The following is a 72,089-nucleotide window of genomic DNA, read 5'->3' as shown; positions in this document are numbered from 1 at the left end:
CCCTTAGGAACAGACTTCTAACTGGTTACTCAGTTGTGGAGTAACTAAATGAGATGGAGGGAGGCCATGCTAGGAAACTTAGGCTCAGTGAACTCTAATATTCAAGCATGCTTTAGAATATAATTTAGAAGTAGCTGGTTTATTTAGCTGCTTTTCCTTACCAGGCCCCAGTTCAGGGGTTATGGTCTAAAAGGAAAATCTCTAGTCCAGTGCTTCATTCATGGGTAAGAAACTAAATAATGGTACTTATATGGTCACATCAGGGCCTGCTGAAGACAGTAAGAGAATGTACTGTAACTAAAACCCAGGGTCTTTAGCTTTTGTTTACATCTGTATAGATCCCAGTTTCTGCACTCATCTAAGAGAATCATGTTACTACAATGAGATGGTCTTTAAAACATTGAGGAATCCACTGCTTATGTCTTCTTATTTCTCAAGATTATTTCATTCAGTATGATCACATTAAGTTCTTGCCTCATGTAAATTTTGCAGTTCTAGACATTTCTGTTACATTGGTTAAGAAATGCTCACAAGTAGAGCAGGACATTTGTTTCCTGTCCTCCAAAATTACATTATGAAATTTATTATGCTGATCCATGTGATAAATTCAGTAACCAAGTTTATAGTAATAAATAATGTTGAGTAAATGCATTTCCTTTTTCATCATTTAGAACCACTGTTTTTAGTTAAAAAAATAAATCACTTCCAAATTTTCTGGCTCTCTCTCTAGAGATCCAGGCATTCTTTTAATTAACATCATGAAATGTTTATGTAAGTGAATGTCATTTGTATAACTTGAACATATTCATTAACTTCAATATATCCTATAGCAAAGAAAAACTGGGGTGGGGGGAATCCTCACAATTTTTATTTTAAGAGAATGGAAACAAAGAGGAAAAGAAGAATAAAGAAGAATAGAGAAATAAAAAACAAATGGAGCAGAGGAAAAAAGCAAAATGTAAACTTTTTAAATTGATTTTATTTATTTATTTTTTACAGAGAGGGGAGGGAGGGAGAAGGAGAAGGAGAGAAACATCAATGTGTGGTTGCCTCTCACTTGCGCCCCCAACTGGAGACCTGCACCACAAGCCAGGCATGTGCCACTGAGCCACACCAGCCAGGTTACAAAATATAAACTTTAAATGAAGAATAATTTGCATATATTCAAAGAAGTATCAATTCTGACCCATCTGACAATTAATCAATGATAGAACATTAAATTTGATTACAGGTGGAACTTTCATAAAATTCCAAAAACCTCTCAATATCACAACCCCCCCCCCAAAAAAAGATGTTCTGCTAGATGTTTTCATACAAAGACTGTGCAGATAATGTCACTCTAGTGCTAAATTTAGCAGATAAAATTGACTGTGATTGATAAGACTCATAGAACCTTTTTTAAAAGTCTGCAATTCAAAGTACTGCAGCATAAATGGTTTTTTTAAGTCGCTAACTTAAAAGTCAGGAAACTCTTACTTAGATTTAACCATATTTCTGTTGACACTGGATTAGATAGTAACTTTTTATAGATTTATAGCAGTTTGAGATGTCACCAAGATCCAGTGCCTCAGGCCCTCTTGTTTCTGCAGAGAGGCCTGAATTTGAAGCTTTAAACATTGAAAATCAAGTAACAAAATATACAAATTATTTTCTGTATAATGCGACAGAGCAAGACAGTCAAAACACTCAGTCCTCTGAGACCCAGACAAAAGGAGTTGGAGGAAAGCTTGGCCTTACTTAAGCATGAAGGGAACCCAGTGGCCATTTCCCAAAGTCAGACCCCAGTGATAAGAACTTTATTGAATCCAAGTCTTGGATAGTGAGCAATGCTAAACCTTATTAACTGAAGGACTAAAATTTTTAAAATGTCTATAACTTCATTCAGGACTGAGGTAAAACAGAGCCTGCAGGTGAGGTAAGACATTTGGAAACACAGGTGAAAGAAACTGATTAAGATAGAGATAGAGACATAAATAAGGGCTTATTGGATGGCCAAGGTCACTTTCTGAAGAGATCAGAACTCGTAAATTCTGATACATTTATTTATCTATTCCTTTAATTCTATGGAAAAGCTAATACGGAAAATGCCATACTTCTCCCTCTGGGTTTATTGTCCTTAGCAAAGTGTTGTTGTATTCCATAGATTGATAGGATTTTCCATTCACTGCTTTTTAAAATTAACTATCCAAGTTTAGTTGGGTTGAAACCAGACCATGGTTTTCAAAGAGCAGACAAACTGAGACCAGACTATATTCTGAACTCCCCCACATTCTGGTTTCATTACGTTTTTGAAACCCAGATCAACTTTATAAAAAGAGTTGGTAGAACTGGGCTTGCTTTTTAGCAAACCTGACCCAGTTAAAACTTAAGGTTGGAGCAAATTCAGCTTTAATTTGGGGGTTCAGTGCTAAGAGTAGAAGTGAAACTAAATATGTGTAAATGTGTAAGAACTTAAGAGGAGGAAAAAATTATTAAGTGATAAACTTATTAACCCAAACCTCTGAGCAATGAGTGGACAAGAACTGGTAAAAGAATGTTTCCAGATCTAAAAACCCAGCAATTATTCTAGGATTATAATTCTAAAATTATTTTTCTGACTAAGTTCAAACTTTCCAAGAACATTCATCCTTAATCTGAAAATAAACCATGAGACATTTCGGACTAAAATCATTGTAAACTGCTTGCATAAGAATTATGTTTTCATGATGGAACTATCTAGTAATCATTTTCATTTACTAACCATGATATTGAAGCAAGAGACAAAAAAGTCACTGGGGGCAGAAAAGAAAGAGAAGGAAAATAGAGGTATAATGGGGTAGGGGGAGTGGAGGGAGAAGAAGGAAGAGAAAGGAGTGAAGGAATATAAGAAGAGGGGTAGAAGGGAGAAAGGGATGAAGAAAGAAAAGAAGAAAGGAAGGAAGGAAGGGAGAGAAAGAAAGAAAGAAAGAAAGAAAGAAAGAAAGAAAGAAAGAAAGAAAGAAAGAAAGAAAGAAAGGAAGGAAGGAAGGAAGGAAGGAAGGAAGGAAGGAAGGAAGGAAGGAAGGAAGGAAGGAAGGAAGAAAGGAAGGAAGAAAGAAAGGAAGGAAGAAAGAAAGGAAGAAAGAAAGAAAACAAGCAAGGATTATTAAGTTCATACATTCTAAGAGCAAGTCAATTCTGACCAAGCCCCTCCCCTCAGGAACAGGATAGTGCTAGCCTATTTTAAATACTTCTCAAAACATCACTTTCCTTGGTACAGCATCTACCATCTAGACCAGTGGTTCTCAACCTGTGGGTCACGACCCCTTAGAGGGTAGAATGACCCTTTCACAGGGGTCGCCTAAGACCATCGGAAAACACATATATAATTACATATTGTTTTTGTGATTAATCACTATGCTTTAATTATGTTCAATTTGTAACAATGAAAATACATCCTGCATATCAGATATTTACATTACGATTCATAACAGTAGCAAAATTACAGTTATGAAGTAGCGACAAAAATAATTTTATGGTTGGGGGTCACCACAACATGAGGAACTGTATTAAAGGGTCATGGCATTAGGAAGGTTGAGAACCTTCTAGACCAATCCCCAAGAGTTCTATCTCCAGGGAATCACAAAGTAATTCACCCAGTATCAATATCCAACTCCCACAGCTTCTCAAATTCAGAACTATTGACATTTTGAACCCAAATAAGATTAAACATGCAAGAATTTTTTTAGAGAAAATACCTGTGAAAGAAATTTTGGGAAAGCTGGCAGGACCATCAGAACAAGATGCATATCTGTCCTGCAAGAGAAGAGAGTATGGAAAGGTTGGGTGTAAACATTCCAGATTCTTGTGCAGACTAGAAAGATTTGGCAAGAAAGTCAGCGGTCTCTGAGACAAGGTGGACCGTCCAGAACAGACTTGCTTTAGAATTCCTGCCACACACAGATATTGTCTAGGAGCAGCCCACAGGAAACAAGATCTCAGCATAAATAAGGCAATGGATGTCAGAGTGCATCAGCTTGGACCCTTGGTCCATTATCTTCCTTTCAGTAGGGGGTCTGTGAGGCTCATTCTGACAGATGCCATAGTTTACCCCTTGTGCCACATGGATCCACTTCTCCACATAAGTTGACACAGCTCTTCTTCAACAGTTCCTGTAGGCCTTTCTTCCTGAAAGAAAACTCAAAAGAGGGAGGTTAATGGATGGATACAACTCTCATTATTGCAATTGATCTCAAGGCCACAACTAGTCTTCCTCTCCCCCTCCTCCATTCTCCACTTTAAATTGCTTCCCCACATATCAGCTATCACCATGGCAGGTCCTGGTGGCTTACCTAGTGGTATGACCCAAACTTTCATTTCTAAGGGGTATGAGCCCTTGATAACCATACACTTCAAAGTTCTGGGTTGCTACATGTTTGTTCATGGTTACAATGGAGCAAGAGTACCAGAAAGTACACAAGTAGATCATCTGTGTTTCACCCTATTGCTCCCTGTTCCATTATATAGAAGCAGTCCTACCTCCTCCTCCTGTGATCAGTGTCACTTACCTCCACCAATATGATGACTATTCTTTCTACCTGCTGGTCCTGGAACATAGGACTGCAAGGTGTTCTGGTAGCCATAATGTGTAGTTCAATGGGACTCTTGCTTTGTCTTCTAACAGGAATGTGGTCCCTTTGAGTAGCAGACACAGGAAGCAGAAAATCCCACATGGGTTATTGGGGAAGTTGGTAAATGGGCCTACTTCTGCTTCTACTCCTTCATTACTGAACTCATTTTCCCTTCTTACTGGAGACACAGCACCACACAGGACTCTGATTTAATAAACACTTTGCATCCTAGAGGATGGCACCCCATTCTTTCAAAAAGTCTATTTCAAGCTGCTCCTTTGAAGGACACTGCAGCACTATTTGAGGCTGTCTGCCTCTGGGTACAGTATGTGATACAACCAGTGTACATGAGCCCATTTCACCTTCTTCAACATAAAGTGGGTTTCTTGGTCAAATGACAGTTAGAATGGAATTCTCTGTATGTGGATCAAGTATTCTAGAAATTCCTGAATAGTAGTGTTGATATGAGGCTCTGCAGATAGCAAAAGCAAGTCCATCCCCAGAATAAGTGTCTCTCCCTGAGAAGATGAGCAACCAGCCCTTCCAGGATGGAAAAGTCTCAATGTAGTCAAGTTTTAGTGATGTCATCAATGAAATTCAGATGGTCCCTGACTCAATATTGTTTGACTTTATAATCGTGTGAAAGTAATATGCACTTAGTAAAATCATACTTCAAATTATGAATTTTGACTTTTTCCTGAGTTAGAAATATGCTCATGATGTGGGGTAGCAGTAGCAAGATGATTTGATTTTGCCCAACTATAGACTAATATATGTGTTCTGAGCATCCTTAAGGTATACTAAGCTAAGCTATGATGTTTAGTAGGTTAGGTGTATTAAATGAATTTTTATATATGGTATTTTCAATACAATGGGCTTATCTGAATGTAACCCCATCACAGGTTGAGGAGCATCTATAGACTACTGTGATGTTGTGTGGAATGCCCAGGTTCTCCAAGTTTCTTCAGACTATTTTATAAGAGAGGATGGGAGAAACATAGACCTGAGGCAAAATTGTAAATGGATATTGTCTAAAACATGTGAATGCAAACTATTTCTGATCCTCTTTTCTACTGAGAATTGAAAAGACTATAGTCACCAAGGCAATCACTGCATGCCATGAGCCTGAGCCCCTATAAATCTGTTCTAGGGATGATTCCACACCTGGCACAGCATTTGCACTTGGGGATGTTACTACTATGGTAGTCCACAGAATTATCAGGATCCATCCAGTTTCTGAAGGGGCTAGACTAGTGAACTAAATGGAGATATGGTGGGAGCCACCACCTCTGCATTTCATGTCTTTAATGATGGCACTAATCTCCATGACCCTGGCTGGTTTGGCTCAGTGGATTGAGCGTCGGCCTGCGAGCTAAGTGTCGCTGGTTCGATCTTCCAGTCAGGGCACATCAGAGAAGGAAAACTCTGATTCCAAAAAACCTCTGCTGCCTTGCAGCATACCTCTTCAGGGGAAAGGCTAAGGGAGTAAACCCCGACAGAAAATCCGGAGCCGGAGTCCCTAAGGCGGTTTGACGTTGTAGTCAACACCGGCAACTCCTGCGGCGCACCTGAAGCCAAGCTGTATTGACTCCGTCTTTCCCTTGGACCCTTCAGCTGCGAAGAGAGGGGGGGTCTGCTGCATGGGCAACAGCAGACCCTCCCTATCACCCTGCCCAGGCTCTGTAGCTTCAGCTTCACTGGAGAGGACACTCCAGCGTCATCGCAAGATGTCGATTCAACACGGGAGGAGACAGATAGCGTGTCACTCCCGAGTCGGACTGCACAGCCATTCTCGGCGGTGCAGATAGACTCTTAAGAAGCTACACCATCGTCTCTCGAGACGGACGGCTGCCGACGACGAATCTCCATGATTCCCTCACCCCAAGATATGATCATTTGGGGGCTAATATCTTGAGCTAAGTGGAATGGGGACTGGGAAATTCAAAGCTTTCCATTTGGCCTTCACTACTATGATACCTCCATCCACAGACCACGAAACCTGTGGTGATGAGGGGTGCATACTCCAATTTCCAAAAACTGTATCAATTTCAATTGTGCAGTGCTCTAGGATTCCATCTATTACCCGGTCCTTATAAGCTCTCACTCTAACAAAGGATACCATGATGACACTTTGGAGCTCCAAGTATTGTTGCCATCTCATATTTGTCCTTTAATCCTCAATAGGTCTGGTTATTTCCCTTTCCTCCATCAGAGTAAGTGGTCACAAGTCCCTTGGGGAGAAGGACTGAGGAAATGTCACAATATATTCTTGCCACAGTCACCTTTTATGTCAGTGGGTTTCAGATATGAAAACTGCCTCAGGTCAAGGAAGTGAGCTAAGAATTTTTTTTTTTAGCTGGGGTAATTGTCATTAGCCTCCTGACCCTCCATGCCTGCCTTTATTTTTCTCACAGTCTGCTGGGTTTTCAGAGCTCCATTATCCCCATGGATGTTAAAAACCCAGCTCTGTAACTGTCTCTCCCACCATAATCCCTGGTATACAGACAAGGTAACCAGAGATCCTAATGCCACTCTCCCCAGCATATTTCTAATGGTCTTGGTGAATAATTTGTCCTCTGGAATATTTCATGGAACATTATTCTCTGGTGGATCTTCTGGTCTCACAAAATATATCCATTCCTGCATGCCCACTTCTTCACTCTCTTTATTCCTTTCTTTCCCATCAGCCAGGACCACTTGTACATTTCCACTTCATGAGTGTTAGCCATTGCTTTATCCAGCCTTCTAAGAGCCACCCCAGCAGTGATTGTGCCCCATCCCTTAACAGTTTCATTAAGTTATTAAATCCCATGTCTTGAGAAAGATCTCTTAAAGCAATAAATTCTTCTTTGTCTAGTCTTATATTCCAACCCCCTTGATCAAGCACCCTCAGAATCCAATTCCAGAAGTATTCTCCTGGCTCCTGCCAATGCATGTTGACTAATTATTGCAATTCTTGGGAATAGTGTCTCTTTCTTTACTTACCAGGCCCAGCATAAACTCAGCCATGGTATTGGTTTGGCAGGCAGGAAAAGGAAGTATGGGAAGTCCTGAAGGTGGCCCTTGTTATGAATATGGGATATCTGAAGTATACTCCAGCACCACGGAACTGCTAGCCTTTATTATGGAAGGGTGTGCCACCTGTGCAAGCCCAAAGAATTAGAGGCTGGGGAGGTTGCAGAATCAATATATTCTGGCACCATCCAGATGTCTTCATCCCACATTTCAGTACTCATGTTTCCCACCAGATCCCTCACCTTTGCATAATATATCTCCCTTGGCCGAGCATTCATATGTCTCTGGAGCTCTGTAACTCTAACAATTAGATCTTCAGATTGCTCCTCAGTAGTCTGACCTCCTATTGAAAGGGATACAGGCCTCTGTGAGAGCTACCACAAAAGTTTTCCAGCTCTCACATTTAGCAGTAAACTGCTTCCTAAGAGCCCCCAATCTGTCAATATCCTTCTGCAGAGCATTAATACCTTAGTAAAACTTGGGAGTAGCCAGTCAACTCCACTGTCTTTGTATGTATTATTCCCTTCATAGTTCCCAAAAGACTGGATCATCACACCTTACTCAGTACTCCTTTCTATCTGAACATTTTCTCAGGTTACCACTGGTGAAATTTTTAGCAATTGAGCCTCCACATTGTCCCAAGGACTATCTCTACTCCACTGACTAGCCAGGACTGTGTCCTTTCCACCAGCTGGTTGGTGGAAAAGTCAACCTCAAATTCCAAGATTAAGGCTTATTTCCTCTGGGAAACGAATGCTAAAATGAGATTAAACATTCAAGTGTTTTATTTGAGGAAATGCCTAGGATAAAATGAGGAAGAAGCTAGAGAAGGCTGGGAGAGTCATCAGACATTATACAAGTTTAACCTTGCGTGAAGGAGAGAGGGCAGGAGGGTTAAACAGAAGCATCCCCAATGGCTCGACAGAGCAAAGCCTCTGCAGAATCCTCACATTCAAAACAGCTGTCAAAGGAGTCCTGTATCTCCCCAAAAGATCCTGCTTCAACATTGCTGCCACATTTCATCATTGGCTGTGTTAGAAACAAGGACATGGTGACTCTCAAACCAGTGAAAAGTCATTAGTAACAAAGGGCAAATGTAATTAGAGGGTCTCTGAGAAGGGAGCTGACAGCACTGGCGTATCTACAAACCACAGAAGGGGCATTTAGATAACCGTGTTAGATTGTAACTCCGGAGTAACCAGTAATGGAGAAACGGGGAAGAAGGAGAGGGGAGGGGGAGCTAATTGCGTTAGGGCGGGGAAGATAATCCTCTCACTTTAGGGCAAGGAAGATAATCACTTTAGGGTGGCAATTTCAGGGTGGAAAAGATAATCACTTTAGGGTGGCAATTTCAGGGTGGAAAAGATGATCACTTTAGGGTGGCAATTTCAGGGTGGGGAAGCTAAGACTATAAAACCAGCTTCCTTTGTCTACTTGGTGCGCACATTCTCCTGGCTATGAGGGTGCGCCCGGCTCTGCAGACTCGTGAATAAAGGCCTCGTTTTACTGCTCAAGTCCTGTGTCCCAGTTTTTATTGTGAGCGTTTCTCACAGCTGGAAGCGGCCATGAAGTGTGGCTTCAGCACAAACACATGATTGACTTGAGAATGCAGCATCTGGGGGCTATGGTCAGTTATGCTCCTTGTAGTTGAAAGTCTGGACACCTGTAAGTTTGTGATTATTTTGGTGTGAGCTCATCTTCACTGAGTTGGTTACTGTTGGCATCCCAGGGCATTCAGATGTAAAGGTAACCCTATAGAGCTATTTCTAGTTTACTTATGCTGGAAACTAAGTATCAGATAAAAAAATACTTTTAATGATATTTTCTTGGTTTGGTTCACGTACTCCATATAGCTCAGTTTCTTTTAATTTTTTTAATTTTTATTTTTTAAGTATATTTTATTGATTATGTTGTTACAGTAGTCCCAATTTTTTTCCCTTTGCTCTCCTCTGCCCAATACACCACTTCCCTCTATCAATCCCACCCCCCTTAGCTCATGTCCATGGGTCATGCTTATAAGTTCTTTGGCTTCACCCTCTCCTATATTATTTTTAACTTTCCCCTGTCTATATTGTACCAACCGATTATGCTTCTTAATCCCTGCACCATTTCCCCATTTCTTCCCCTTCCTCCTTCCAGCTAGCTGACAACCCTCCAAATTACCCCCATATCTATGAATCTGTTCCTATTCTGGTTTACTTAGTTGGATTTTGTTTTTATTTTTTAGATTCAGTTGTTGATAGTTGTAAGTTTGTTGTCATTTTAGTGTTCATAGTTTTGATGTTCTTTTTCTTAAGTAAGTACCTTTGACATTTCATATAATAATAGCTTGGTGATGATGAGCTCCTTTAGCTTTACCTTGGGCAGGGGGCACTTCATCTGCCCTTCCATTCTAAATGAAAGCTTTGCTGGGTAGAGTAATCTTGGTTTTAAGTACTTGCTCTTCATCACTTTGAATACTTCTTGCCAGTTCCTTCTTGCTCTTTTGAGAAATCAGCTGAGAGTCTTATAGGCACACCTTTGTAGGTAACGCCCTGCTTTTCTCTTGCTGCTTTTAAGATTCTCTCTTTATCTTGAACTTTTGGCATTTTAATTAGGATGTGTCTTGGTGTGGTCATTTTTGGGTCCAGCTTTTTTTGAACTCTGTGCTTACTGGACTCATATGTATATTTCCTTCACCAAATTTGGGGAGTTTTCTTTCATTATTTTCTCACATAAGCTTTCAATTTCTTGCTTTTCCTCTTCTCCTTCTGGCACCCCTATGGTTCTGACATTGGCACGTTTAAAGTTGTCCCAGAGGTTCCTAAGCCTCTCCTCATTTTTTTCAATTCTTGTTTCCTCATTTTGTACTGGTTGACTGTTCTTTTCTTCCTCATATTCCAAATCATTGATATGTACCCTGGTTTCCTTCCCCTCACTGTTGGTTTTGTGTGGATTTTCCTTTGTTTCATTTAGCATAGCCTTCACTTCTTATGCATTTGCTGTACTTTAGCATATCTGTCAAGCCTATGAGCATCTTTATCACCAGTGTTTTGAACTTTATGTCTGTTAGATTGGCTATCTCCTTATCTGTTAGGTTGGCTATCTCCTCGTCGCTTAGTTCTCCCACTGGAACCTTGATCTGTGACCTCTTTTGGGCCATAATTCTCTGTCTCCTCATCTTGACAGGCTCCTGTGTTTGTTTGCCTCTGTGTCTTAGGTAGAGCTGCCGCACCTGTTACATTGTAAGGGGCTGAGCCTTAAGTATTCATCAGTACAGCGTGACTCGTTTCAGCATGTTTTGGCGCTGTATGTGGGGGAGGGGTCTGAGAGGGGACAATGTCACTTGCTCATCACTCGCCCCTGTTCCAGGCACTTCTTCCACTTCCGTATGGGACCGGCACCTCTCTAGCTGTTGCCATGCCATTGTTCCTAGAATGGGTGGATCTGCAGATGTTCTAGGACCATGGGGCCCTTTAAACAAGCGGACTCTGCTGAGAGACCTACAGTTTCTTCCTCCACCCTAACCTCCACTGGTTTGCATGGTCAGAATCAATGAGGCTTTATTATCCCCAGTGCTGGGACTGTGAGCTGTGCGGTCTAGTCTGATGCTGGGAGCAATCCCCAGGTGTCCCTCCCAACTTTTTAAAACTTGTGACTGCACTTTCCACTGGCCTGCCACTGCCACTGCTGCTGCCACCACCACACCATGTCCTCTCCGCCACAGCTCCACCCCTCCTACCTGTTTGAATGAGTATTTCTTCTTTATATCTTTGTTTGTTGGACTTTCATGCAGCTCAATTTTCTGGAACTTCTGGTTGTTTCTAGTTTTGAGGTAGTTATAGTCCTTCTTAGTAGCGGAGAGAGACGGAGCATGTCTCCCTAGTCCTCCATCTTGGCCAGAAGTCCTCTCCATGTAGTTAGTTCTAATTCAAACTCTATGCATTTATATGTAGGCTTTCTTGCAGCTGCCCCAAATAACAAGGAATAATTTTCCTAATCTCTGCTTCATGAGTGAGTGTGACACTTATTTATGTTCCTAAATTTAGGCAAGAAACTAAATCCCAGATTTTATCTTAAAATTAAAAATTAATTCTATTCTTTTAGGTTAAGTTTTAGCAGTGGGACTATGAGTAAGAAATTTTATGGCTTTTGACATACATATATAAAATGCTAAAAAAATATATCAGTTTATATTCTTATCATTAGTACATAGATTTTGTAGCTTTTCTGACATGTCTATTTTTTTTAAAACTGTTAATTTCATAAATGTGAAAGTTTTTTCATTATTTTAGTATATTGTTATTAATTCATTTTGGTCATAAAACTGAGCATTAAGTGATTAAAGAGCAACAACAACCTGAGGTGTTGCTGCTTGGGAATATTCCACAGAAAGGTCAGGAGGATGGAGGTTGCCTTCTCTGAAGGTTTTGCCTGTCTCTTGAATCTTCCAACTTCTTGCACTCTGCTCTTTCATCAGACCAATCTACAGAAACTACCAGCTCTTTGAAATTTGTAACTCTTTCTGCCTGGGCTGCCCTGCCTTTTCTTTAGCCAGGAGAATACTTACTTTTCCTATAAAGTCTTTTCTCTTTTCCTCCTCCCTTATCTCCACCCCAGAAGATGAACCACTCCTCCTTCTGCCACTGCTGAACCTTATAGGCCCTTTCATTGGCATCCACAACACTTCATTGCCTTCGTTAATTTGTAGGTCTTCTCCCCATGTTCTAGTCCTTAAAGAGAAGGACTATATTACTTTTATCTCCATGCTATCAGCACTTTGAACAGTAAGTGTGTACATAGTAAATAAATAAAATGCTTCAAGATTATCTCCAAGAGAAAAAAAAATGTAGTGTAGCTTTACATTCATGTTTTTTCTTTATATTTTCTCACTGCATTTCTCTTCTTTGGTCCACTAGCATACTCAGATGTTCATAGCCCTACAGACTGCCTGTCATTATGGTGGCTTCTCAAAGACAACAACAGAATCTTTCTAAATGTATAAACAGTCTGAGGTCACATGTCTTAGAGGCTCCAGGCAGGTATTAAAAAATCACAATGAATATTCCAACAATCAGGCACCTAGACTTCTTAAAAATCTAGTTGTGGAGTGTTAAATTGAAAAACATATGGATGCCAAATCAGAACTTTCCATTTTAATCTGGACGCAGCCTTACTTTTAGTAGGAAGCTGAAAGGAATGTTGTTGAAGATCACAGCTGCTCTTATGAATTTGCAGCTTCCAAATTGTTTTAGAGTTGACAGCACTTGTTGAGCCTCCAGTATGCATAAGGCGGAAGTCCTAAATAGTTTTCAGATGTCCATGGAAAGAAACTCTCAGTGGCTTTGGGCTGAAAGATGGATTAAACAATGATAGAATACTATTCTTAAGATTCGTACATCACAACCTCTTTCCAGGTGAAAGCAACTCTGAAGTGAAGTTATAACTCTCATGAATATATGCACACCCTGGTCACACACAGCAAACATCTCACCAATGTTTTCTCTATCATTCCCTGAATAGTAATAGCTTTCCAATGAGCATGGAGTGTGGGAGAGGCCTCAAGGAGAAGCCCCTTGGAGCTACATTCTCCCTCAGTTCTAAGCTTTCACACTGATCCAGGAGAAACCTGAGGCTTACCATATGCTTGACTGCAGGCCACATTTAACATAAGAAATGCATGAGGAACTGCGTCTGCTGGAAGAAAATCAAGCAAAGACATTTGTGAGTTGAAAATATGTTGAAAACATTTTACAATGTGATAACCCAGAGATTCAGTGGCTATGCTAAGCCAGAAAAGAAGGAAAAAATGTGTTTCTCATTTTTAGATTTTCATCAATGGAATAATAGAATACTTGTCAGGCCCCAATAAAGTTGAATTTAAAAGATGTGGCACCTGCTTGGTCTTCCTATAACTTATAAAATTGAGAGTTATTGAAACTCTGTCTATAAAACAAAAGAGAGTCAGAAGAAAAGCAGAAGGCAGAAGGGCTGCCTGACTCAATTCCTGCTTCTCTCTTTTCATTCTATGGCCCCTTTCTTAGCCAATACATCCAAGTTCAAAATGTTTCCCTGTTAAAGTCACTTGACTACCTTTAGTTTCTGTCCAGCCTTCTTTGGCCCTGGAAGGGAGTCTAGTCAGCATTGGACATAAAATCATAGAGAGTGCTCACTGCTAGAGACCTACCTGAAATACACGGAGACTTGTAGCTACTGACTCCTGCCTTCCTTACCAGGAATTATTACTCATTTGTATATCATGTAGTCTGAACTAGAAAAATACATCATAATGGAGAGAAAACAACAGGAAAAATGGTCATGAATAATAGTTATGCAAGCATGTATTTATAGTCTCATATATGGTATATGAGTAATAAATTAAATGAACTTAATTTCTCTTCACACACAGTTGGTGGAATATAACTGATGACTTAGATATAGAAAAGAAAGGGTAGACCATGGTCAAAAGAACCCAGTGTAAAAGAAGATAAAGGAAGAAAGCACTCTAAAAATTTAGGCACTGGCAAGGAACATGATTCATAATATCAAAGGTATATATAAGTATGAGAGATCAATTATACTCAATTTTTATTATATTTACTATAAAAAATATAATGCATGGTAACTGCATATAAATTAGAAATTTCATATAGGCAATAGAAATTCCTATATCCATAAATAGTGTGCAAATACAATAAATGATATACGTGTATATACTAGACTGTGGACAAAGAACCCTATCAGTCTTGTTCACCTATGTTAATTCAATCAATATTCTTTGGATGAATAAATTTGAGATTTTTCTATGCATATATACATATAAAATGGAATCATTCCATGCACACTATTTTGCATTTGACAGTATATCATAGATACATTTCATGTCAATATATATTTATCTACAGTACTTGATTGCTGTGTTTTATGATGGTGATTTGTACCATAATTTACATAATGGGTTCCTTTTCTGCCTGAGCTTACTGATATGACACCTTTTTCTTTCTTATTCTCCTTAATCAGGACCATTCCTCATTTCTTTGTCCTTCATTTTCCTTGAGCTCTAATAGAACTGTGTTCAAACTTTTATGAGCTTTATTATGGTTTCCTGAAAAACTTGTTAATTCAGACTCCTGAGCCCCACCCTTAAAAATATCAATTCACTTGACTGAAGTACATCATGGGAACTTGTTTGTTTAAAAAGGATACCAGGTTATTCATCTGCAGGGCAGTGGGGAGACTACACAGTGAGAATCACCATTTTGTCAAACTACAGAATATTGAGAGCATATTTTCACTCTTTCTCATTATTTGCAACACCCCATCTTTCAGAAGCCTTGGTCCAGTTCTCAGAAGATATAATAATACAAAGGTCTGCCCCCATGTCCCAGAGATCTAAAGTAAAGGATTTGATAATTACAGATTCTTAGCCATAGGGATGGGTTAATATACTCATATAGTCAGCAAAAACACTTCGGCCTTGTCACCTGTGTGCCTTCTGAAGGCAACCAAGCATTAGGGACAAACAAGTGATATAAGGATCTCTCCCAGGGAGCTCTGATAAAATTTAACCTAACTCCAATTTTACAGATATCTCTGAATATGTGTGTGTGTGTGTGTGTGTGTGTGTGTGTGTTCAGTTACACTATACCTCTAATTAGCCCACAAAAAGCCCCAAAAGGTCAGAAAATATACCAGGAAGCTCCTTTCTTGCTTGTCTCATTGATTTGTCTCCTCCACTGCCTCTCACCTCAGTCTTTGGTATGGTGCTGGGAAGGGACTGGCAAAGAAAGGGAGATGAACAAGGGCCACTTATAAAATCTTTGAGTAAGCTTCTATTCCACAGTCTGGCTTGGAAACCCGTGCCTTATTGGAAGTCAAATAACAATAAACCGTCCTAGCATTCCATGACCAAGCAATCCCTGGTCACACCCTGAAGAGGTCTTAATATATCTCATTCAAGGATGAGTGGAAAACAGAACAATAGCAGCAAGGACCACAGTGGGTTTGGAATGTGATAGGAGGAGCAGGAATGACCACAGCAGCCTTGGGCACCTTGGCGAATGCTAGTTCCCCTCGCTACTTCTGCAGAGACCAGTACAAATCTGATCATGTGAGATGCCATCTTTAAACCCCTCCAAGACCTCCATTATATTTGGCATAAAATCCAAACACTTGGTCCTTCATGATCTAACCAGTCTTTTTATCTCTTCAAACTTACTTATTGTCTGTCTTCTCTCCAGTTTTTCCTCCACACATGCACACACATCTACTATGTGATCTACTCCTAACCACTCCTTCTAGGTTCTAGGATTCACTGTCTTTGCCTGGAACATTCTGGGCCCCTGTTGCCACCTCTCCTGAAGAACTTCTACTTATCTTTATGTCTCAGTGTAGACATTGCTTCTTCTAGGAAGCCTTCTTTCATCTTTACTCCTCCTTTGTAGGTTAAATAATAGCCACTCAAACATATCATGTCCTAATACGTGAAATTTCTTTATTCAGAAAAATAATCTTTACAGAATTAAGTTAGGAATTTTATAAAATCAAGAAGATGAGAAGATTGCCCCAGCTCATCCAGTGGGCCCCCAATGTCATTACACATGCCCTTAGAAGAGAGAGGCCAAGGGAGATAACATGAAGACACACAAAGGAGAAGAGCATGTGTGCAGTGAGACAGAGATTAGAGTGAGAAAGTCACAAACACAGGAATGCTGGGAAGCCACCAGAAGCTGGAAGAGGCAAAAAATTGATTGTCCCTTAGCACTCCCATAGGGAGTGCCACCCTGCCAGGCTTCTAGCCTCCTAAACTGTAAAAGAATAAATTCATGTTATTTTAAGCCATCAAGTTTATGGTAACTTGTTAAAACAGTCTCCAGAAGCAAACACAGTATGCAACCCAAGAGTTATACCTCCCTTCATCTTCCATGGTATACCCAGCGTAGCACTCATCTATTATCACTCAACTATTATGGCCTGTCTACTTATCTTTAGATTCCATGAGATTAGGATTGAGAGCACTTTTTGTTCAGTCCCCCACTGTACCTTCACTGCCTAGCACAAGTATTTCAAATAGTAGATAGTCAATATATTTTTAGAATCAATAGGTGAATGAATGGATAAATGAATGAATGAACAAGGAAAGATATTCTTAGAAAGAGAAAACAGGGATACCTATTAATAATTATTTGAAAGGCTATTAATTAAAGAGGAGAGGAAATGAAAATGTATTGGATGTCCACAGCATCAGTCATTATGCCATATGGTTAGTGCATATTATCAAATTAATTCTCACAAAATCCTTGAATGCCCTGATTTTACAGAAGTAAATCTCAAAAACTGAAGTAATTAACCCATGATTATAAAAGAAAAATAAGACATTTGTGAAGGTGCTGGGAATGTAAACTAGGCCCAAGAGGTGAAAGACAAGACAGGATAGTTCAGTTTAGAAAGATGCTCTTGGAAAGAGTTATTTAACAATGAAATAAGATGCCTCAAAAAGCAGATAGCGTCACTAGGCATGTTTGAGTAAAGGCAGGATAATCACTCGTCAGGACACAAAACAACATCTGAATTGGAGAGAGGTCAGTATAGATTATTAGATGACCTCTAAGGCTCTTACAAACAAACTGGTTGATCTGGGAAGTCAGTGAATAAACAGGTTTGTTGAGAGCTTAATAAACACATGAATTTGTTCTTATGGGCTGAAAAATCCAGTAGTGGATTTGTATGCTACAGCCTATGTAACCAAATGAAGGTGAAGTTGGCATGAGGGCACAATTTCTCTCAAGGACCCTTGCCTTCCTGTTTTTGGGCCCACAAACCACTTCCCCTTTTTCTCTCTTTCTGGAACCTTGCTCTTGCAAGGATCAGTTCTCAACATTAGCCCAAACTTCCTCCCTATCTCCTGATACCAGACCAGGATACAAATGTTCAGAAAACCACTTTTGAAAGTTGTCTGAAACTTCTAAAGCATTTCCCAAAGCATTTTTAGATGTACTAGATATTCCATGAAAAACAGTCTTCTCAGGAGATGAGGTTTATTCCATAGGCTCCAAGATACTCTCTGAATAATTCTTTTTTTATTTTTTAATAAAATTTCTGAAATTAACTTATTATTTACCCCTTTCTCACAAAAGCAGAGTGCAGAAAATAATATCAGTAAATCAAGGGTTCAGTTGGACTTCTGATCTCCATTTGGATGTGACCTTTTCCTCCTTTCAACACCCAGGGATACTCAGTGCTTCTCTTGATTAGGGTCCTTATTTAATTGAGCTCCTAAACTGCCTTGTATGATTATTATTCGTCTTTTTGTCATAGTCTCCCAATGAGATCATAACCTCCTTGGGAGCCAAGACAAATCTTACTTAATTTGTATTCCTTGTGGCAACTTCAACATTGTATATCATGTGCTAGTCAATGGAATTGCTCTAAGTTTTACTGTATTATAATTTATATGAATATAATTATATTTCAAGAATTAATTAGGTATTCATGGCTATAGAGTAATTAGTACCTTTCAAATTCATATCCAATGTGATAACCTTTCAATTTGGAAATTATATGCAGAAATCATCACAACCAAGTTTCTTACTTGTCCATCAGTTTCAATATTTGCTTTTCTCCCCCAGACACACCAACATATTTATTAAGTTTTTATGTTAATTTAATTTTCTAGGTTAATATACAACAAAATCTATTTTTAAATTCATATAATTTTTAAATATATTTTATTGATTATGTTTTTACAGTAGTTCCAATTTTTTTCCCCTTTGCTCCCCTCTGCCCAATAACTCCCTTCCCTCTATCAATCCCACCCCTCTTAGTTCATGTCCATGGGTCGTGCATATAAGTTCTTTGGCTTCACCCTCTCCTATATTATTCTTAACTTCCCCCTGTCTATTTTGTACCAACCAATTATGCTTCTTAGTCCCGGAACCATTTCCCCATTTCTCCTCCTCCCCACTCTCAGCTGATAACCCTCCAAATGATCCTCATACCTATGATTCTGTTCCTATTTTGGTTTGCTTAGTTGGATTTTGTTTTTATTTTTTAGATTCAGTTGTTGATAGTTGTGAGTTTGTTGTCATTTTAGTGTTCATAGTTTTGATCTTCTTTTTCTTAAGTAAGTCCCTTTGATATTTCATATAATAATGGCTTGGTGATGATGAACTCCTTTAGCTTCACCTTGTTTGGGAAGCACTTCATCTGCCCTTCCATTCCAAATGATAGCTTTGCTGGATAGAGTAATCTCGGTTGTAGGTTGCTTTTCATCACATTGAATACTGCTTGCCAGTCCCTTCCTGCCTGCAAAGTGTTCTCTGAGAAATCAGCTGATAGTCCTATAAGCACCACCCTGTAGGCAACTCTCTGCCTCTCTCTTGCTGCCCACAGGACTCTGTCTTTATCTTTTACCTTTGGCATCTCAGTCATGATGCATCCTGGTGTGGTCCCCTCTGGGTTCACCTCGCCCAGGACCCTCTATGCTTCCTGGACCTGTATGTCCATCTCTTTCGCAAAATTTGGGAAGTTTTCCTCATTTTTTTCAATTTTTACTTCCTCATTCTGCACTGGTAGACTGTTTTTTTTTCTTCCTTATGTTCCAAATCATTGATTTGAACCCCCATTTCCTTCCCTTCACCATTTGATTTTGTGTCAATTTTCCTTCGTTTCACTTAGCATAGCCTTCACTTCTTCTCTTCTACATTTGCCATACTCAAGCATATCTGTCAAGCCTGTGAACATCTTTATCACCAGTGTTTTTAATTCTGTGTCTGTTAGGCTGTCTATCTCCTCATCTGTTAGGTTGGCTATCTCCTCATCACTTAGTTCTCCCACTGGAACCTTGATTCATTTCTCCTTTTAGGCCATACTTCTCTGTCTCCTCATTCTGACAGGTTCCTGTGTTTGTTTGCCTCTGCATCCCAGGTAGAGCTGTTGCTCCTGTTATTTTGTAAGGGGATGAGCCTTAAGGATCTGTCATTACAGGGCAACCCATTTCACCACGTTGTGGCGCTGTATGTGGGGGCGGGGTCTGAGAGGGAACAATGCTGCTTGCTCAGCACTCGCTCCTTTTCCAGGCACCTGTCCCACTTCCATACCAGACTGGCGCCCCTCTAGCTGCTGCCCTGGCTGTCATTCCCAGAGTGGGTGGATCTGTGGACATTCTAGGACTGTGGGGGCCCTTTAAACAAGCAGACTCTGCTGAGACCAACCGGTAGTTTCTTCCTCCACCCCAACCCCCGCTAGTCTGCACAGTCAGAAGCAATGATGCTTGATTTTCCCTGGTGCTGGGACTTCGAGCTGTGAGGTCCAATGAGGAGCTGGGAACACTCCCCAGGTGTCCCTCCTGACTTTTTAAAATGTATGACTGCACTTTCTGCCAGCCCGCCTCTGCCGCCACCGCCACTGCCAGCACCACATCATGTCCTCTTCACCCCGGCTCCACCCCTCCTGCCTGTCTGGATGAGTATTTCTTCTTTATATCTTTGTTTGCTGGACTTCCATGCAGTTTGATTTTCTGGAACTTCTGGTTGTTTCTAGTTTTGAGGTAATTGTATTCCTTCTTAGTTGTGGAGGGAGATGCAGTGTGTCTGTCTATGCCTCCATCTTGGCTGGAAGTCCATATACAGTTTTATTAATTTTTACACATATAACCATCACTACCATCAAAATACAGAAGAATTCTATCATCTCAAAAAACTCCCTCATATTATCCATTGGTAGTCCCTCCTTCTGCTCTGCCCTAATCATGGGCAACCACTTGCTCCATCACTATAGTTTTGTCTTTTGAAAAATGTCAAATAAATGGCACCATACATTATGTAAACTTTTAAGATCAGCTTCTTTTACTTAGCCAGTAATTTGAGATTCATCCAAGTTGTTTGTGTATCAATAGTTTTTTACTTTTTATTACTAAGTAGCATCCTATTGGATGGATATACCACAGATTATCTATTCACTCATTGAAGGACATTTAGGTTGTTTCTATTTTCAGTGATTTTATAAGTAGAGCTACTATGAACATTTATGCACATGTTTTTGTATACACATAAGTTTTCATTTTTTTAGAGTAAATACCCAGAAGTGGTATTTCTGGGTCATACAGAAAGTGTGTGATTAACTTCATAAAAAACTTTCAAAACAGCTGTACCATTTTGCTTTCCCACCAGCAGGGTATGAGAGTTCTGATTCCTTTGCATGTTAACCAGCAATTGGCATTGTTAGTATTTTTTTATTTTAGCTGGTCTAATAGGTGCATGGTGCTGTCTCATTATTATTTAGGTTTTTGTAACATTTATAAATGGGGAAGAGGATTATCTAGCAGAACATATGGCACCATAACCACATTTTATTTTCTGATACCCAAAGTGTATCATGCAGTAGTTACCTTATAAAATATTCCAAGGTTATGCTCAGAACTGTACTATAATTTTCTCAACCTATACTTGAAATTCAGTTGATGGTACATAGCAGTAGAACAACTGGGTGTTCCAACTGAACCTGAGCAGAAATCACGAATGGCCATAACAGAAAATGCAGTTAGCCCCATCACAGGGAAAAAGCCAATGGTACAGAGTGTGGAAGAGGTAGGTCACCCTTCTGTGCCATTATCTCAAGGCTGGGTTCTTCTTCACAGACCCCTTGCTCTCTACACTCCAGCCACACTTAATCAAATTCATTCCCATATGAGGGTTTTAGCACAATTGTCCCCTCTGCCTGAAATTCTCTTTTCTGATATCTTAGCAATATTGCTTCCTTGTTATCATTCAGATTTCTACTTAAATATCATCTCATTAATGACATCAATGACCACCCATTCCAATGCCATCCCACAAGTCACTCTCTATCTTTGTCATAGTACTTATTATTGTCTGATGTTATCTTATTTATTTATGATCTGTCTCTCCCTATTAACTCAATAGTTTCAGTGCCTAGAAGTGATTTTCAACAATTTTTGTCTCACGGTACAAATAACCTAATTACTAAAATTCTGTGGCACACCAAAAAATACACCTTTTGCTGATGCGACAAAAATTAGAAATAATTTCCATTTGTTCACAATGGATGGCTATCAGTGTGTTGGCTGTTGCCTTTCTTTTTTTTTTTTTTTTTTAATTTGACAGTCTAAGGGAAAAGAAAGAGGTAAGTGCCCCTGACTAAATAGTCATGTACTGCTTGTTTTAAAAATTCTTACGACACACCAGTTGAAAGTCGTTGGCCTAGAACAATGCTTTAGATTTAGTAAACATTCAAATGTGTGTCAAGTGAGTACATAACTGAACGGATAAACATGCTTGTAAGAAACTTACTTCTTGCAGAGACTTCTTGGCAAATGTACTATTCGTGGTACTTCAAATCTACACACTGACTGTAACTTAGTCTTCACATCTTTGAGCATTAATGGGAAAAGTAAAAACATCCTTGAAATGGAACCACCATTTAAAGGTTGTAAGCACTTTCTTCTCTTGCGATGTGGAGATTCAAATGATTCTTTGGTACAGATCAATCTGTTCTTCTGGGAAAAATCATTGGAGTAGGCCTTTCATTTATAGAACAAAGACCCTACTCATAAATACAGATGTCTAAGATGATGTCACACCAGGAAAGAAAGCTGCTCTTCTAAGAATATAAAAGGTTGTCTGTGGGGTGGGCAGACCATGCTTTCTTTGAAGAAATGTTTCTTTTCTAAGAATGAGCTTGGATGGTTCTGGGCCTGCACACTTGCCCTGGTTCTCATGGAGCAGTGTTTTGCATATGGGGAGGAGTGCTGAAAATCTGTTGCTGGAACCTTGAAAATGCAAGATGTACAGATTTGCTTTTACTTCATGTGAAAGCAAACTGGCCTGGCTTGAAGGCTCATAATCAGGACTCTACCGATATAACCCAACTTGTGGTGCTATCAAAGCCTGAGCAACCCAGGCTTAGAGAAAGATTAAATTAGATGATAGATAGATAGATAGATAGATAGATAGATAGATAGATAGATAGATAGATAGATAGATGGAATGGAGGAAGGGAGGGATGGAGAAAGGGAAAAGGAAGAAAGGAAGGAAGGAACAAAGGAAGAAAAAAGGAAGGAATGAACGAATGAACGAAGAAACAAAGGAACGAAGGAAGAGAGGGCAGGGGCAGGAAGAGGCCCTTTACTTCTGGAATGCCAAAAGGGAAAATGCAAGACCTCACACACACACTCACCCATGTATATATACCTCTATATGTGCATTGTCTCTAGCAATACTGGCCAATTATATTCTATTGTCATTGCCTATAATCAACCCAGTGGATGAGGTGATCTCCTCTAGAAATAAGCCAATCTAGGAACTATAAAGAGCACAGGGAAACTAAAACTTGAAATGAGTTGCAAAGGAAAAGTCTGAGATCATAAGAAATTTTGAAGGGCTTTGAAAATTACTGTGGTGCAAGCTGGAGCTCCCATTGGAGAAGGCAAGAGGTGATTCAAGAGAAGCAATTAGGAGCTGTTATGGTCTCTCAGCTCAAATCAACCCATCTATACAATGTGTTGTGAGTCTGAAAACTACATTTCTACTTTTGACAACAAGATCGACAATAGAAGGTGCTAGAAGGAGACTAGAAGACTAAAGGAGGAAGAAGAGACTTACTCTTTCCTGTCTGCTCCATGTTTGTGTGACCATTACCCCAGGCTCACTTTCATTAGCATTAGCTAAACCCACTATGAAATTTTTTTCCAAGACTTGCAGAACCAACTTCATTGGCCCAATCCCCACTCCCCAGACTTAACAACTCTTTACATATAAATCTGTCTGTTCAAACAGTTGGTGTGGTTTCTGTCCTTTGACAGGGCCCTACCAGATACTGGTGGCTGGCTATATCAGCACCACAGCAGACAGGGGAAGAGATGGCAAGAAAAATGGGGAAACATAGCTCTGTATCTGAAGTTTCTATAATAACTTGATTGCTCTATAATTGATTTGTTCTTTTTAATATATATTTTATCATTTGTGCTATTACAGTTGTTCCATGTTTCCTCTTTTGCCCAGCCCAGCCCCCACTTCCATAAACAGTCCCTTCACCCTTGTCCTTGTCCCTGGGTCCTTCATATATGTTCTCTGACTAATCCCTTCACCTTCTTTCAAACAGTCCCCACCTCCCTCCTTTACTCTTAAAGCTGTCACCCTGTTCCATGATTTGTTCAAGATTATGAGGAGAGGGACTGTCTTCCTTGCAAATAATCAGTAGAAACTGGGTCCACAAAAGGTACCTAATAAATATTAACTGTATAAATTTTAATGGACTTTATGAGAATTTAAAGGGTCTCGGGGACATCATTATGGTTTCAATTGATTCTGCCATCTTGAAATATAAAATACATTCATATATGTTTTAATATAATCATATCTAGAAATCAAAGTCTTAAAACTTTTATGACCCAGTTTATTGTGCTAAAATAGCATGCAATATTGTCTAATAATTTTAATGCAGGATTTTGTGAAACAGCCTTTAATCCTATTAATTTATACGAGGCACAAGTTATTTTACCCAGCTTGATAACAGATTCATTTTCAAAGACTGTTTTCTCAGCAGAAATGAAAGACACAGCTGCTGTTTGATTTAGGGTACAGCTTTAAATGGCTTGGGAGAATAAAATCCATAAGCATTCATTTATCTGTGTTATGAAAAAGCAGACTTATATCCCCAATGCTATTAGTAAAATATTTAGATTGCACAATACATTTGTGAAAATGGTAGTCTTCAAATAATATAACTTTTATTAAATTTTTAATTTGATTTAATTGAAAATTGCAATGATGTTTTTTAATATACTCATCAAGGCTATCAGTTCACAGAATCATGACTCTAAAGTTAGCTGATGTTTTTCCTTGAAATACCTGAATTTTCTAGTAGAAAATTAGTCTATTAGAGTCTGGTTCATTTCTGTGAAGTACCACATTATAATACTTCAAGCCGCATATTTTCTCTTATCAGGTGCCAAGTCCTATCAATTTTACTTTCTCAGTTCTTTCACATTCACACCCTTCTATCAATTTCCTCTTGTGGTGTCCCGGTTGGCCTTTGTTACCTCTTATTTGGACTATGGCAGTAGCTTCCTAAATCGGGTTTCCAGATCTAACAAATAAATATACAGGACACTCAAATAAATATGAATTTTAGATAAACTATGAATACTTGTTTAGTATAAGTATGCCCCAAATATTGCATGGGACATACTTATAGTAAAAAAAAAATTGTTTATCTGAAATTTATGTATAACTGGGAGTCCTATATTTTATTTGATGATCTAACTCATGTCTTTATTCTCTGATTGTGCCAATCTGCCATTTATATATTTCTACATGTATTTTAAAATTCTGATTCTATCACACAATCACTACCACCTTTTCCCTCCTTTTAACTTTTCAGGCAAAAGTAAATTATTGATGATTTTAAAATACAGGCACTTTACCTTAGCGTTCAAGGCTATCACAATATTCTCTCAAAATGACATTTTGGCATTTTAAGTTAGTTGTTCTCAACTGGATTTATACTGTCCACTGACTCCATAATTCCATGTTTTCCTGTTTCCATATCTTGTCAATCTAATCCAAATTCTAGAATATAATTTCATCCTTAAAGATTCATATCAGAAACAACAAGTAACAATACCTATACAAAAAGGACTGGATAAATTTTGCTTTTTATTGTAATTGTATAATTATAAGTATCAGCATTGTTTTGAGACGTCAAGCAATAACAGAAAAGTGGATGAGATTTTTTAAATAGGAGCAAAATGTTTAACTGATTCTTATTACATACATGCTATACTGAATGCAAAAGTTCCAGCCTAGAAAAAAAGATATATTATTCTATAACAAATGTAAAATGTATTGTGAAAACTAACTCACAATGCTAAATCCCTGACACATGAGAAATCACTTAGAGTTGTCTAAAATGGGAAAATCTGAGAAACAAACTCCCTGGCACCTGTACGTTAGTGAAACGAAAGCACTCCCACCCATACCCAGGCTACTCCAAAAATAAACTACAGTTGTTTTTCTACTTTCTCCTATCCTTGAGTCATAATTTGTTCTTTCTATTTATATTGTAGAGCCATTCTGAAATTATGAGAGTTTGTCCTTTAACTTGGGTATTTATCTCAAATTCATATTAAACACACATTTTAATTTTCCAAATGTGGTTTAAAAAATGAACAAATAAAGTAATCTCAGATATCCCAAATAAATTTTATTATAAAAGTTTTATTATAAGTTTACACAGACACACACAAAACACACACACAAAGCCATCAGTACTTGCATTTTGCTTCTTTCCCCTTCATATCCCCTTATATGGAAACTTAACCGGAGAAAAGATATTGGCTTCTGAGAAATGACATAAAACAACTTACAGTATATGAGTTCAGTGACTCAAGATGATGAGGTAGAGACAACCTACTCCTTGCTCTCTAGTTTTACCAGTTCACACATTTCGAATTACTCTACATAGATTTTTTTCAACATTCTACAACCTTCAAAAAATATTCTTCCCACTTTGAGAACAGTTAAATTCTTTCCTATTAAGAATACCAGATGCCAGTCATAATGGAATCACCGGCATCCTCGAAGTGCCCTGGGAGAATGAAGCGTGGACGTGGTTAGGGGTACAACCTCATACAATAGGGAAATGACTTGCTCTCACCAGGGTCATTTGGTCTTCACGATAATAAATAGATGAACCAGCACCTTCCCCACTTTGCATTGCTGAGTGGGCCTCCAGGAAATGAAATGTCTCCACCAACACCAAACCCCAAACCAATGAGAGGAGCGGCACTTCTGGCCTTAATCATACCCAACTCTGCTCTGTGGAAACAAGACTGCTGGCTTGTGAAGAAGCCAGAAATGACACTTCCTCTTCTGATTCAGCCAAGAGCTGAAAGACACCTTGAGAGGTTATTGGGTTCATTCTTCTCTACCTAGAACTACATCTTATTTACAAAGTATTTTGGAGGCTCATAACCTTGGTTGGGAAAAGGGTGCTGAGAGAAGAACTATAAGCTCCACTGTATTCATCACTGTGTCTCCAGCCCTGAACACTGACTGTCCCGGCACATAATAGCACAACTAGTGGGTGCTGGAGCTGGCTCCCACCTGCCCAAAAGATCTGTTAGCTTCTCTTCACAACTTCCCATTCAGTGACACCATGTTTGTAGCTTGAAATTAGTCATGGTGGGAGGATATACACCAGGAAGAGTTGTCAAATGCTGCAAGTTCACCTACTCTCCTCCCCCAGAGACCCAGTTGTCAAAGATTTACCAGCCCACCCCCTGGACTTGATTAATGCTTATTGTTGAAATTTATAGAGTGCTTGTTACATTCCAGGTGATTTTACATATGCCGTTTCACCTGGTGGAAATAATGGGCAGATGTGAGTGTAAAGTAGCTGTGATATCTGTCATCCCTTCGAGTGCCAGTGTTCACTGTTGTTGACTTCAGTTTACTAAACAGATGAAGAGACTGAGGGCTCCATGTAATTAAGTAACTTATCCAAACTCATCCAGCAAATATGGAGCATATTCAGACTTGAACCAAGACTGGCTGAAATGAGGGCCTCTGTGCTCTCTGTCACACACCTCTGCCTGATCAGGGTAAACCCCAACAGGATATTGATCTTCACTCTGTAGTGATATTACACAAAGAATAAGAAAGTTAAGCTCCTATCAGCTTCGTTGCTAGAAGTAGTCCTGCCTTGCCCTTATACCCCAAGCACAGAGAGCCCCTCTCCTGGCCCATCTACCCTGCACTTTGGAATGCCTTTTTTGGTTTCCCCTCCATTGCCTGGGAACACCCAGAATCATCAATACTATCCAGACAGAAACCCACAAAGGGATCTATCAGCCCCAGTTTCTATTTCTCCCATTGGGGATGTTCTACAACTTTCTAACCATCTACCTCACCCCCCTACCCACATGAGGAGTGGACCACGTGGGATCATGGCCATGTAGCAGTCCCGGGCCCCATGGCCAGACCTCATTCCAAGAGGGTGGCCTGGCAGGTGGATTATCCCTGCTAGCCAGTAGGGTATCTCTTTCATAGGTTCATACAGTATGGAACTGCCATAATGGCACTGACATGCTGATTTGGGGGTAAAGCTCACTCATAACAAATACAGAATAAGTTCAGGATAAATGCAGGGCTTAGGACTAGCAGCAATCCTTGTGGTAAGCAGAATAATGTTTCCCAGGATGTTCACAATACAATTCCTAGAACCCCTAAATCTGTTGTGTTACATGGCAGAAGAGACTTTGCAGATATAATTAAGGTACAGACCTCAAATAGGGAGAGGAACCTCAATTATCCAGGTGGGCCCAATCTAATCATATGAGCCCTTAAAAGCAGAGAAAATTCTCCCACTGGAAGCAGAAGAGAAAAAGGGAAGAAGGGAAGATCAGAGAGATTCAAAGTATGGGAAGGACTCAACTTGGTGTGCTGGTTTTGAAGATGAATAAAAGGGGGCCATGAGCCAAGTAATGCAGGTGACCTCTTGAAGCTCAGAATGATGCCTTGTCAGCAGCCAGCAAGGAAATGGCAATCTCAGTCCTATAACTGCATGGAACTGAATTTTGCCAACAATCTGAATGAGCTTGTAAGTGGATTCATCTCCAGAGTTCCAGAAAGGAACACAGCCCTGCCCACACCTTGATTTTGGATCTGTGAAATCTGTAACAGAGAACCAGCTAAGATATGTTTTCCTGGACTTTCTGCCCCATATGACTGTGATATGATAGATGAGTGTTGTTTTAAGCCACTAAATGCATGGTAATGTGTTATGGCAACAAGAGAAAACAAATACAGACCACCACCAACCTAGCGTTTGAGTCACATGTGCAGGCCCATGCACAGGCTCCAACCTGTACACGATCTGACCAAAGTACTGCCTCTGGTTACAGCACTGAGGGAAGCAGGAGTGGAGGCAGGTGTGTTTTATCTTGTCCACCCCTTCACACACCACTTGTGTTTTCATCACCAACAGGCAATTCCAAGGGATGTCATCCTCTGCCTCCAATCAAGGTAGTGACATCATGTTCTCCTGGGTCAGTGTTAAGCTGTTAAGCCTGACATGGGACATACATTTCTTACGTGAATGAAACCACTCCTCTCTATCTGTCCATGAGTCCGTCATCTCTCCTCCCAGCTTGGGTAGTGTATGGAAGACAAAGATGAAATCATTGTTGAAGGAGATTACATTCTAGAAATGTAGTGACGATGACCTAAAAAGTTCAAAAGAAGACATGATTGGAAGATATGCTATTCCACCTGGCACTATAAAATTCTGAACATGACCAAAAACCAAATTATCATTCACATTTTCCTGCATACTCTGAGTATGGCTTGCATTTGTAGCCATCCTCAGTGAGGTACAGTAACAACCTTTGAACCAATAACTGGAAGCCAATATTTATAGGCAGCGTGATGGATGATGCAAAATAATGAGTAAAACTGTCATCAGTATTAAATAAATGGAATTGGGGGACTGGAGAGGCTGAAAGATCTATGTTGTTTCAATGCAAAGAGGTTCTGTATAGGCATGGCACTGTGAGGAGTAACAGTGTTGCTACCTTTTCTTCATAGAAGATACAATATTAGCCAAGAACAGAACATTTGACAATGAAGAACACAAAGAGAGGGTTCTCAGACCACCTTCAGGTATCTTCATGTGCACTAATTAGACAATAAGTAAATACATATATACCTCTTTTCTACCTACTAAATCTTCATTGACAAATCATATGAGCCTCACATGGATCCATGAATATTTTTGATATGTTTTTAATCAAATTTCTATGTAGACAAGGACCCTGCAAAAAAAGAAAGAAAGAAAGAAAAATGTGCCCTTGCATATCCCATGGCAGCCTTAGCATCATTAAGCCCTCCAACAACTGTGGTGGTGACCAAGCTGATTGTTCTCCTCAATGAAATATTTAATTGCCAACCCTCATCCAGGTAACTCCTTACAACCAAGCCAGTGAATGAAAATAGTAACATGGGACAGAGTCAGGGGCCTCTTACAACCCCATACCATCCCACCTAGACTGGAACCTACATCAAGCTTCTCAGTCACCCATCTACTGTTGGTGGGTTCCACATGGTCACAGTGTACATAACTAGGGAGTGGTGTGTCAAATACAAGGCACTCAATACAGGACCCTCTCATGGTCTTGACTGACAACTTCTGCTTGACTTTTCTGTAGAGTTTAAAAACAGATCACATAACTAGAGTATAATTTAGTACAAACCATCAGATCAGAGGCAGAAAACACCTGAGAGAATCATCTGCTCCAAAGTCCACTGGTTGCTTGTTAGGATACTGAGGTCCAGAGAACTCAAGTTAGTTTCTCAAGTCTCCACAGGGAAGATCCAGGTGTCTGTGCTCACTCATGGCATACAATGGAAGAACAGGAGCCACAGGGCATGGTAGTTAGGGGCTTGAGCTCTACAGTCATATTACCTGTGTTTGGAACTATAGCTCAGTTTTTCCAAACAAACAAAATGAGCATGATAATACTGCTGCCTTAATTCACAAGGGTGCTATGAAAATTACATAAGAAAATAAATGTAAAGAGGTTAACACGATGCCTGGCACCTAGAAAGCACTAAATAAATGTTGCTCGTACTATATAAAGTACTATATAAAGTTGTTGTACTATATAAAGTTGCCTCACTAGTCAAGTAAGTTTAACCTAACTCTGTACCTAAGCCAGTGCATCAGCAGTGTTATTGCAAACCTGCTGTGTGCCAGATACTATGCTCATCCTTGAGGTAGTCTGCACAAAGAGGTTACCTGGGATTACAGACACAGATGGTAGAAGCTACTAAACTCCTGGAGGCAATGATTGCATGTGAAAAATGTGGCCCATCCTCCTGCTCATGCAATCCTTAAACTCACTGCAGTATGACTTCCAGCCTTGACACCCTTTTGCTCCTGCTAAAGCCACAGGATCGCCAAATTCAAAGAACACATGTCAACACTTATTTTTGATGCTATTTGTCTTTCTTTAAACAGTCCTTGAAACTCTCTCCTCACTTGGGGTATTAGTCTGCTCAGGTTGCCATAACAAAAATACAATCATTTGGGAGGATAAAACAACAGAAATTTATTTCCTGATAGTTCTAGAGGTTGAGTGTCCAAGATCAAGGTTTGAAAGTGTTGGTTTCTGGATTGGCCTCTCTATCTGACTTGCAGATAGTGCCATCTCTGTGTCCTCACATAGCCTTTTCTCTATGCATGAGGAGAATGAGAAAGAGATCTCTGATGTCTCTTTCTCTTATTACGAGGGCACCAGTCCTAAAAAATTGAGGTCCTATTCTTATGACCTCATTTAATCTTAATTGCCTTCTTAAAGTTAGGGCTTCACCATATGAATTAGGTGAGGAGGACATAATTCAGTTTATAACACTTTGCTTTTATAACATGAATCTCTCACAGTTCTCCCCTACTTCTCTGACCACTCCTTTCTAATTTCTCTGCAATCTTTTCCACCCTTCTTCCTGTAAATACTAAAGTTCCAATTTTTGTCTTCTTCTCTTCCCTCACTCCAATACACATACTCTGAATAATCACACCCACATACTTGGTTCTCACTACCATATTCATACAGATGGTGCCAAAAATCTAAATTTCAAGCTCAGATTTCTCACCTAGCTCCACATCTGTATACCCTGTTGTCCATCTTATATGATGTCTCATAGAAACGTTAAATACAACACTACAAAACTAAGTATCATTCCATGTCAACCTATTGTTCTTCTAGATTTTCTGTCCCATCATCTAAACTAGATACCTGGAGTTAACAAGAAATCTTTGATCATTTCCTCTTCATACACTGTACAATCCAGAAAATCAAGAGTGACATCTCTTCTGTTGTCCCCTATATTTTCAGCATTTATTATAGTACCTTGCTTAAAGCAGGCACTCATTAACTATTATAAAATAAAAGTTAAACCCAGAAACAGACACATAGTTAATTGATCTTTGACAAAGGAGCAAAGGCAATACAATAAAGCAAAGATAGTCTTTTCAACAAATGGTGTTGGAACAACTAGACATCCATGTGCTAAAAAATAAAAATAGAAGAATTTAAACACAGACCTTGTATTCTTCACAAAGATTAACTCAAAATGGATCATAAACCCAAATGTAAAATTTAAAGCCATAAAATGTATAGAAGATAACATAGGAGAAAACCTAGGCAAACTTGGGTATTGCAATAGCTCTTTAGATACAATACTAAAGGCACAATCCATGAAAGAAATAATTAATAAATTAGCCTTTATTAAAACTAAAAACATCTGCTCTGTGAAATGCAATATCAGAAGAAAAAAACAAACCACAGACTGGGAGAAAATATTTTCAAAAGATACATCTGATAAGGAACTGTTACCCAAAATATGCAAAGAATTCTGAAAAGTCAACAATGAGAAAATAAACAACCCAATTTAAAAATGGGCCAAAATTTTTCACAAACATGTTACCAAAGAAGATATACAGATGGCAAATAAGCATCTAAAAATAATGTCCACATTGTGTCATCGAATTAAGACAGCAGTGAGATAATACTAAACATCTATTAAAATAGCCAAAATCCACAACTCTGACAACACCCTACACTGGTAAAGATGTTGATCAGCAGAAACTCTCATTCATTGCTGGTGGGAATGAAGAATTGTACAGCCATTCTGGAAGACAGTTTGGTGGTTTCTTATAAAACTAAATATATTCTTAGTATATGATCCAGCAATCACACTTCTTGGCATTTACCCAAGGGAGTTGGAAACTTTATATCCACAAAAAACATGCACATGGATATTTATAGCAGCTTTATTCAGAATTTGGAAGCAATCAAGATGTCCCCAAGTAAATGAGTAGATAAATAAACTCTGGCACATCAAGACAATGGAATTTATTCAGCACTAAAAAGAAATGAGCTATCAAGCCATTAAAAGACATGGAGGAAACTTAAATGTATATTATTAAGTGAAAGAAGCTAATCCAAAAAGACTACATACTGAATGATTCCAACTGCATGAATGGCATTCAGGAAAAATTAAAACTATGCAGACAGTAAAAAGGTCAATGGTTTTAGGGGTTTGGAGGAGGGAAACAGTAGGAAGGAACAAATGTATCACAGAGGATTTTTAAGGCACTGAAAATGCTCTGTATAGTACTGTAATGACAGATACATGTCATTATGCATTTGTTCAAACCCATAATGTATACAGCACCAAGAGTGAACCCTATTGTACGTTACAGGCTTTAGATGATAATGATGTGTCAACGTAGGTTCATCAATTGTAATAAATGTATTACACTTGTGGGGGTGTTGATATTGGGGAGGTTATGCGCATGTGGGGGAGGAGTATGTGGGAAATCTCTGTACTTCTCATATATCCTGTAAACTTAAAACTAAGAGTGAAATGAAATAAACTGGAAACATCTGATGACAAAACAACACAGTACAAAGCTAGCGAGATGTGGCGCATTTTATTGTAATCTAAGTAAAAGGGCCTCTGTTGGCTCTATTTCTGATTTCTTATAAACACCAGAGATGTTGGCCAAATTGGGTTAAAGAAAAGCTTATTATCCCCATGGAGGCATTAGGAATTGAAAGTTTCTAGAAACATAACCTCTGTGTACCAATTAGAGAACTCCGTGAATAAAAAATAACCCATTCCAACAGCACACTAATTATATAGGTTTCTAAAAGAGAAAAATAAAAAACAAAACTCCCTTCAGAAGATATCTGAATGAAGTGGAAATCTCCTATCTAGTAAACTTTAAACATTTGAAATAATTCTCACAGTAGCAAGGAATTTCAAGGTAAACAATAAAGGAATAAAGCAGGTACCCACCTCATAGTTCCTACTGTCAGTTTTTGTTTTGTGTTGGTATGGATTTTAATTATGTGTACATCAAGCTTTTTGAACTCTTTCTGGAAAGTTGTTATAGTTCACTTCATAACATGGACAGTTGTCATTCTTTTGGCTGCTTACCATTAGTACATCCACCTATATTTGAAGAGTTGCATTTCTTCCAAGTCTTCATGGCAGACAGAGCCCACTTTCCACTATACAATGTCAGATACTACCTTTCCCAACATCCTTTGCAGCTAGTTATGGACATGGTGTCCAGGAACCACCAGTCAAAAGCACTCATTCTGTAGCTTGAATTGGTTGCTAGTGACACAAAAAAGCAATGATTCTGAATCCATCACTAGACTAGAGGTGGCAGCAGCTGCAGCAAGATCATGTTTCCATGGCAGCAGTGTTTGCATGCTGTCCCCATCCTGCACCTGGAACAGAAGTAATGCTGCATCAGCAGAAGAGTGTGGCATCTGGCAAGGGCAGAGGCAGTGGCATTCCCACCAACACACTGCGTGGCATAATTGCAGGTACTGTGTGTGTCCTGCTGCTGTGGCTCCCAGCCTACTTTTCCAGCTTCCCTAGCAACCGTAGGAGCAACCCAATGTCATTTTAATAAACAAGGTGTCAGGTGGAATCTGTTTGTGTTGCCTACAACTAAGAATTCTGAGAGTGTTGAAATAAGTAGCTGGTTAGACATGAGCTGGGCAGGCAAAGGAAGGAAAAGGGACTAGATTGTCCTCGTGCATTCCTGCATGTCTACAGGGACTAATGTAAATCTTTAAGCTGGAACAGGCCTCACCACACTCAGACTTGTGGTTACCAGATCTCTGATTCAATCTCAGAATATTGTTCAGCCACATAGGTCACCAGTTCCAGACACACAGCACGTGTGCAGACAGATAAGTGAGAGAGGGGAGCTGAAGAAACAGAAGCAAAGAAGTCCAGGGAGAGCTTTGTAACTGATCCAGGTGCTCTCACTCCGAAGCGCCCACTCAGTCCCTTCGCAGAAAATTTCGCACTGCCGTACATTCTTGCCTACCTTGCTGCACTGTGTCATTAACTGAAATCTTTCTTTCAAGAAGACAAGAATCAAGGTCTTATATCTCACCAATAACAAAATTGTAGGAGAAAATAAAGATTCAGAAAACTGGAGTTGGACTGTTCCCACCTCTAGGGAGACTAGGACAAACAAGTAGTATATCTCTTTCTTTTCAGCTCTACCACAGAAAGTGGACCACCAATAGGGGCTTTAACATCTCAACCCATACAGCTGTATGTTCAGTGAAGCACAAAAGAAAACAGATCAAAGCAATGAACTGTACTGCACTGAACGTGGAAGTGTTGAGACAGCAAGCAATAGGTACCAATGTACTGTGAATATCTGAAACCACAAATTGAAAATCTGTGCTCCCTTGGGCCTTCTCTTAGTCTGTTTTAAATAAGGCTCCTATTTCTGTTAAAGTTACTTTAAAGATATTCAAATATGTGGTTCAGATTATTCTTTTATTTTTAGTTTCCTATATTAGGTGATATCATATGGTATTTTTCTTTCATTGCCTGGCTTATTTCACTAAGCATGATTTTCTCTAGTTCCATCCATGTTGTTGCAAATGGTAGAAGTTCCTTCTTTCTTTCTGCTACATAGTACTCCACTGTGTAAATGTACCACAGTTTTTTCATCCACTCATCTACAGATGGGCACTTAGGTTGTTTCCAGCATTTGGCTATTATAAATAGTGCTGCTATGAACATAGGGCTGCAAGATTCTTTTGAAGTGGTGTTTCAGGATTCTTCAGATATAATCCTAGCAATGGAATTGCTGGTTCAAAAGACGGTTCCATTTTTAGTTTTTTGAGGAAATTCCATACTGTTTTCCATAGTGGCTGCACCAGTCAGCATTCCCACCAACAGTGCACTGGGTTCCTTTTTCTCCGCATCCTCACCAACACTTGCTGTTTGCTGATTTGTTGATGGTGGTCATTCTGACTGGTGTGAAGTGTTATCTCAGTGTGGTTTTTATTTGCATCTCTCTGATGGCTAGTGATGTTGAGGCCCTCTGTACGTCCTCTTTGGAGAAGTGTTTGTTCAGGTCCTTTGCCCATTTTTTAATTGGGTTGTCTGTCTTCTTGGTGTTGAGTCATATAGGTTCTTTATATATTTTGGAGATCAATCCCTTGTCTGAGGTATCATTGGCAAATATATCTTCCCATATGGTTGGTTCCCTTTTCATCTTGCCAATGTTTTCTTCTGCTGAGCAGATACTCTTTAGTTTGACGTAGTCCCATTTGTTTATTCTTTACTTTATTTCCCTTGTCTTAGAAGATATATCAGTGAAAATATCGCTACATGGGATATCTGAAATTTTCCTGCCTATGTTTTCCTCTAGGACTTTTATGGTATCACAGCTTATATTTAAGTATTTGATCCATCTTGAGTTTATTCTGGTGTATGGTGTAAGTTGGTGGTCTAGTTTCATTTTTTTTTTTTTCATGTCCCTGTCCAGTTCTCCCAACACCATTTGTTGAAGAGGCTCTTTTCACTCAATTTGATGTTCCTTCCCCCTTTGTCAAATATTAGTTGACCATATAGACCTGGGTTTATTTCTGGGCTCTCTATTCTGTTCCATTGATCTATATGTCTGTTCTTATGCCAGTACCAAACTGTTTTGATTACCGTGGCCTTGTAGTATAGTTTGGTGTCAGGTACTGTAATTCCTCCTACTGTGTTCTTCTTCCTCAAGATTGCTGTTGTTATTTGCAGTCTTTTTTTGTTCCATTTCAAACTTTTGAAGTATTTGTTCTAGGTCTGTGAAATAATGTCGTTGGTCTTTTAATAGGGATTGCGTTGAATTTATATATTGCTTTGGGTAGTATGGACATTTTAATGATGTTGATTCTTCCCATCCATGAACATGGTATATGCTTCCATTTATTTGTATCTTCCTTAATTTCTTTCTTCAGTGCTATGTAGTTTTCCAAGTACAGGTCTTTTACCTCCTTGGTTAAGTTTATTCCTAGGTACTTTATTTTTCTTGTTGCTATAGCAAATGGAATTTTTTTCTAGTTTCTGTCTCTGAAATTTTATTGTTAGTGTACAGAAATGTCTTCAATTTCTGAATATTGACTTTGTACCCTGCTATTTTGTCAAATTCACTCATTAGGTCGAGTAGTTTTTTTTGAGGAGTCTATAGGGTTTGCTATATACACTGTCATGTCATCTGCAAAGTGACAGTTTTAATTCCTCTTTTCCAATTTGGATGCCTTTTATTTCTTTTTCTTGTCTGATTGCTATGGTTAGTACTTCCAAGACTGTGTTGAATTGTAATGGAAAGAGTGGTCGTCCTTGTCTTGTTTCTGATCTCAGGGGCAATGCTTTCAGTTTTTGCCCATTGAGTATGATGTTGGCTTCAGATTTCTCATATATGGCCTTTATTACGTTGATGTATGCTCCCTCTGTTCCCATTTTGCGGAATGGTTTTATAATAAATGAGTGTTGTAGTTTATCAAATGCTTTTTCAGCATCTATTGATATGATCATGTAGTTTTTGTCTTTCATTTTGTTTATATGGTATATTATGTTTACTGATTTGCGAATATTAAACCATCCTTGCATCCCTGGGATGAATCCCACTTGATCGTGGTGTATGATCTTTCTAATGTGTTGCTGGATACAGTTTCCCAGTATTCTGTTGAGGATTTTAGCATCTATGTTCATCAGCGATATTGGCCTGTAGTTTTCTTTCTTTGTTGTGTCTTGACCTGGTTTTGGAATTAGAGTAAACTGGCTTCATAGAAGGAGTTTGGGATTCTTTCCCTCTTCTTGAACTTTTTGGAATAGTTTGAGAAGGATAGAAGTTAGTTCTTTCCTAAATGTTTTGTAAAATTCACCTGTGAAACCATCCAGTCCAGGGCTTATGTGTGCCAGGAGTTTTTTTATTACTGCTTCAATTTTATTAGTTGTTATTGGTCTGTTCAGGCTTTCTGCTTCTTCTTGATTGAGTTTTGGAAGATTATATGTTTCTAGAAATTTGTCCATTTCATCTAGGTTGTCATCTTTCTTGGCGTACAGTTGTTTGTAGTAATTTCTTACAATCCTTTGTATTTCTGTGGTATAGGTTGTGATTTCTCCTCTTTCATTTCTGATTTTATTTATTTGGGTCCTCTCTCTTTTTTTTCATGATGAGCTTGGTTAAAGGCTTGTCAATTTTGTTTATCTTTTCAAAGAACCAGGTCTTGGTTTTATTGATCTTTTGAACTGTTTGTTTAGTCTCTATGTCATTTAATTCTGCTCTGATCTTGATGATTTCCTTCCTTCTATTCGCACTGGACTTTGTTTGTTGTTCTTTCTCTAGTTCTTATAGCTTAGGGTTAGATTTTTTTATTTGAGATTCTTCTATCCTTTTTAGGTATGCCTGTATTGCTATGAACTTTCCTCTCAGGACTGCTTTTGCTGTGTCCCATAGGTTTGGGTTGTTGTGTGTTCATTATCATTTGTTTCCAGAAAATTTTGATGTCTTTATTGATGTCATTGTTAACCCATTCATTATTTAATAGCATGTTATTCATTCTCCATGTTTTTGAGTGTTTTTAACTTTTTTCCTTGAGGTCTATTTCCAGTTTCAAGCCATCATGATCTGAGAAGATGCTTGATATAATTTCAATATTCTTGAATTTGTTGAGGCTTGTTTTATGTCTTACCATATGGTCTATCTTTAAAAATATTCCGTGTGCACTCTAAAATAATGTATACTTTGCTTCTTTGGGGTGAAAATTTCTATATATATCAACTAAGTCCATTTGATCTAGAGTGTTGTTCAATGCCTCAATGTCGTTGGTGTTTCCTTGCTTTGAAGATCTGTCCATTGTTGACAATGGGGTGTTAAGGTCCCCTACTATGAGTGTGTTGTCTATATCCTTTGTGAAGTCTTTCAAAATTTTTCATACACATTTGTGTTCTCCTTTGTTGGGTGTATATATGTTTACAAGGGTTATAGCTTCTTGAATATTATGAAATGTCCTTCTTTGTTTCTTTTTATGGCCTTTGCTGTGAAATCTGTTTTGTCTGATATGAATATTGCTACCCCAGCTTTTTTTTTTTTATGTCCATTTGCTTGAAATATTTTTTTCTATCCCTTCACTTTCAGTCTGTATAGATCTTTTTTTTTTGAGAGGGATCTCTTGTAGACAGCATATATGTGGGTCATGCTTTCTAATCCATTCAGCTACCCTATGTCTTTTGATAGGTGCATTTAATCCATTTACATTTAAGGTTATTATCAATAGGTACGTATTCATTGTCATTTTCCCCCTTTGTACTTGTGTTCCTCTCTTTCTCTCTCTGTTTCTTCACCTTCTTAAAGAAGACTCTTTTAGCATCTCTTGCAATGCTGATTTGGTGGAGATGTATTCTTTTAGCCTTCTTTTGTCTTGGAAACTCCTTATTTCACCTTCCATTTTGAATGAGAGCCTTGCTGGGTAGAGTATTCTTGGTTGTAGGCCTTTGTTTTTCATTGCTTGGAATATTTCTTGCCATTTCCTTCTGGCTTGTAGTGTTTCTGCTGAGAAATCTGATGAAGGCCTATTTGGAGCTCCCTTGTATGTTATTAGCTGTTTCTCTCTTGCTGCTTTTAGGATTCTCTCTTTGTCTTTGAATGTTGCCATTTTAATGATGATGTGTCTTGAAGTGGGCCTGTTGGGGTTCATCTTCATTGGGACCCTCTGTGCTTCCTGGACTTGCATGACTTTTTCTCTCATCAAGTTAGGGAAGTTTTCTGTCATTACGTTTTCAGTCAAGTTTTCTACCCCTTGCTCCTCTTATTCTCCTTCTGGTATTCCTATGATACGGATATTATTATGTTTCATGTTGTCCTGCAACTCTCTTAAAACCTTTTCATTCTTTTTCAGTCTTTTTTCATTTTGTTGCATTGTCTGGGAATTTTCTTCTAAGTTGTCCCTCAGCTTGCTGATCCAATCTTCTGCTTCCTCTAGCCTGCTTTTAATTCCTTCTACTGTGTTCTTCAACTCAGAAATTATATTCTTCATTTTCTCCTGGCTCTTACTGATAGCTTCTATGTCCCTTCTCATGCTCATGTAATTCTCAGTAAGTTCCCTGTAGCTTCCCTGGAATTCCTTGTAGTTTCCCTGGATTTCTTTGTAGTTTTCTTTGAGCTTGCTGATCTCATTGTGCTTCTCTATAATTCATGTTTTAAATTCCATGTCTGATAGTTTGCTTTCCTCTATTTCACTTAGCAGTCTTTTTGGAGATTCCTCCTTTCCTTTCGATGGGGGTTTGTTTCCCCATCTCCCCATTTTTGTGACTCTTCTCGTTTGTTGCTGCTTCTTAGATTGTTCTGCACTTCTTAGATCTGCCCCTGGTGGTGTCAGATCATGTACAGTCTGGGCCTAGGAAGCCTGTTAGAGAGTACCAGTGATCTACTTCAGATTATTATTTTTTAAGGATTAATTCAACAAAATTTTAACAAGGATTTATCATGTACACAGTACAAAATGGGGTTTGTCAAGAATTCAGAAGTGAATTAAATGCAAACTTCAACATGTGTGTATTTACAAAAGTGTTATGTGCTCTCATGGTACACAATTAATTCTAAATATTATGTTCTTTTGATACTGCCTATAATATGTATTTTTTTCACTAGCAAGGCAATCTTGCTTTTTTTAATACTTCCAAAATGCATTAAAAAGTTTACCCTCCTATAGAGATAAAGTATATCTATGCCCTCTTCTTAAATTATTTTTTAAATATTTTATTTATTTATTTATTTTTAGAGACAAGAAGAGAAACATAGATGTGTGAGAGAAACATCAATCAGTTACCTTTCATATGTGCCCAGACCAGGGACTGAACCCACAACCCAGGCATGTGCCCTGACCAGGAATAGAATTGGTGGCCTTTTGCTCTGTGGGATGTTGCCCAACCAACTGAGCCACACTGGTGGGACTATCTATACAATCCTATATGCACTTAGATGATGAATTCCCAGACATTCTGGAAGATTAAGTGTGTTAAATATAGAAAAATACCTGGCCCATAGATTACAAATTTTCAAGGACAGAAAACTATAAAGCGTACCTACTTTTTAAAATATTTGTTTCTTCGAGAATTCAGAAGAACACTTCACCTTCAAGATTCCTCATTGATTGCCTTTGAAGTAACATTATGATCTCTGATATAGATATATTAATGCCAAATAGAAGAGAAGGAAATGATTTATTCTGGCTTACTTAACACAAGAGCTTTGAGAGTACAATATGAAGTCAGATTTCAGGGAGGTCTCTTTCTAAATTAGGTATACTTTCAGTAACGAGAATGACAGTAAGTAACATTTCACCGCAGGCACTGGAAGTATGGCTGACTAGGTCTGAGGCCATCCAGGTACACATACATAATCGTTACCTCATGACCAGGCACAGTGTGTTCACAGGAACCTACCATTGTCCTTTGTCCCTTCATTCTCCACTCCACTGAGTAACTTCAATATTTTGTCCTACCGAGAAAGCCTTGAGAAGATCTACTGCCACCCCATAGAAAGCACAGGTCCAGATCAAGTCTGTGGATACTCATGTTTATTGTTACTCTGGGTTTTCATACCTTCCAGGTTCCCTGCAGGGATCCCAGTATTTGGTGTCTTGCTCTTTTGAAGTTTGTCTACCTGCCCGTACCTGGGTTTTTGGAACAGGTCAGTTCTGAGAAATGGCTCACCATTCAGTGCTGCCAAAGCCCTTGGGAGAGGAATTCCAAAGGAAGAGAAGATATGAAAGTTAAGCTCTTCACATCCCCGCGTGCTTTGTCCCATGATCTGGGCCTTTGGGCTAACAGCATAGACCTTCCCTTCTGGAAATCAGTGGTTCACAGTCCACTTGCCTCACAGTTGCAGAAGGAACATTAGCTACTCCACCTCACAGTAAGAAAGCTGGGCTCCTGGTGGGCAAAGTGCCTTACTTGTGGGTATGGCTACAGATTAATGAGGCTGGGCATGGAACCCAGACCCTCCTACCAGGTAGTACTTTTTTTCACTGTCTCAAGCAGCCCCCAAGGAATACTCCTAAGAAGAATCTTCAAGGGACCAGATCCTGGTTTATTAGCACGGGAGGGCTTTAGGTCATTACCTGTCACATGACAGTGAAAGGTTTTCCTCAGGGGAGCCATGAAACGTTGCATGGCCATTAAAAACCCAGAACATATTCCTAAATGCCAATATGTAGAATTTCCTCCTGTCAAAATAAGGATCATGGTGTTAGCCAGACTGGATTCAAAGATTTTCGTCAACTCCGTGGGTAACATATGAGCAACTCCCTGTGAGCTTATGAAAGATTTTTAAAACTTAAGGGGTGTCAGTGAACCTCTTTATGCCTTGATCTCATTACCCAGGAAGCCCTCTATTACCATTGGTACAACCATCCAGACCTAGTGTCTCATTTTCCTCTAGGTTATACTCACATCTCTTTAGCCAGTCAGTAGTCAAATGACTAGGCCTGCATGTCAATCTCTACTTTTGTCTTAGCTTTGCAAAACCCAACACTTCCGGCTGACAACTCAAAGCAATCCCCTCATGAACCTCAGATAATGTTGACAGGACACTCATAGGGCCCTGGGACATGTGACGTAACAGTTGTCTGCAAAGGTTGGTGAACAGTTTTCCAGGAACATCTTTACACTAACTGCTGAACCAGGTGTCCCTTCTCCCTATAAGACCAGAGGAAGATAAGAAAAGAGGGGTCCCACTCATTAGTGTGGAAAATGACACCTACAACATTCTCCACCCCACCCCTACCCCTGACCATGCAAAAAGTTGGTATTTGGGCACATTCAGTCACCTTTAGCTTGCCTTCTGAAACATACCTCTAAACAAAATTTAATAATGCAATATATACAATATTGCTGTTATTTTCCCCTCCTGACCTATCCACATGCCTCATACTGTACAATGGGGGATACAGACACGGTCTCATACTTGCAACATAGAGAAGACAGATGCTGGGCAGGTACTCCCCCAAGTGTGGTGGGAGTTCCAAGAGAGGTAAGAATGGGATGCACCACAGGTACAAGAAGATCTCACCTAGTTTAGGGGGTCAGGCAAGCCCTCCTCCAGGAAGTGACTTTTAAGCTGAGATTGACAGGATGAAGAGGTATTACCAGAATAAATGGGGTTACAGACAGAGTCAGGCAACAGACACAAAAGCACCTAGAGATAGAGAGAATGGTGCTTTACAGAAACTAAAAGATCAGCATGGCTGGACCAGGGAGACCCTGAGGGAGCTTAGTAGGGAAACAAAGAGATGACATAGACTTAGAGATACAAAGAAAAGAAACTTGATATGAGACATCCATTTACTATTTCCACATGAAGTTGTCTCAAACTGTAGACACAGGTGGTCTTCTCCACCAGCCCATCCCCTGTCCGGTGACTCTCGTTTCTTTAAAAATCCAGAACCCATATCACTCCCTCCAAAAAGTCCTCCCTGATTTTCCTGTGCTGCCCTTCACAGCACTTGGGGGTCCCTTTGCCCCAGTCAGTAGTGTTCCCCCACACCAATTGGTTCTGTGAATAAAACATTGGGACTATAGAAAGCAGAAATCACTCCAACTCTTGGTCCATCTCCTTTTACAGCAAGCTGTGGAATAATACAAGACTCATGGGATTTTTAAAAAACGATGTGTTGGTCATGTAATGTAGAGGGAAGGTTTTCCTGGCTACTAGAAACACATTCACAAATGGAATCCAGGCATCCAGGTCTTTCCTCATGCACGTTTAGATCTCAAGGCAAAATTTCTCCCCTTTTTCCAAACAAAGTACTATTGAGAGTGACACAAAGTGTTACATCTAAAAACAACAAAACCCCAAAAACTTGAGAATGGCTTTCACAAGCTAAGAGGAGGTGTGACTAGTTTTTTAAATCAAATCCATTGTATTGAGTCTGAAGGTATCACAACCTATGCTCCTGAAATTGCAATAAAGCACAGTACCCATAGATGGCGCAAGGTGACTGCTAAATAAATACCTAGTTCAGGATTACCCCACAGAATCAATCAGGTCTAACCTGGCTGTCTAAAAGACCAGAGAGCTTCCGGTGCATCCCTCGTCTCTGCTACAACCACTGACGGAGCTGTGGAGATTCCACTTCCCTCTTACAGGTGGCTAATCATAGAAGAGGACTCATTCCACCATTTTCTTCAAGAACTCTTTCTGGTATTTTAAATTCAACGTTGTATGAAATTAGCCCTAATTCCTCAGATTCTGTCTTTGGCTTCTGAGCCTTCTCAATGTATTCCACAATCTCCCTGGGTTTTGGTGCCAAGACCTGATCACAAATACCAAATCTGTTCAGACAGAGGTAATAGGCGCTAAATGGCTACTTCAGGTTGTTAATCTAAGTCTTTATATTTGTTTAGTGATAACAGTTTATAATGCCCTATCTTTGCCTCAGTTAAGTCCTCACAATACTACAATGAATATAGTAGAATTATCTCCAATTTGGAGGTGAGAGACAAATTTAAGAGGCCAAGTGGTTAGCATTCTCTAAGCTTATGACATTGGGCCAAAGATAGTCTAAGTCCAGTGGCTTTTTCAACCCATCTGGCTGTGTTTCTTCATGATTTGTTCATGTGTGTGCCCCTAATTTTGTCCCTTTTTAATTGCTAGAGCTACATTGATGATCCATAGTCAGTTTGCTATTAATTGTTATGGTTTAGAGAATTCACATTTCCTGAGTGTAATTTATAATGTCAATACTGCTAACACTACCCCCACTTACAGAGCCCTTCTAGAATGCAAGCACCTTTCTAAAGTACTTGCTTAAACATCTTAACTCAGGAGACCCTCATGACAATCACATGAAATAAGTAAAGCACTGTTATTTATCCCCAATTTACAGATGAGAAAGCTGAGGCACAGAGAAGTTAAATAATTCCAATGAAGATCACACAACAAATAGTAGAGCTGGAATCTCAACACAAGCTGTCTAGCTCTGGAGGCCATGTTCTTACCAACTCTACTAATGTGCACTTAGAACCATTACTGAGGAATGGAAAGAACTAAGTTCTTCTCCCCTCTCCTTGATAAATTTGTGACACACTGGCTTGGGGTCAAACATAGAGGTGAAAAGAGCTGCTGCCTGGAACCTCATGGTGTGGTCTTTCAAAATCTACACTGATCAAGGGAATCCAGTATAGACCCAATACAGCTGACTGCAAGCACTTGGTGGGAGTTCGTATTAGCAGAGCCAAGGAGAGGTAATGGAGTTTTCATTACGAAGAGAAGAGTGGGTTATATCATTACCAAGAGGCTGACTGAGCCTCTTACCTTTGTTTCTCATTTCTAAAATGGAGATAATTTCATCCAGTCCATTTCAGCATCTACTCCAGAGGAGTTCCCCAATGGAGGCAGGGGGCAGCTGGGGCTCACCTGGGTCCAGAGTGGGTGGCCCCTCTCTCACAGAATTTCAATGCACGGTTTCAACAGTTGCAAGTTTGTGAAGATTAAATAACACCCAAAATGTAAACTATTTTTGGAGGATCTTCAAGAAGTTAAACACAAAATTACCATATGATCCAGCAATTCCACCCTTAAGTATATACTCAGAAGAAATGGAAGAAGGACTGCAAACAGATACTTGCACACCAGTGTTTCTAGCAGCATCTTTCACAATAGCCAACTGCAGGAAACAGTCTGCTACCATTTGAATGTTTGTGTCCCTGCAAAATTCCTATTTTGAAATCCTAATGGCCACATGATAGTATTAGAAGACAGGACCTTTGGGAGGTGATTAGGTCATGAAGGTGAAAATAAATGGTGGTAATGGTTATACAGCACTGTAAATATGCTTCAAACCGCTGAACTGTATGCTTTAAAATGGTTAAAGTGGTAAATTTATGTTATAAATGTGGAGCACCTAGAATGTCAGAGAAAGACTGTCAGGTGCCTAGCCAACATCCATTCTCCTCTTTTCCTTTACTAACAGAACCTTTTTTTTTTTTTTAAGTATATTTTATTGATTATCTAACAGAGCCTTGATTCACTGAGGGCAGCAAGGAGCCCAGCTAAAAATGTTTTCCAGACTCCCTGCTGACAGGGCTGGTGTGACTCTTAAGATGTGTAATGAGATGTAAGCTCCAGGACTAAGTGTGGATTTTGGAAAAGTTCATTAAAAGGGCAGGGTGAGGGATGCTGATTCATCTGGCATGCTCCCTTTCACCTTGGACTCTGTGAAAGAGAAAACCACAGGATCAAAATGGTGTCACTTTTTACTAAAGCCCGTGATACCAAACCTAGATTTGATATCTGACCTAATTGCTAGTTCATCCTCTCCCAGAAACATAATTTAATCAACCAGCTTGGAGTTTTCTGGTCAGCACCAATGAAAGAGTCTGTTACATGAGCCCTCTCCATCTCTCCCCTTGCCCCATAGAAAGAATAAGTAATCTGCAAAAAAAAAAAAAAAAAAATCTTCCCTTATTCTTCCCTCCCTTCCCCTACAAAAGATGCCCAGGCCCCCAAACAATCCTTTCTTTTCTTTTGCTAACAGTCCTTGCTCCACCCATCTTTTCTATAAAAACTTCTTATTTTGTACAACCCCTAGGAGCGCCCTTCTAGTTGCTAAATGGGATACTGCCTGATTCATGCATTATTTAATAAAGCCAATTAGAAGGTCAAATGTACCTTTTTGGTTTTTTAGAACACTTTCCTTCTTCCAGCATGGAACATAAGCAAGAGAGCTGACCTCCAGCAGCCCTCTGGGAACCATGAGGATAGAAGTCAGCACTGGGAGAAAAAACAGAAAGATAGAAGGAGCCTGAGACACCAATGGCATTGTGGAGCTGCTACAGCTTTTGTGGGATGCTTATCCCTGGACTTCATGCTACAGGAGAGAAAAGAGAATTTATCTCTGGTCAACACCAGCATTTAAACTACCTGCTGCTGAACACAGTTTCTTACTGATTCAGCACGTTAACCTCTATTGTTAGTGTTGTTGTTACTGGTTTTATCATCAACAAGGGGGCACCACATACTTGAAGCTAGAGGATCTGAGAGCACTGCCCTGCCAGTCCCACTGCCACAGAGGCCATAAGAAAGAATGGAGATATCGCTGTATGTCCCCTGAAGCAGCAGCCATGTTGATCGATATGCTTCTTCCTCCATGAGCTCAAGTGTGAAGGGTTTTCTGCTCCACAGAGTTGAAATGACTGAAGGCATCCAGTCTCTTTTCCCTGCTAGATTATAAGGGAAGCTGAAGATGTCTATAATCACATTGCACAAGATCAGGGCAACTCACCAGGTTGCACTAGCTGTGTCCTCCCCTGGATGACTCTTCCTGACACCTCATAGTTCCTTAACTTCCTCTACTTCATTGACCTTTGCTGGCACACTGCCCCATACCAAAAACTTCCTCATACCGCCATACCCTAGATCTTGTCAGTATGGGAAACCGTCACATCAGAGTCTTGATATCTGACATTTCACTGTCTGATTGCTTCTCCCTCTTCTTCTACACCCTACCCCCACACTTCTATTCTTTGGCCTCATTATAATGGTCAATCCCATGGGTGTGCGTCTTGGTACAGGAAAATTCAGCACTATCTATCAATATTTTAGATGTACATGGTCTTTGACACAGCTATTCTATTCCTAGGCATTTATCCTGCAGACCATAGGAGTGTGCTCAATAACACACTTACAAGAATACTTTATTATTTGCTACCACTTGTGTAGGGTCATTTATGTAATAATAAGTAACACACTAACTATACCTATAATATATTGGGGTATATATACACATATGTAATTCCTATACCTCTAATATGTATATACACATACATAATATCTATGCCTATAATACACACACACATGCAATACCTACTCTACTGTCCAAAAGGATATCAAGAAACTAGCAATAGTAAAAGACAGAGATGGATGACGAGAAAAGACTTTTTACTTACATTCTTTCATACTTGAATTTTAAACCATGTGCCAATACTACCTATTCAAAATAATTTTCAAAAAGACATTCATCCCAGAACTATTCCCCTCTTCTCGTAGTCTTCTCACAGCTTTGCTTCCTCTCTGACCCAGTTGCGAATGCAGACACCTACTGCCAGGTCCTTGTCTCCTCAGGTATTATCTTTTAATGCACACTGACCAGACTTCCAACAACCAACTTCTCTTTGCCTGAGGTCTTTCTCTGGCCACCAGAGTCCTCTCTGTCCATGTCTGTGGCAGCTTTCAGCCCATGGCTACTCTGGGGCTGTCCTAACCAATGGCTGGTGAAAAGTGGTGTATAAGAACACCAGCCCGTGAAGATGCACTTCACTGGCTCCCGGAGTAACTCAGCAGGATTAACATCCTGTTGCCTGCAGTGCACTTCTTCTATTGGCTTCTTTCCCTCCCCTGTCTCACTCCTTCTCTCCCCTACCAGTGTTTTTCCTGGCATCATCTCTCAGTTTGCTCTCTGTCCCCAGGTCTGTACTTGGGAATCCCAGATGAAGATGCAATCATTTCAACCTCACTCTCTTTACAACTATTTCCCCTGACCTCCTGTGCACTTCCCACAGCAAACCTCCTACTGCTCCACCCCAACAACCCAGTGCTTCTGAGAAAATCATTTAACCATGCCAACTGACCCTCACCAAATTTAGTGCTTGCACCCTCAACCTCAAGCTGGCTCATCACTGCTGCTCAAAATTTCTAACCAGGTCCTTTTCTCTTTTCCCAGAAGCAACATCTTCAAACCATTACTATTAAGCTTGAGTCTAGAGTCCTACTTACTTCCATCTCCCTCTTTCCCCAAGAAAAGAGAAGCATTGGCAGTGAATTTGTGATTTCTATATTGATATTTAAGTTTTCCTCTGGGCTTTTCTCTATGTATGAAACAGAATAACTCCAAAACCAGACAATGTAGGTTCACATCCTGGTCTTGTGACAGTCTTGTGACCCTGGGCAATTGACTCAATCTCTCTTTTCTGTAAAAAGAGATAGTAATGGTACCTACTTCATATGGTAGTTCAAGGAGTAAATGAGTTATAACATGTAAAGCACATAGACCAGAGCCTAAAATAGTTTAAGTGCTTGATTATGTTATTGTTTGTGTATTTTCCAACTGTTCTGCAATGAACACCTGTGACTTACTAAATCAGAAATAAAGAGTATTAGTGTATATATAAGTATACATATATTCATGTTTCTGATTACCAGTTCTTACCTCCTGCCTACTTTCCTGGTATACCAGAGGTCTCTATTTCCCCATGCTAAGTCCTCCATCTGTACTTACTAAGCCAACCTCTGATTTATCATCTAAGACTGAGCCATTAGTTGTCCTCCTTCTCACTTCTATCTTCATTCTTTCCTTTTCCATTGAATCAGCCTCAAGTATGTTCAAATTTTTCCGTTCGGAAAAAAAAAGTTCTTTTGCCCTACTTTCATGTAAAGTTAACATTTTCCTGTCCTTTGCTGCCTATCTTTCTCATCTCATTACCCACCAAAATCAGACTTGCCACCCTACCATTCAAATAAGTTTCTTCAGTAGCAGCTACTCACCTCAAAATTACAAAATTGACTTTTTAAAGTTTTCTTCTACTGGACCTCTTTCTACAGCATTTGACAGTGTCTAGGACCACCTCCCTCTATTGATTCATTCATCATAACTTATTGAGTATTTACCATACATGATATACAGTGATAAAGATTGTCTTAACTTGGGTTCCCTTAGGAAACAGACCCAAGACATGAGTTCAGTGTAAATAGTTTATTTGGGAAGGGATCCCAGGAAAAGCTGATAAAGAAGTAAGGAAGTGGACAGAGAAGGGAGAAAAGCCAATGTAGGTACATTCATAAGCAGTCTAGGAAATTTGGCTCAGTCTTGTTTAGGACCTCTCAAAGATAGCAGAAAGCAAACTTCAGCACTGTGCCCCAGAAGGGAAGGAGTAATGGGTATTCTGCCACCAATTGTCATCTGTCAGTAACTTCCCCAACACACCCAGCCTGCCTCATGCAAGAGCAAGCCTTAGACAGAAAGTTGCGGAAGCTTGCAGTGAGAAGCCACTGGTATCTATGGTAACAGAGGATATATCAGGGGCACCAGCCAAGTCTGCTCCACAGACAAGCAACGTGACTGTGCTATGGAGCCTCCACAAACAAATATTAAAACTCAAGCAAAAAATGAACGTGATTCCGATAGGGACAGATGCTATGAAGAAAAGTAAACCATGTGAAGTGATAGTAATTGGATATGGGTGTTTTAAGTTGAATTATGTTCCCATATATTTTGAAGTCTTAACCCCAAGTACCTTAGACTGTGACTTTATTTGAAGATAGAGTCTTTACAGAGGCAATCAAGTTAAAGTAAAATCATTGGGGTGGGACCTAATCCAATATTACTGGTGTCTTTATAAAAGGGAAATCTGGACACAGACCTGCATAGAAAGAAGATGATGTGATGAGACATAGGGAAAAGATGGACATCTACAAGCCGAGGAAAAAAGCCGAGAACAGATTCTCCCTCACAGCCCTCAGAAGGAACCAACCCTGCCAACACCTTGATTTTGGGCTTCTAGTCTCCATGGCTGTGAGACAATACATTTGTTGTTTAAGCTTATCACCTGTAGTATTTTGTTACAGCAGCTCTAGCAAACTGATACAGTGAGTGCCTATTAATTAGATGGGCTGGCCAAGAAAGACCCTTCTGTGGAGGTGATGTTTAAGATGAAGCCTGACTAAAAACAAGAGCTAGCCTTGCATAGGTCTAAAGCAGAGCATTGTAGACAAAGGAACAGCAAAGGCAAGGCCATGACAGGGAGAGGGGTGGATATAGTATGGCCAAAGAACAGAAAGAAGGTTGTTGTGTCTGGACTTCATGAGCAAGGAGGGAATGGTACAGGAGAGGGTAGCAGAGCTGGACAGGGGTCCGAAGTGGGTCCATTAAGGTCATCATAAAAAGTTTAGATTTTAATTGAAATGCAATGGAAAACCATTGGAGGATTTTAATAGGAGATTTGATACAATCTTATTTGTGTTTTCATAAAAGCATTTTGTCTGCTAGCTGGAGCATTGTCTAGGTAAAGTGCAGATAGAATCAGAAGGCTGGAGATGACTGAAGAGGTTACAGCAGTTGTGCAGGGGAGAGGTATTAGTGTCTTGAAATCGTGGGGTGGAGGTGCTAGTGGAAAGGGAAAGAAGTGGACACATTCAGATATAATTAGGAGTTGAATTAGTAAGACTTGCTGATGGAAGCATGTTGGAGGAGTAAATCAGAAAAAATACCTTTTTGCTTCCTTGACCTGATGAATAAATGGTGAGCCACATTACTGAAATGGGGAGGCCAGGAGAAGACAAGTTTGGGTGGGAAGGGGGGAGAATTCTCTTTCCTTAGCTTTCAGGATATTGACCTCTCTTGCTTTTCTCCTTCCCTTTCTGACTCTTCTCTCTGGATATCTTCTTGGTTCCTCTTTATCTACCCATAGAAATGTTGGCATTTTGTATTTCTTTCTCCTTGTTCCCCACACATGAATGATTTCCTCCATTTCCAAGATTCTGGTATCATCTATATACTAATCACTATCAATTGTACATGTCTTGTCCACTCTCTCTCCAAAATTCCAGAACTATATTTTCAAATAACTTGTAAATTTCACACCTGGAAATTCAAACTAATGCATTCAAGCTTCTCTAAGATCATCCATGCAGACTCACCTTCAATTCTTCCCATCCTAGTGGCTTTTCTAGTTTAGCTAATGGCCAGCCATCTATGTGACTTCTCTTGTCCTCATCTCCTCCCTCTTCTGCCTTACATTTTCCCCCTAAGCTCCATGATTGTTAAATGTAGACATGAGGACTGTTACTATGGAAAATAAAATTTTTTAAAAGAAAAGCATTATGAATTAGGCTTTTGAATAGCATTAATAATTCAATTGGAATTTAAAATATTATTTTCAAGACAGTATTCTAAGGTTATGTGAAATATTATAAGGTTATCTGAAATATTTAGTGATTGAGATATTTGCTTGATGAAAATATAAATTTCTTAGAGGAAAGTAGAGAAAAAAGTCCCTGGGCCAGAAATCTGGAGCCAAACATTGAAGTATAGGCTTTGTCACTTATTGCCATTTGTTCTTGATGAATAAGTAATTTACCACCTTTGTGTCTTAGTTTTATAACTTGTCGAATGGCTAGAAAAATTAATACTATCCCTACCCAACTCACAGGGCTGTTTCACTAAAAAGAAAAGTTATTATCATTAAAAGTGTCAGAGAGGGAATAAATGGAATCAAATAAAATACATACTAAAAGAATAACCTATCATGACCAAGCAAGGTTTATCTCATAAGTATAAACATAGTTTAATATTTGAGTACCTATTAATATTACTCACTACATTAATAGATCAAAGAAAAGAAATCATAAAATTACAGAGAAAGAGGCCCAAATGCAACTGGAGAAAATTCAACATTAATTTATGATTTAAAAAAAATTTTACAAAGTTAAATAAATTTTCTTTTAATTTTTGTCCTGCTCAGTTACTCTTACTATGTGTTTCTCATAAATGAAGTTTTAGGGTGAAGAGTTTTAAAAATGCTTCCTTTCAAAAATGCTTTTTAAGTTAAAAAGAAAGCTACCAAAAATCCTTTTGAGCAATAACAAGCATGAAAGAATAGCATATAAAAAATAGAATTTTATTATTTGAAATCATCTTAAAGGCTCATACTTGTTGCATTGTTTCCTTTCTGTGGATATTATTGGTCATGGCCTTGATTTATTGATGCAAAGTCTTAAGTCAGAAATGCAGTCTCTAAGAACTGTGTGAAAGAATTCTGCTCTGGGAGTAGGAATGATCTCAACAGGATAGAGTCAGGGGCACAAGATTAATTTGATATTTCTTTTCATTTTCTCTTCTTTCTTTCTTTCTTTTTTTTTTTTTTTTTTTTTTTTTTTAAGACATGGACTTCAGACATTCCTATCTCTTTCTAACAACTCAAGCTGACTATATCTAATTGGAAAACAAAGGCTAGTCATTCAGCTATCCCACCCTTGGCCTTTCCCATTGCTTCCACATCATGGAATGACTGCTGGCAACCCTGAATCAGTGCCAAGTCACTAGGAATGCAGGGAAGTTAGCAGAGCTTGTATTTATGTCTACTATCTTCAGTATAAAAGTGGTTTGCCTGTGTTTCAAGCTGTAGAATCACAGAACATTTTTGAAAGGGGTCTGAGCAACCCAGTCAGACCAGTGAGTTTTAACCTCGGCTGCACATTATAATAACTGGAGGGCTTTGAAACAATTAACGATCCCCCGGCTTCTCCCCCAAAGAGTCTGATTTATTTGGTCTAAATCAACTTAGTATGGTTGAAAAGCTCCCCCAGGGAGATTCTAATACGTAGCCACAGTCATTAACCACTGCTCTAGTTTCATCTCTTCATTAAGTGAGCAAATTTTGGCTCCGAGTGACTAGTTAATAATGGCATATCTCATTGAGTTACAGATAATTCTTATGTTGAGAAGATTTTCAAAACTTGGAAAAAAGATGACTTGCATCCTATCAATGCATTAGTAAAATACTGTCTTAAGCCTAACCAAGGGTCATTTGACCATCTAGGGGAAAACAACTTTTATTTCACTTATCATTATTATTAATTAAAGTCCAGACATTTTTTAAATCTGTAAAGGTTAGATGTTAACTTGTGGAAAATTAATACTATGCAAACGGGTTTTTGTATAATAGAAATGAAAATTATTTCTGTTCAGCTGAGAAGATAACCACAAAGGTTATGGTTTTATCTGCCTGTGGGGTATTAACTAGTTTTGTTTGTGATTTATCAATCTTATTCCAGCATATTTTTTCATTTATTCTCTTTTTTATTTTTTTAATCCTTATTTGAGAATATGTTTATTGATTTGAGAGAGAGAAAGAAACATCAATGTGAGAAAGAAACATCATTATCTCTCATATGCACCCAGACCCAGGACTGAACCCACAACCTAAGTATGTGCCCCAACCAGGAATAAACCCACAGCCAAATGTTGTATCCTGACCAGGAATTGAACCTGCAACCTTTTGGTGTATGGGTCAACACTCCAACTAATTGAGCCACTCGGCCAGGGCCCCTCTCTCTTTCTCTCTCTCTCTCTCTCCCCCTAATAATAGCTCATTTACCTTTTCTGTGTCTCAGTTTTCTAACTGCCTTTATCATCTTTCTGGTAACCTCATTAATGAGAAATAAAACTTTGACACTTGCTCACTAAATAATTATGTGAAAATTATTAGTATAAAATTATGAGAATTATGTTTTGACACTTGAAAATGATACAAATTTTATTAAGGTGTCCTGAATTATTAAGAAGCTTTAATTGATCATTTAAGATGTAATTTATTCTGTTCTCCAAATATATTACTCATCAACCACATTCAGAAGCCATAAAGTTGGATACTTTTGCTTCGGGCAAAATAGAGAAATAAGAATCTAACAAACCCTCCCTCTTGGAAAAATAAAATAAAATAAAATAAATGGGAAAAATATATGAAATTACATTTTTTTAGGTGTTGGACACCAGTCAGCACAGGAAAGTGATTCCTGAGAGGGGGAAAACAGATGAGGCAAGCTCTATGATTATCCCAGCTTACTACCCGGAAAGAGTTTCCATGACACAGTGCAATGAGGTGTCCATGAGCTAAGAAGATAGAGCTGAGGCTCCATGAGGCCAAGGCAGGTAGAGTTTCACAGGGCAGAATATCAGAGAGGTCAGAGATTCACACAGAAAATGCTGGAGATCTAAGAGGGTCCCCACTGACTCTTCATTTATGAACTGATCAACATATACAGGATGGGGCAAAAGTAAGTTTATAGTTGTTTGTATAAAAAATAATACAATAAATAATAATAGAAGAAAAATACTTGTTGCTCACACAAGGCTGGAATTAGTTCCTGTTTCCACCAGTCAAAATAGAAAACCTCGTATTTCATGGTCCATAGGGTACAAGATGAATAGTGAGGAAAAATCACCCTTAGACTAGAGGTCACTCTGGTTCCAAATAACAAAGTTTAAAAGAAAATCTGAAAAAAATCAAACTGTTTCCAACTAATGTAGCTGCATCCCAGAATAAGCATCATAGGAATATAAAAATAACCAACACTCAACAAGATAACATTCGCAACATCTAGCATCCAGTCCAAAATTACTAGCTATTAAAAGAAGTAGGAAAATACAACCCCTAATAAAAATAAAAATTAAAATTAATTAATAGAAACAGACCAGGAAATGACAATTGATGTTAGAATTAGTAGACAAGGACATTGAAGCAGTTACTATAATTACATTCCACATGTTCAAGAACACAGAAGAAAATTTAATATGTTAAAGACAGATACGAAATATGTAAAAATGACCCAAATAGAACTTTCAGATTTTAAAACTATAATATCTAAGATGAAAAATACACTGGATGGGATTAAAAACAGATTAGACATTGAATAGAATAGGATTAGTGAATTTAAAGACATAGCAATACAAATTATTCATAATGAAACCTATAGGGGAAAAAAAAGACTGAAAAAAATGAATGAGCATCAGAGACCCTCAAGTGGCCTAATATGCATGTAATTGGAGTATTGGAGTCCCTGATGAAAAGTGGAAGGGACAAAAAAAAAACATATGAAGAAATAATGGCTTAAATTTTTCTAATTTTAATGAAAGCTCTAAACCTCAAAATCCAAGCAGCTCAAGGTAACCCCAAGCATAAGACACAAGAAAACTTCATTAAAACATAACATAACCAAATTGTTGAGAGCCAGTAATAAAGAGAAAAGTCTTCAAAGCAGCCAGAGCGAACGTACCATAAAGTTGTGGCATTTCACCTACATTGTGAAATGTCCAATTCTACACATCCTGGCCTTGGGAAAACACAGGATTTAGAGCCCCAAGACCTCTGGACCTAGAGTACATAAATTTTATTTCTCAAATGCAGCTTAAAATGCAAACAGAGTTTCTAAATGCACTATTAATTTTTTATCTAATGTATTAATGTTTCTCCCTAGCAAGGCAAGAACCAGGGTGAGGCAAATAAGGAACCCACTTTAGGTGCAAATGTCAAGGGAACACCAAAATCCCAGTAACTAAGACAAATAATATTTTAATGTAATATTTTTAAAAAACAATTTGAATGCAAGCAAACCTATTATAAACAAAATATCAAAAGTTTGAATAAAAACAGGCTCTGACCTGTGCTCGATGACTCACCTCTCTCTTCAGTCCGAGCCCTGCTCTTTAGAAAATGTCCTGAAATCCTCAGCACATTCCCTTCCCATGGCCCCTCTTCATGGCCCATGTTGACTCGGGTCCCTAGCCACCCAAACCTCTGCTGTCGTTCTGGTACCTAGACAAGGGTCTCAAGCCATCTCCTACTTTTTTATTAGTTCGTAGTTCCTTCATTTCTCCCCTTCCAGAGTCATAAGAAAATGATGTTCAAATACAGATTGCATTTTAAAAACTTTTGTCTCTGTGTTAGAAAGGGTAATCGAGAAATTGAAATCTTCTAATAAAGCATTCTTAATCAAGTAGATAAAAGAGAAATAAAAATAAATACACTTTACTTGTTAGTAAGAAGTACAAAGTGGAGAGAGTTTGTGTATGTGTGAGAGAGAGAGACAGAGAGACAGAAAGATTTCTTTTTCATTTAATTTAACTGCAACTGACAGATTTTTTTTGTATTAATAAGGCTGTTGTGTTGCTATGGTTGTAAGTCTGCGTGGGCATTTTCACTAGGAAACAGTGTGGTCTGAACATTGCTCCTACTCTTCACGTCTGCCCACATGCTGCAGACAGGGATTTGGTAACCTGGTTTCCAGCCTTAGCCTCCTGCACTACCTCAGAGAGCGCCCATTTTTCAGCCTTTCTCTGGAAATCTGAAAGCCTCTGAGATGAGAAGTTAGGCCCTGGCTCCTGCTCAAAATACATGTCATCAAACCGCAGAACACTAATCAGTTCCCTTTGTGTGGCTCCATAACCTTTTACCTCTCTGGCATGCTGTGTATATATATGAGATCACTATACAATAATTAATTATTTTAATAATGAGCTCTTTAAAATGTATTAAGAAATAAATGTATCACTAAAGAAGATATCCATCTTGAAATTCTGGGTGTTTCTTAAAGCAATGCTTACAAGATATTTTTGCAGCCTAAGAATGACCTCTTGATGATTCTTCTAAGTCTTACACATTCAGATATATATATATTTTTTTGTCTCTTCCTCTCCCTTCCCTCTTCTTACATGCTCTCTCCTCTCCTCTCCTCTCCTCATCAGTTTTTCTTGTAACACTTTTACCCATTATCCAAGTCTGTAGCTCTGAAATTTGATCACTGGAATGTCTTCCAAGATGTAGAGGCAATAGGCAAGGGATTCCCAAGATCGGGCCTCCTGAGCACTGGCTCAATGGCAGCAACTGAAACTGGTTGTCCTCAAGCGTGGGAAAAACTGTTAACCACACTGCCTTAGTTCATGCTGTGATCATTTCTAACTGTCTCTGTTCCTGCACCCCTTCCAACTTCTCTCCATACTCCAACCTGAGTGATCTTTCTAAACCGCAATTCTGTCACTTGAAATGCTCCAATGGTTCCTCATTATTAATATGATGATGTCCAAGCCCCTTCAAAGAGCATTTAAGCCCCTAAGTTATCTGGATCCTGGCCCCCACTCTGACCTCCTCTTTCAGTGTTCATGCCCATCACCGCCCCTGGCAGCGCGTGCGCGCGCACACACACACACACACACACACACACACACACTCCTTCATCCAGACACATCAAACTCTATTGCTCCCAGTGTCCTTAATACACTGTTTTTCATGCCACCAAACCTTTGCATGTGAGGTTTCATCAACCTAGAACCTCCTTTCTTCCTCATCCCTCATCCCAGCCCCATGATATCAATTTACAATAATCTAGTTTCAAAGCTAATCTTTTTTCCTTGAAGAGTGCATGTACCACTGTGTCTCATACCTTCCGTTGTCTCTGATCTTTGTGGCCAAGTTTATTTATAACCATGAATTGGAATTCTCTACAGTTGTGGTTTCATGATGTCAGATGCCAGCAGAAGTGGACAACTCAGTGATCCACATGTTTGAAAATATATGGCGCTTATCACTGTATAGCTCTGGTTCAAGAAGAAATGAGTAATTCATAAGTCATTGGTTTACCACTCTCTGAAATCTCCAAGGACGTTCAAATGCATCATTGCATTCCTTGGCCCTCTCACAGTGGCCACAGTGGCATTGCTCACATTCCAATGCTCTGCACAGAATGCTTTGACGTGCAAGAGCAGCACAAATTCTGATTGCCCACGCTGAAGGCAGGTGTGTTCCCTGATATGTGGACCACTGCCTCCCTGACCAGTGACTGCAGGGGTGTCCTAATGCAAAATATGAGAAAACCTGTAATGTAGTGGGAAGAGCACAAGACTGCAGGTGACAAGACCTGAATTTAGATTCTTGCTCTATACCTCTGCCTTAATCAAATCACATGTCTCAAATATTTAATGTGCAAAACTAGTGAATTGGACAAGATCAGACTGCCTGTATCAGAATCACCAGGGATGTTTTTTGGCTATGCAGACACCTGGGCCCCTTTCCATCCAACTGAATCATACTCTTTATCAGGAGGTGGAAAGAGTGGAAGTGAGAGGTGGAGTTTAGAGAGTAGGAGACACCCAAAGTCAACATTTTTAATAGCTCTCAAGTAAGTCTTGTGTTTACTAAGATTTGGGATAAGTGACCTCATAAGCAGTGGCTCTCCTTCATGCTCTCGCCACAGAGTTCTAGGTTACTCTCTGTTATGAGATGCATAGTATAGAAAAAAAAATTATTAGTGATGTGTTCAAATAATTAAACTTTAAAATTGTATTTATCAGAGAACAAATTCACCCCTAAAACACTAGGAATAGCATGTCGTCGGCAGCTGTCCGTCTCGAGAGACGATGGTGTAGCTTCTTAAGAGTCTATCTGCACCGCCGAGAATGGCTGTGCAGTCCGACTCGGGAGTGACACGCTATCTGTCTCCTCCCGTGTTGAATCGACATCTTGTGATGACGCTGGAGTGTCCTCTCCAGTGAAGCTGAAGCTACAGAGCCTGGGCAGGGCAGGGTGATATGGAGGGTCTGCTGTTGCCCATGCAGCAGACCCCCCCTCTCTTCGCAGCTGAAGGGTCCAAGGGAAAGACGGAGTCAATACAGCTTGGCTTCAGGTGCGCCGCAGGAGTTGCGGTGTTGACTACAACGTCAAACCGCCTTAGGGACTCCGGCTCCGGATTTTCTGTTGGGGTTTACTCCCTTAGCCTTTCCCCTGAAGAGGTATGCCGCAAGGCAGCGGAGGTTTTTTGGAGTCAGAGTTTTCCTTCTCTGATGAATACCAATATATATTCCAAAAGGCCCTCAACGTTACTCAGCAATCCTCATCCCACCACAATCAGATTTCTCTCTCATCTTAATAGACTTCTCTGTAGCACTTGACAGCTAACAACCCTCCTATTCCTTCCATATTAAAAAATCCACTCTCCAGCCTTGGCTGGGTGGCTCAGTTGGTTGTAGCGTTGTCCCATACACCGAAAGGTTATAGGCTTGACTCCCAGAAAGGGCACATACCTAGGTTGCAAGTTTGACCCGGTTGGGGTACATACGGGAAGCAACCGATGTTTTTCTCTCACACTGATTTGTTTTTCTCTCTCTCTCTCCCTGCTTTCCTTTAACATCAATAAACATATCCTTGAGTGAGAATGAAATAAATACACGAATGAGTAAAACCAGGAGTGAGGAATAGCATGTACATGCAACTTATTTGATCTATTTATAGGCTATTTAGCATATTTCTTTGGTGCTGGACATCACATCCCCTCAACTGATCTTTGATTTCAGCATGACAGTCAGTAGTGGGCGGTGCATGTGAGCTCAAAGTCATCTTCAGCTGGCAATGTCTGACTTCAAGCACTCACTAACTGATTTACTTGATTTTCAATAGCAACTTTATTGAGGTAAGATTCACATTTCATAAAGTTCACCCTTTTAATAGAAAGTCTTTAATTCAGTGATTTCAGTATTCACAACATTGTATGTCGATCACCACACATAGTGCCAGAGCATTGTCATCAGTCCAGAAAGAAATCCCATAACTTATTAGTGATCAATCACCATTCTTCCCTCTCTCCACCCCTTGTAACCAGTAATCTTTATTCTGTCTTTACAGACTTGCCTATTCTGGACACTTCACATTAATTGTACAATAGTGTTTTTTTGTGATTGACTTATTTCAGTTAGCATGTTTCTAAGGTTCATCTGCTTTGTAACATGTATCAGAACTTTATTCTTTTTTAAGGCCAAATAATACTTTTGGAATAGATATGCTACATTTTGTTGATTCATCATTGATGGACATTTGTTTCCATTTTTTGACTATTACGAATAATGCTTTTATGAGCCTCCCTGGTTCATAAGGAGTTGCAGTTGCTTTTATCTTGCTGCTTTCAATATTCTCTCCTGGTCTTTGTCTTTCAAATTTTGACTATGATGTCTGTGTCTAGATGTGGATCATTTTTACTTTATCCTGCTTGAAATTTGTTGAGTTCTTTGGATGTGCAGATTAGTGTTTTTCATCAGATTTTGGAAATTTTAAGCCATTATTGTATAAATATTATTTATATCACTTTCTTTTTGTTCTACTGATTCTTTCTTCTGCCATTTCAAAGCTGATGTTGATCCCACCTAGTGACATTTTCATATCAATTATCATATTTTTAACTGCAGAATTTCTATTTGATTTTTTATAATGCCTAACTTTTTATTGATATTCTGTACTTGGTGAAGCATTATGATCTGCATACTTTCCCTTAACTCTTTAGACATGGTTTCCTTTATATTTTTAAATGTATTTATGATTGCTAAGTTAACATCTTTATATAATAAGTACAATATCTAGGTTACCTCAGAAGCTGTTTCTATTGACTACTTTTATTCCTGTGTATGGGCCATACTTTCCTGTTTCTTTGCATGTCTCATAATTTTTTGTTGCCAACTGGACATTTTAAATAATATAATATGTCAACTCTGGAAACAAGCAAGATTTCCCTTATTCCCAGGATTTGCTGTTGTTTGTTTTGTTTTGTTTTATCCTCATCCAAGGATATGTTTATTGATTTTTAGAGAGAGAGGAAGGAAAAGAGAGATTAAGAAACATTGATGAAACATCCATCAGTTGCCCCCCATATTCACCACAACTGAGGATCAAACCCACAACCTAGGTATATGCCCTGACCAGGAATTGAGCCTACAACCTTTTGGTGTACGAGATGATGCTCCAACCAACTGAGCCATCTGACCAGGGCTGTCATTGTCATTTTTTTTTTAAAGGATAAGATGCTTTTTTTATATATAGTTTATTTATTTATTTGTTTTCTTGTTTGTTTGTTTATTTATTTATTTTTAGAGAAAGGGGAAAGGAGAAAGAGAGGGAGAAAAACATCACTATGTGGTTGCCTCTCACTGGCGCCCCAATTTGGGACCTGACGTGCAACCTAGTCATGTACCCTGACTGGGAATTGAACCAACGACACTTGGTTCGCAGGCCGACGCTCAATCCACTAAGCCACAGCAGCCAGGTATCATTGTCGTTTTTGTTCATGTTGTTTGTTAGATGACTTTCCTGGACTAATTCTATAAAGTCTATATTCTTTATCCTATGTAGTCACTGCAATCTCTGCTCTGTTAGCTTAGTTATTAATTAATAATTGGACAGAGGTTTACTTAAATGCCTTGTGCTAATGAGTCTCCCAGCCTTTGCCTACAGAGTCTGTGTATGTGTTGGGGAACACTTTCAACTCTCTAGCAGGACATTTCCAACTCTGCCTTTGCTTTCACTGCCGGTTTGCATAGAGCTTTAAATTCAGTCACAGTGAGACTTTAGGGCCTTCCAGGTCTTTCCTGAGTAAGTGCAAAGCCCTATGCATCCTTCTAGATTTGCAGAAATAATGTCAGATCTTTAAAACTCCCTAGAACTATCTAACTCACTAGTTTTTCCTCTTAAATTTTGTTGACAACCTTGGAATGCCACAGTCTTCCTGTTCTTAATGAAATTCAGCTTTTTCTTCAGTAAACACTCCTTGAATTATTGAAGCCTTTAAATAATTTCCATAGTTTTAAGGAAGTTGACTTTGAGAGTTCTTGTTGTTCGTATGGAAGAGCAGATTTTTGGTTGTCTTTATGCCTTGGTTTGTTTGTTTTTGTTTCTATTTACCTCATGACCTTCTCTGGATTCCACCCCAACTATGTGCAAACATAACCCCAGGGCAGTTAAGCTCCCAGGAAATCCTCAAATATTGATGACAGCAGCCAGCCCTTCAGATGGATGCTGCAGAGAGGCATTCTGTATGCTTCTCCAAGGTTCCCGGAGAATCTAGCTCCCACTGCTTAAAGTGACAACTTCAATAATGCATCCTTCTATTAGCTTTTCCTCCTTCTCTGCCTTGCATATTCTATTTCTTCACCCCTGCTTCAGAAGATCACATCCCAAATAAACTACCTTTTTCTAAGGCTTTGCTTCAAAGAAGGCCCAAACTAAAACAGCTATCGGTTCTGGCGAACTGTATATTGTTGTAGTACTCAGAAATTTCTGTGTGCTTTACTTCACCACAATTTTCTGAGTTTTGATCAAACCTGAATACATTTAATGGGGCCTTATAACAATCAGCATAAGAGAGGTGGGCATTAAGAAGAGCTGTTCTGGAAAAGAGGAAGATAGCAGAGGAGTGAGAGCAGGCTGCACTTGTTTGCTTCCAAGACTGATCTGTAGTTTTGAGTAATTGTGGACAGAGCATCTCAGTTAACATCTGGATACTGGTGAGAGTTGATCCTTGGCACTGCTGGTGGCAGAGGAGGCTGCTTCAGAGTGACCTGTCTGGTGAGGATCTCAGAGGAGAAATGGGAGACATGCAAGTTCTGGCTGGCTTGGCTCCCTGGGCAGCTGCTGGCACTGTACAAAGATTTTTCAATGCCCCCAGATTTCCCCTGAGAGGAGTCAGGGGTGGAGATCAAGGCTGTGCCCACAGCAGAACCAGGAGTTGGCCAACTGGCATCTGGCTCTGAGAAGCAAAGAGCAGCATATTTGTGTGTGTGTGTGAGTGTGTGTGTGTGTCTTTTTTTTTTTTTTTTTTTTTTAATGTTTTTTGCAGATCAGGGAGGAAAGCCTAGGGGCGGGGCAAGATTCTTTGGAGCGCATGCACAGGAGCCTGAGAGTGCACTCACCCAGTCCTCCCCCACAACCCCACCCCAGGCCACGGTGGAGCACCCCCGGCCTGTCCCGCCCCCAACCCCAGCACATCCAGGGCCTGCAAGCCAGAGGGTCACAAGTCAGACTGCCCAGGTGCAGGCCTGCCACCAGATGGCCCCTGGCCCACCCCATTCACCTAGACTGTGGACAAAGGAAGGTTAAGTGAACTAGAGGCACTTTGGAAAAGTTTTGGGAGTTGGTTTCAGAGAAAGAGCTGGGGAGCAGCGGACTGGACCCAGTGTAGATGCATCCCCAGTGCTATGGAAAAAATACCTTAAGCATTCTACTCCCCTCTAAGTAGCATCAGCCAGAGGCAGCAGCTCAACAACTGTCTACAAGACAAGGTGGGCAGCTAATTGGAAGGAAGGACCCACCAAAGAGCAACACAACAACAACTAAAACCAAAATACTACCAGAGTTCAAATAAAAGGCATAAAGTACATCCCAAGACCATCAAGTTCAGGAGATCAAGGAGCCTGCATCACTGGGTCACACAGGATTACTTCCACAGAAAGTTACACCACAAAGGCAGGAAATAAAAGCAGATCAATCTAAGAAGCATAAACAAACAAGAAGAGCCACCTAACATGGGGAGGTAAAGAAACAACAACCCTATCAAAAGGAAAGGAGGAATTCCCAGAAGGAGGGATTGATGAAATAGAGGCAAACAAATTATCATATATGGAATTCAAAACAATGGTAATGAGGAAGCTCAATTAACTCAACAAACTCAAAGAAAACTACAACAAACTCCAGGGGAACTACCAAGAACTCCAGGGAAGCTACAAGGAACTTATGGAGAACTACGCCAGCATGAAAAAGGACATAGAATCTATCAACCAGAGCCAGGAAGAAATAAAGAATATAATTTCTGAACTGAATAGCACAGTAGAAGGAATCAAAAGCAGGCTAAATGAAGCAGAGGATCAGATCAATGAGTTAAAGGACAACATAGAAAAAAAATTCCCAGACAGGGCAACAAAATGAGAAAAGACTGAAAAAGAATGAAGAGGGTTTAAGAGAGCTGCAGGACAACAAGAAATGTAATAATATCCATATCTATAGAGATATCAGAAGAAGAAGAAGAGCAAGAAATAGAAGACCTGATTGAAAAAGTAATGACAGAAAACTTCCCAAACATGAGGAGATAAAAAGTCTTACAAGTACAAGAAGCACAGAGGGTTCCAATGAAGATGAACCCAAGGAGGCCCACTCCAAGGCACATCATAATTAATATTTGCAAATAAATAAACATAATACACCACATAAACAAAATGAAAGACAAAAATCACATTATCATATCAATAGATGCTGAAAAAGCATTTGTTAAACTACAACACTCATTTATTATAAAAACACTCAGCAAAATGGGAACAGAGGGAGCATACCTCAACTTAATAAAGGCCATACACAAGACTCCTGAAGCCAACATTATACTCAATGGGCAAAAACTGAAAGCATTCCCCCTGAGATTAGAAAAAAGACAAGGATGTCCACTCTCTCCGCTACAATTCAACACAGTCTTGGAAGTTCTAGCCACAGCAATCAGACAAGAAAAAGAAATAAAAGGAATCCAAATTGGAAAAGAAGAAGTAAAACTGACATTATTTGCAGATGACATGATACTGTTCATAGAAAACCCTATAGACTCCAAAATAAACTACTTGACCTAATAAGTGAATTTGGCAAAACAGCAGGGTACAAAGAGAATATTCAGAAATCAAAGGCATTTCTGTACACCAACAATAAAATATCAGAGATAAAAACTAGAAAAAAAATCCCATTTACTATAGCAACAAGAAAAATAAAGTACCTAAGAATAAATTTAAAGAGGTAAAAGACCTGTATTGGGAAAACTAGATAACACTGAAGAAAGAAATTAAGGAATATACAAATAAATGGAAGCATATATCATGTTCATGGATGGGAAGAATCAGCATCATTAAAATGTCCATACTACCCAAAGCAATATATAGATCAATGCAATCCCTATTAAAATGCCAATGACATTATTTCACAGACCTAGAACAAATACTTCAAAAATGTATATGGAACCAAAAAAGACCCTAACTAGCCATAACAATCTTGAGGAAGAAGAACACAATAGGAAGAATCACAATACCTGATATCAAACTATACCACAATGCCACTGCAATCAAAACACTCTGGTACTGGCATAAGAACAGACATACAGATCAATGGAATAGAATAGAGAGCCCAGAAATAAATCCAGGTATATGGTCAACTAATATTTGACAAAGGGGGAAGGAACATAAAATGGAGTGAAAGAGCCTCTTAAACAAATGGTGCTGGGAGAACGGGACAGGAACATGCAAAAAAATGAAACTAGACCACTAACTTAAGCCATACACGAGAATAAATTCAAGATGAATAAAAGACTTAAATGTAAGTCATGATACCATAAAAGTCCTAGAGGAAAACATAGGCAGGAAATTTTCAGATATCCCATATAGCAATATTTTTGCCAATATGTCTCCTAAGACAAGGGAAATAAAGGAAAGAATAAACAAATGGGACTACATCAAACTAAAAAGTTTCTGCTCAGCAAGAGAAAACAGCAGCGAGATGAAAAGGGAACCAGCTGTATGGGCAAACATATTTGCAAATGATACCTCAGACAACGGATTGAGCTCCAAAATATATAAAGAACTTATACATCTCAACACCAAGAAGACAGACAGTCCAATTAAAAAATGGGCAAAGGACCTGAACAAACACTTCTCCAAAGAGAACATACAGAGAATCCATAAGCATTTGAAAGAATGCTCAACATCACTAGCCATCAGAGAGATGCAAATAAAAACCACAATGAGATACCACTTCACATCTGTCAGAATGGTCATCATTAACAAATCAATAAACAACATGTGCTGGCAAGGATGTGGAGAAAGGGGAACCCTACTGCACTGTTGATGGGAATGCAGAATAGTGCAGCCACTATGAAAAACAGTATGGAATTTCCTCAAAAAACTAAAAATGGAACTGCCTTTTGCACCAGCAATTCCATTGTTAGGATTATACCCGAAGAATCCTGAAACACCAATTCGAAAGAACCTATGAGCCACTATATTCATAGCAATGCTATTTACAATAGCCAGGTGCTGGAAACTGCCTAAATGTCCATCTGTAAATGAGTGGATGAAAAAACTGTGGTACATTTATACAATGGAATACTATGCAGCAGAGAGAAAGAAGGAACTCCTGCCATTTGCAACAACATGAATGGAACTAGAGAGAATTATGCTTAGTGAAATAAGCCAGGCAAAGAAAGAAAAATAATGTATCATATCACCTAATACAGGAAACTAAAGAGCAACACAAACAAACGAACTAAATAGACAAAGACTAGAATAGTAGTCAGTAGGGGGGAGGGGGGAAGGAGAGAAGGGGGATAAGGAAGGGAAGGGTCTAGTCAAGGAACGTATATGAATGACTCATGGACATGGACAACGGGGAAGGATATGATTGTGGGAGAAGGGGTGGGCTCGGTGGGGGGGAGCAATGGGGGAAAAATGGGACAACTGTAATTGAAAAATCAAAAATAAATTTAAAAATAAATAAATAAATAATAAAAAATAAAACACTGTGGTACATTTACACAATGGAATACTATGCAGCAGAAAGAAAGAAGGAACTCCTACCATTTGCAACAACATGGATGGAACTAGAGAGAATTATGCTTAGTGAAATAAGCCAGGCAATGAAGTAAAAATACCATATGATATCACCTGATACAGGAGACTAATGAACAACACAAACAAATGAACAAAATTGAACCGGAGGCATGTAAACAAGGAGCAGACTAACAGAGACTAGGGGGGAGGAGGGAGGGAGAGAAGAGGGGTAAGCAGGGGAAGGTTCTAGTCAAGGAACTAGTGAATGACCCATGGACATGGACAACAGGGTGGGAATTGACTGTGGGAGAAGGGGTGGGTGGGTGGGGAGCAATGGGGGGAAAAGTGGAACAACTGTAACAGAAAAACAATAAATTTTTAAAAATTAAAAAAGAAAAGAAGAGCTATTCTAAAGTATTGTGATTTCTAGGACAGATTTAAAAATCTGCCAGCATGTAGACTTGGGAGTAAAAAGAAGGATGTCTCCATCTGTCACAGCCTTTTTTGCTACCTAAATCAGATTTTACGACCAGAAAGCAGTCTCCTTGCACTATGTTCACCTTGCAATTAACTAGAATGAGGTCTGAGCAAGTTCTTTCTTAGTTGAGCCCTCTGTAATCACCAGAGGGCATGATTCTGATGATTCTGATGCTGACAACACAGAAATAATAGTTACAGCTGACCATGCTAGGCACTCACCATAACCACTGAGAGCTTAAACTATTTCAGCTAATGAGAGTTACCACCTGATGGGAACAAGTGTCTGAATTGCCTTCCCTTATTGGGTTCCAGAAGATCATGGTGTTTGTCTAAATTGAAGTTGAATTTCCATAAAGTACGTGTGTATCCCCAGACTTCCAAATGTCCTTTTAATTACATAAAATCTCATTTACAGCATGCTTCCATCTGGTAATTCTTGTTGCCATTTCAAGTGGCCATGGGATGCATTAACCACTATGACACATGGATACTGTTACCAGGCGCTCATAGAAAAACTCGCACCCAGAAGTTTCTGTAAAGAAGCCTAGCCACAGACTCTGGAAGGATTTGAGGGGCCCATGTTTTTGCATCACATGTATGTAAGGGGTGATTCTCCTGCCAGCAAGACGCCTTTAGCTACCACTGGTTGAGGGGTTTGTGTAGTCTCAGTGGCAAAATTAGTGAAAATATATGTCAGGCTGCCCTGAGTCAGAGACAAAAGGCATCTTTCAATTACAGACTTGACACAGGCAACAAAAGTTGGTCTAAAAATTGTAGAGAAATTCTGAATCTACTTTATGGGATGAAACACATTAAGTTTGAAACATTGTTAATAGTGCGCAGCATCTAACACACTGTGGTACCAATTCCTGCTCAGCAGAATTGTTGTGAATGCCTTTGCCAAGACTGGCTAACACTGAGCTAGGCGCCTAATAAGAACAATAGTAATAACAATAATAGGTTCTATTTGGGGGGTACCTGTTATGTGCCAGGAACTTCACATTCATTTCCATAACCTTCAGAAATACCTTGTAAGTACGGTAAGTAGTACTCGATATGATCTTCATTTTACCCATGAGGAAACTTGACATTCAGAGAGGTTAACTTGCCTAATTTAGTATATAATTTGTGAATGAATGAATGTTTGTACCAATGAATAAAAGAGAATGAACAAATGAATTTACTTAACTAGTTAAATAAACAGGGAAGTGAACTGCTCTAGAGCTGCTCTGGTAATGATTGTACTTTTGTCATATTGGTTCAAAAATAACATCTTTTATTTTTTCTTTTCTTTCTTTCTTTTTTTTTTTTTAACCTTTCTTCAATACTTCATGCCAGGCTGGTATTTTCCTAAGAGTAGACCCAAAATATTAATTTCAGAGCATTCTTATACTTTCCTCCCTACATCTTCTTATAGCTGCTTTTGAATACAGAAATTTTTGAACAAACTAAAGGTTACTTACAACATATATATTTCTGCCCTTATTTAATACTTCACATATCTATTTGTGTAAGGCCACAAATGATGAAAGAAAGACTCTAATACCATAATAACCTCTACAAAATACTTAAAAATGCTTGGTGTCAAAATAAGCTTGGCACTTGAATTAAAATTGGTATATTTTAAGTTTATCGAGTTCTTTTTTTCATTATAAAACTATTATAAGCTAATAACAGAAAGTATGGCAAAACTAATCCTAGAAATATCTACCTATAAATACATCTAAAATTACTTTTAGAAGACAGCCACTGTTAGCATTCAGGTGTACTGCATTTCCTTCCTATCTTCTTTCTATGCAAAGGTCTTTTTTTAGGGGTGGGTATTTTCATGCCTATCATTCTTAATGTTTAATTTTGAAAAAGGTTTTGGTTATCCTATAATGTTTTTAAGCATCACTTTTAATGACAACACCAAAAAGATGCATATTGTAGTATTACATGGGAAATAATCTGTATGTTCGACAATTTGAAACTTTAAGTATATCTACTTGAAAGCATTTAGTACAAAGAATTTTCAAAATTTAGATTTATTTTATTATAAATATAATCACATGATTCTTCTTAATATATATCATGAAGATATATAATATATATCAGTTATTTACTACATCTGTACATACACATGTATATATGACTCTTGACCCCAAAATTCATGAGCTTTTTGCCCTATAGCTTTGTAATACCTCTGATCATTGAATATTATCTTAACTTTAATAGGTTTGGTAAAAAAGCCATTTATTTTTTTTCCTCCCTAATAGTTTGCTATTTAACTATTTCATGTTCACCACTGCTCAAGTATGCTGCCTTGGGTATGAGAGAAGGGATGACAGATATTGGTAAAATCTCTTCCAATTCTAAGGCCAACCAAAGGACCAAATTGTCAGTTTTTCCATGCCTATTACAACAAGTGAACAATGCAATTTAACAGTATATAAGGCAAAGCTAATTACATCCCTCCTGTCCCCACCTCTCCACAGTACTAAAAATCTGTCATTTACTTGTCCACCTTTTTCCTGGTTTATAATACACTGGGGAACACGATTTTTGTTGAGTTAGATATGACACTTGCTTTTGACTAACTTTTGGCATCTGAATCCAAAATTGACTGCAGTTTTTCTCTATCACATCAACTTTTTAAGGTACAGGATACTCTCCCTTTGTTCCAAAAATTATACAAAATGTACATATAAAGGAAAATAAAGAAAAAATTACCTGAATATACAGTTTACTTAGAGTTATTTTATTCATATAAAGGCTATATATTGTGACTGTAAGTCAAATTGTGTACAAGTAGTAAAGTTCTGCTACCAAACATACATATTAAAGTGTTTTATCTTTTCAAATGACAGGCTAGGAAATGCCAAAATGAGATACTTAAAACAGTCTCCTTTAGTTGGCAAAGCTTTAACAAATTGCTTCATGAAACCCAGTTTTATGTGCAGAGGTGGGAATATAATGTCCTTTCTGTCAACAAGTGGCTCATGAATGAATGTTTGGATTACCAGGTTTGAGGTCAGACCTTGGAGGCCAATTTGACTCCACCCAATGCTTCTCATGAGCTCTGCTGTCCCACATACACAGAAAACAGGGATACTTGGTGTATCTGCATTGCTGACCAAGAAGGAAGCAGACCATTTTAAGGTCAACACAGATGATCCAATTGTGCTTGCAATATTGCAACAGATCAGTGACTCTTTATGTCTTCATATTCTTCACCAAAACAAACTGAATGGCTACTTGGGACTGCACCACATAAATTGCCATTGTGGAGGAGGACACACTTCAAGCTCCGCTTTGGGCTATCGATGAACAGTTGCCATTCAGTTGCATTCTAGATTGGAATTCCCAATTCCTGCATTAAACCATGTATGCTATGGCAATACACAAAGCCACCATCACTTCTAAAAGTACTGCAGAAATGCACTTTCTCTTTATTGAAAGTAGGATAACTTCACTCCTTTTTCAAGCAAGTTTTTCTCATGCAGTCTTGATGCTAGGAGTTCTGAAGCCTTTTTAGATAGTCCCAAAGCTTGTGCCAAATCATTCAAGTCATGCTAATCAAATCTCTTACGAACTGAGTCATCTTCAATTTCATCATTGCTGTCACTTAGTTCTTCTTCACCATACTCCTGTTTTTCTAAAGAGGGTAGTTCAATGAAAACTGGCACTGGGATTTCAGCTGAATAAGGCACTGGGCATATAGCTGATGGTGGACTAGGATACTCTATTTTACATTTATTTTTCTTGTTATATCCTGACATTTTCACTATACAAAAGTAACAGTCACTTGAATGATCTCTGGGCTCTCACCAAACCATAGGTATACCAAATGGCAACTTACCACGTGTTCCCTTCATTCACATCCATAAACTCTCAACACACTGCTTGCACACCTTGTGAGGGGCCAAAGACTTATCTTGATCACCAATTTTTCTTCAAAATATGCAAAATAGGCTCGCCCGACCAATGCGTTGATGTTTGTCCTTTGACTGGGAATGGTGAAACTGCCACAGATATAACAAAATGAATCAGGGTTGTTTAGGCATTTACGACGAGAAATAGCAGAGGCAGACATGATATGAAGGAAAGGAAATAAGTACATATGTAAATAAAAATAAATTCTGCTAACTCCTTCTATACAGACAAGAACATGGACTACACTTTGGAATACGATTCACTATATAGAGCGGCACACAACCCCTCACCACACTGTTTCATGTGTAACTGAACAGCCTAGACAAGTATGAACCTGTCGCTGGTCTCCAAGGTGGTCCCCCATCCCTCCCCACTCGAGAGAGGTTTGCTCTCAGCCAGTAGGAGAGCACTAGTGCTTCCCTCGATCTAGGTTCAATCCAGCCTAGAGTGGTTGCTTTAAGATAAACTTCAGAGAAACATTTGACGTGATCTAAGAACACTAACTACTGTTTTGAAATCAGCATGCCTATTTAAGTCTAAAACAGCTGAAAAATCGAACTCAACGGGAATTATGTTAAAAATTGCACCCCTGTGATACAAACTTACATATATGTGGGAGATTCTTACTAAAATGTTTTGAGATGGAATTATATGGCATTTGCTTAAAATTATTTACTTGCTTAATTTGGTTTGCTTGAAAAAAATCTTCAACACACGCCTATATATTTTGCATAAATAGAATTATACTTTACATATTGGAAATTTTAGGAAAGTCTTTTTTTTGCTTTTGCTTTTCTGACTGTTTGTCTCCCCTCTCCATCCCCTCTCCACTCATCCTCATATTAATATCAATGTGTACCTTTATGTACTTTCCATATTAGCTATATACAACTATATTTATACCTATACAGATATGTAAGTATTCATCAATTATCAGATACATAGTGGAAGGGAAGCTCAGCCCTCCATGTTCCACCTGCCTCCCCGCCCTGGCTCCCAGTTAGTTCAGGAGAGGTTTGGGGTTAAAAGGGAAGAGAATAGGTAATTTGTTGAGCCATCATCTCCCCAGCATATGCTGTGTTACATTTAATATATATTATGTAAGTTCTGCAAAGATTTAAAGTTGTCATTTGGAGACATAAGATGTTCACTCCTTTGAGTGGCCCCCTCACGTTATTTAGTTCCACCTGACCCTACTCCGCTTCCTTGAAGAGCAGTCCTGCTCAGTTGAGGAACCAGTAAATCCAACTCCAGGTAACTAGTCCAGAAAACAC

This window comes from Furipterus horrens, unplaced genomic scaffold (assembly GCF_987537825.1).
Source record: "Furipterus horrens unplaced genomic scaffold, mFurHor1.1.pri manual_scaffold_1, whole genome shotgun sequence".
In the NCBI taxonomy this organism is placed as follows: domain Eukaryota; kingdom Metazoa; phylum Chordata; class Mammalia; order Chiroptera; family Furipteridae; genus Furipterus; species Furipterus horrens.
The sequence above is the reverse complement of the archived record's forward strand: the minus strand, read 5'-3'. Positions refer to the sequence as shown.